This window comes from Cupressus sempervirens, chromosome 7 (genome assembly GCF_028749045.1).
Source record: "Cupressus sempervirens isolate cs-2001-9-10 chromosome 7, ASM2874904v1, whole genome shotgun sequence".
Lineage (NCBI taxonomy): Eukaryota > Viridiplantae > Streptophyta > Pinopsida > Cupressales > Cupressaceae > Cupressus > Cupressus sempervirens.
Genome location: NC_143124.1, coordinates 15703671 through 15775759, shown reverse-complemented (window position 1 = coordinate 15775759; position 72089 = coordinate 15703671). Strand labels below are relative to the sequence as shown.

Genomic DNA, 72089 nt, shown 5'->3' with positions numbered 1-72089 from the left:
TTTCCATACTTTGTAATTCATGTATATATAATTTTGACTCAAGGTTTATGTATCCATAATTTTAGGACTATGTCACCATGAGTGTTGCTGAGAGTATGGGGCTAAGCCAGATGGAGGTACCTACATCATCCTTTGAGGTTATGTACATACATAGTTCATTATGCTCTTTATCAAATTTTGAAAATGCATGTATTGTAAATTATAGGACCTCACCACTACTACATTTGGTAACTTTCACAGTGCACCTCCTCTTATTACATAGGGACACCCATCGCATGTGGTATTATTTTTATTACGTAATGAATATTTAATTTATTTGCAAGCTAGATTTTAAAGCCCATTTCAATTAAGCATGTACATGATGAGACACCTCATGTTACACAAGATGATCCATCTACCTAACAAGGTGTCCCACATGATGAGACACCTCATGTTACACATGATGATCCATCTAAGTCCTCTTCGTGTGGAGTAAAGAGGACTGTAGATTAGATAAATTAGGTCTTTTTGGCACCTTTAAATTGTGTTTTTATGACATATTATTTATTTTGATACGCTTTGTATTAGGACAGTTAACTATATTATATGTATTTTTTAACTTCATAGATCATGTTATGACATGTTAGACCATGTACTATATTTTTATGACTTCTTATCATGATAGTGTATGTAGTATAAATTATTATGTTATCATGTTGTAAGTATGAACCATTATCTTTATTGTGACATATTTTATTCATATTATGACACATTTTGTAATTATATGGTACATGAATAATAATTTTAATAATTTTAATAATTTATATAGAAATATTAATTTAAACATGTTTGAATGTAAAAATTAATGGAAAAAAATAGAAGGTCATTACCTGAATTGACAATTAATTTATAATATCAAGTGCACACCTTTAACTTTCAAATAGAAGTAAACCCCTATTTTTAAATGTTTAAAACATGTTTCATAGTATACGTAAGACAATGTGAATGACATAAATAGAAGTGAACTCAAAATATAAAATTGGTTCAATATATTTCTTCAAATGAGGTGCTGCAAAAATAAAATTGTAAAACAAAAACATGTGTTAATAAAAGCATAAATTGATATGAGCTATCTGAATTATGTAAATATGTATAATTTATATGTACTCACTATGTGTAATTGCACAAGGTGTTGATGTTTGATCCACCTTAAACATTTCAATTTGCATAAATTGCAATTGAGACTTGAATAAGTGAGATATATATATATATATATATATATATATATATATATATATATATATATATATATATATATATATATATATATATATATATATATATAAGTTCTCTTATTTTCTATTGACAATGCATGCATACATTTAATTAAATTATATAAGTGCATTTATAAAAATAGCACAATGAAGAAAAAACTTACATGTGTTTGATTTAAATGTAGTCATCCCACTGTACCATCTGCATCCTCTCTCTTTTGCAATGCATCTATGATTGTCTCATGCTCATCCATTGAAATTATCCATAATACCTTATTGACAGCTCTCCCTTTGTATCTTTGTAATTTGATATTGTAATGCCTTACCAAGGGATCCAAAAGAGCTAAAGTAAAGTTATACTAAGTTTTTCAAACATTTTTTTTCTAAATTTAAAGATACAACAACAATTATAAAATAGTGGAAGAAATAACACACAATCATACATAAGAAACGCATAACAGATTACATTCCTTAAGGATCCCAAGATATTGAATCACATTTAAATTTAAATAATACTAAGTCCAATAAATAACACATCCACATCAAAGAATAACTACAAGTTCAAACCCATTGAAATAATATACATTTGTTCCAAATACCACTTGGCAATAATCAAAATGTATAATCATCCATTATACATGTCACAAGGTATGAAAGGCTAAAAGAATATATATTTATAAAATAGAATACATCATCCCTTTTGAATTCATGAAACAAAATACAATACAATAAGTAAAATCATCGATCGCATAGATATAACTATCCATCATAATACACAAAGATAGAATGAAACATTTGCACAAGCACATCCAACAACAACATCCAATGGTCAGATCTCAATGGTATAAGAAAAAGCACTAGCACTTGACCTCATGGATCCCCAAAAGGCCCACTCCCACTGCACTAAGGAGATAAACTCAAGTCCCAAATAGGATAACAAACTCAAAAGTCAAAACCAACATCTAAGTTCAAGGAATCACCTAAAGGCAAACTATCTCAAAGGGTACCAAGACACAAGTATCAACTAATCCCAGAGGAAAACATAGACACATAGGAAATTTATTATGCATGTGAGTAAGGGTCATCACACAAACCAACTCTAAGGTTACCTGGCTAGTCTTCTAATCCTCTAGCCCCCTAGTGACTCTATACGACACTAGTATCCTTTCGTACTGACAAGGCATACTAATGAAGCATGGTCACAACCAAGTGTCCTATCTACTCCCATCCTAGCCTGTACTAGCACTTGAGGTGTGGGTGAGGAAAATTTGACACATGTTAAAACATTTTAAACCTATTTAATGAAATGCTATCACTTATTAAATAACCTACAATGGGTTACCCATCAGCCTCTTTAGGGCCTCAACCTCCACTGTAAGCCACTTCCCAACATGACATACAAATAACCTACCCTAAGCTCATAAAAATCAAAAAGATCTCAAAAGAAAACATACCATACATTAGTTCTTAAACCAGCAACTAACAAGAACTAAAAAATCACTAATCATAAACAAAGATTCCACCAATACGATCATCCTAATAGGACTAATCAAAAATCAAGTACACATAAACCAATCCACGTCATAAAATGACATCACCAAGAACAAATCATACAAACTCCTCAGTCCTATATAAGCAACTAAAAAGTAATCCAAATACAACTAATTAAAGACTCAAAGGTCATATTTGATAGGTCCCAGAATTTACCTCAGTTTAACACAAGAACACTAGAAATCAATAACAATCAATAGATCAAGACTCCTCATAGATCATACAAGACACATTACCATGGTTGAGTATAAAGGATTGAGATCAAAATATCATCTTGACATCACAAAACAAAACTCCCAAGCCTCTAGTAAACATCCTAATTTGGGCAAAGCTAAGTCAAACCTTGAAAACCTTACAGTAAAATCAATGTCATAAAAGGAGTACATACAAAAGTTACTTTCACAAAATATTAGGTATAGATAACACAACGATTTCATTTTCACTTATAGGTTTTCATGTTTTTAATTTCGTTATCAAGTATATCAGTTTATGTAATGTTTTTCAATCTCAATCCGGGTTTCAATTTTCATTTCTCTAATTGCTAGATTCACTAAGGTTTTTTGAATTCATTAGAATTCTAGACAATTCAACAAATCATATAAAGTTGTTTAAACATAGTTTCATAGTTCAATTTGCTATCAAACAAACACAAGATTCGATGTTCAAAACTAGGGTTTTAGTTTCCATTTTTCAAGTATCATAAATATTAAAGTTTTTAAATAAATTCAAATTCTTTAGAGAAAAGAATATGTTCTAAATATCACAATAAACCAACTAGACCAAAAGAATTTTGAGTTTAATTAAAACGATCAATTTTCCTAGTAAAGTTAGAATCATCAAATTACTTCATTTAAAATATTACAAATAAAGTATTTGATAAAATGTTTATTAAATAAACAAGTACTTATCCCAATATTATCAACTTTTAGTAATAATTATTAATTATAGATTATAATATTTATTAGCTTATTAATAAAATAATAACTTAATATTAAATCATTAATAATAACAAATATTGAATTTCATAATATAACAACTATATATTAAAACTAATAATAATAATTTTATTAAATTAATCATCATTAATTTAAACTAATTATAAAACTTAATTTTAATAACTCTTAATAATAATTAAAAAAATTATATTAAAATTTAATCAAATTAAAATTCAAAAAATGAAACAACAACAACGCATTTAGGGCCCGCACGACTAACAGAGTATTGCTGCGACAACCTTGCTACCATCGTCAGTAGTATTTACTGCGTCGACAATAGACTTGCCATAGGGCCATGTTGCCACCAGTGAGAGATAGAAGAAAGGGGTGGGTGGAGGGTTGGTGACCTCGCCCACCCAAAAAACAATAATTTCTTTTATTATTATTATTTTTATTAACTACAATCACAACCCCTAACAAAATTACAAAATTTCATTTAAAAATAATAATTATAATATGATTGCATAGTAATTACATTATATATATATATAATACATATTGCGAATCTAATCTGATAGGGAAACCCAGATAAGCCAATCAAATTTATATTCTAAATTTCAATTTTAAATAAAATTCTAATTGATGAAAATTTACAAGCTCGAGGGTTTTCAAAAAATTTCATTCGTCAAACATAGATAACTTTGAAATGAAAACAAACTCAGATTCACAATAGGCTTCCATTAAAGAAATCACACAAATCAACAATTATCTGAGAATATATCTAACCAGACATGAAGAAGACAAAAGATTGGAAAATTGAAACTATTGTGAAATTAAACACTAGATTTTGCCTGAATTTGATGCTAACCTACAAACACACAATCACATGAAAAATGCAAGAAAATCCGTTTCCTCTGAAAACTTCCTTCCCCGAAATTGCTTCTCCAAAATCCCAGTTCCCACAACAATTAACTCTCAATTACTGATAAAGAGTTCTCCCCTAAATTTGGGGCTCTGATTGTACAATCACCAAAGGGAACTCAATGATCCATATTCTTTTAATACTTAATTATCTTTTTACATTTTTATGCACATTTTTTTGCAATTAAAATATCTTTATTAAATTAATTTACTCTCTCTTTAATTAATTTGTTATATTTTAATTTCATGCATAAGCTTTGAATAATTTAATGGAAATAATCTTCATTAAACTATATTTTCTCTCTCTTATTAAATCATGAGACACTTTAATAATATATTTATTAATTTATCTAATAATATTAAGTTATAGTTAATTATTAAAAATAAAACTCTTAAATAATAATTATTAAATTAAATAAATATAATTACACCTAAATTAGAACCATAACTTTATCTTTAAGTTTCATTCTTTTATTTACATAAATTCACAAGATGTTTTTAATAATATATTTATTAACTTAATTAATAACAATATTTAGAGTTATTATTGAAATAAAAATCCTAAATAATTATAATTAAATTAAATAAATATAAATACATAAAAAATAGAAATTTAATAAAATCTTTAAATTTAATTCTTTTATTTAATTAATTTCTCAATTAATTAAATATCAAATTTCTTTATAAAATTTCCATTAAATTAAATCATTAATTATTCTTTCAAATTGATTTAATATAATAGAAAATACATCAAAGACCCACAAGACTGAATATGAAAACTCATCATACAAAACATAAAACTAAATCAAACTCAAGGGTTATAATCACGAATTTACATCACTTGACAAATTCAGAAGGTAGACAACTCAGATACTCATCCTACTTTTTAGGACGAATGGCTTAAGGTTTAGGATTTAGACTCAAGAGTTATCTTTCCACTTATACCATTGAAATACTGTGATAGGGTACACTCATGCTGACAATTCAGGGAAGTTGATACCCATTACCTACAATCTGCATAAAATCCATGCATGTACAAACACAACATTCTAAACTAAATAGGTAATGGCAAGAAGTGGTGCATCATGTAGATCTCGACTAGAAGGTGACTACAACTCCCTTCCTCAACCACATCAAAAATGTCAAACATAAATAAAACATACATGCACAACATACACATGCAAGTATGGGTTAAGTATTCATAGAAACCACATAAAAATCAGTCATCTAACTAACATCATTAAATAACTGAAATTCAATTCATGAACATATATATCATCATCAAAAAATCATAAATACCTAAAATAATTGAAATAACTAAGTAACTCATCACCTATATCAACTGAGTATAAAATACATCTAATTTAATTTGGTAACCAAGTATCTTTAATCATAATACATAATCAGAAAACTGACCTAAAAGAATCTGGTCAAAACAAATTAGAAAAGTCAACTAGGGGTAGGCATTACATCATTGCCACAACCAAATGAGAATATTGAAAAATATTCCTTTTGGATTGGTAGTCTTCAAATGTTGGTAAACCATTTCTTCTTGTTAGGTATGTACATAGCCAGGTGCCAGCTACAATGATAGACCCAATTGGATCCTCAAAACCATCATCATCTACTTGATGACATATAATTTTTTTCTTAGGTTTCACACATCTAGCTAGTCAATACTCAATTTATTCATTGTTATCATTAGGTACAATAACAACATAAACATGTCCTACAAGATAAGATAAAGTACATAAACACTTTAACCACATGTTTACATATATAAATAATATATTAAAGACATGTACTTGAATTATATTAATGACATGTACATAAATATATAATATAAATTGAAGCATGATCACAAAAAAATTTAATTTAATTGTGCATACTAGGTTGTATGAGGTTTGAAATATTACCATAGTCTTATGATGCAAAAGTAACATTTTGGCCTTCATTTACTATATGATCTTGAAAATGTGTGTTAGTAGGTGCTAATGACTTTTGTTGCCAATATTCAACCCATTCTATATTCTCTCATTCTTCCCATTCACCTACAAGACAAAACTAACAAAAAAAAGCAAGCTCCCTACTCCATATAGTCCAAGTGTTAGAATTTGAACTTCTAAATGAATGCCATTTAGTTGACCCACTAATTGTATCATAGTCAAATTTTGAAAGGATATTCTTCTCTTTAACTAGGTAAAAGAAATGTTTGATTGTAGAGTTCTGACTTAATGCTATGTATAAATATTTGTTACACCATTCAACAATCTCATCTACATTTTTGAATTTGGTTTTTTTCTCAAATTTTAATTTCTCTCTACTAAGGGATCTCTTCATGCTTGCACTAGTTCCAACATGTTCTCCTTTTCCATGTCTAGCCTCAAAAAAAATTCACACATGTTGGATATTAGTTTGCCTATGTGTTCTCTCAACCAATAGAACATTCTAGCATTCTTGAATTGTCCATTACAATTATCTAACCATATCCAATGTTGTGTCATTTGAATTTGTCTCTCTTTTAAATTATCATAAAAGACCTTGAAACAATATTGGATGAACTTAGATGAATGAACTTTATTATCACTCATATAGAAATGGTGCTCATTCAATATTTTTTATCCTCCTTTGTACTATTAGGTGCATGCCTATAAACTATATGAACATAAATTGTTACTTGCACTAAATTGTAATATTATGGTTGTACCTCATCTTGCGGTGCAAGTGTGTAGTTCTTTGCAAAGTCATCAACTAAAAGTATAGTACCAATTGGAAATGTATTCTTACATATGTGAAATTTTCCATGAAGCCATCTAGCATATTGAGAGTTTTTAACATATTTTGGTATGATCACACTCTTGAACATATCCATAAATGCATGACAACTAAATTTATCTGTAACTAGATCACGCTTTCTTCCAATCTTCCCATCCTTTAATGGATATTGAATAGTTTTGAATCTTTTAACAACAGCTAATTTTTGTCCAAAAGTAGTAAAAGCATTTTCATGCAAACATTCATCTAACAAAGAAATATTGCCACACATATCACATGTACTAGAAAGACATGCATTGAAACTAAACTATTGATCATTAGGTGTCTTACAAAACAAACTTGACATGAAATCCTTCATAGTTTGAGGTGGTATTTTTAGACCACATTCCTACAACATTTCTTTACTATGCATGGTACCATGTATAGACTGAAATACACCATAATGATAATGAAATTGGACATGAGTTTTACAACAACATGTGATTCTTTTATTGTTAATCCTTACATACCATGGTTTACACTTTTCAAAAGATCTTTGAGTAATGGTAATAGTTAACACCTTACCATCTACAAATTTTCTAAACAAATCAGTTTGAGTCATGTCCAAAAGGTGTTTAGGATGTGGACCAAATATTTTTGAGCCAACTTTGAATTTAAGAACATCTCTTAAATTAGGTGATAATCTTGTATTATCATGCCAAAAAATTTCAACCAAACTTTTGACTTCACTAGTAAGTTTCATATCACATCTTGGGAGTCTACCACTAGAAGTCCACAAAATATTTTTTGGATCACATTCAAAGTTAACTCTTCTCTTTACAACTCTTTCTAAAGTCTTACGATTCACATTAAGATATCCACTTATGTTACTAATCAATCTTTTTTCAGTTGTTGATTTGTTAACTAGAGCTATTGTTATTGTTTGTCATGCTACATTCTTATCTTTAGAGAAACTTCTCTTTCCAACAACATCAAAGGCACTAGCAATAGTGGATACAACTTGTTTTAAAGACTCATTTTTATTCTTGGGTTTCGCATACATTCCTAATCTTTTCATTGCTTTTTGTATTTTAGATATTTTATTTAGTTATAACATCAACTAATATTGAAACCTAAATTTCTTATTATAAAAAAATGTCTATATAATCTATTAGCATGTGTCCTAAGTTGTCTCCATGAAACCAATCCCTCAAGATTATCTAGTGCATCATTAGGAAAATGAAAATTATGTTCAGGAACTTTAGTATCATTCTAACATGTTTGTTCAGTAATTGATGTTTCCATGTCTACATTCTTAAAATTGTTATCTTCAATTGGCATTTCATTTTCACTGTTATTTGGAATTTGAATCTCATTTTCATTTTTTCTTTGTATTTCTTTCAGGGCATGCATCTCCATTGGAGTTTGTTGTTCATGATTGTTCGGCAATCTATTCTCATGAAAAAAATCTAAATCATTTAAATTGTAACCTGCTTCTAAAAATCACCAATTTTATCATGATAAAAAACTCAAGGGTTTGGAGACACACCTATATTGAATGTTTGATTAGAATGTGCACCTGAATCTCCTTGTTTTGGGTTCTCTTCTTCAACCTATTCATCCATTGTGGTATCCTCAATGTCTTTCTCCTTTGAAACATTGCTCAACTCTCTAATTTTTTGTCTTGTCTCTCATTGATGTTGTGCTTCATTCTCTTTATTTCTTGCAATCTCTTCATTTTTCATAACTTTTATTTCCTGTTGATCTTAGATTGGTTTTGACAATTGAGTGTCAACACACTTAAGCTATTTGCTAAGTTCATACCAAGCTAGTAACATATACTAAGTATAATGTATACAAGTGTTGAGTTGCAATATGTGCCAAAAATTCAACAAGTGTTGAGTTACTTAGATGCCAAGAAAATAGATAGTGCCGAGCAAGTATATGTGTTGAGTGGAAAATAGATGCTGAGCATGTTCAAGTGCTGAGCTAGATATAATTTTAGTAATTCCCAAGAATCAGTAATTAGCAAGTGCCGAGCAACATAGAATCAACATAAGAGTTTGTGCCTTTGCAAACTAAGATGTGAATTGTTTTGCATGCTAGCTAATGGATAGATCTCAAAGCTTATAGATAAGATCAAATCTATTTGATTCCCTATGTGATCAACATGCAACCAATGCGAAAAATGAAAGGAATTGAGTGAGAAAGTTGGAAGAATCTCAATCATAGATCCATACCTAAGCCTAAGTCACAAAATCCTTTTAAAGGGAGACAAAGCCCCAAAATTTATAGAGTGTGAGAGAGAATGCATTCGAGGAGATGATGCTAGAAAAGAGCTGAAGGAACTGAAAGGGATGAATTGATTTAGAAGAAGGACAAAATTGTAGAATCAATTAGCAGAACAAAGGATCAAGGTTATAGTAATTTCATATCAGATTAGAGAGGATCAAGATGAACTGAATAGGGATCTGAAATCAGCAATATCAAATTACAAGTGTATCAGATCAAATATTCCACTACAGTTTCTAAAAATTGTTATAGTAGAATAAAATCCTATGGACTTAGGTTGGTTTAACAACCATTGCATAAAGCCTTTAACAGGGTGACATTTCAAGTGAGTGTTATAAAGTCCTTTAACTAGACACACTTTAGATAGGGTGTTAAAATCTTTTAATAGTGTAGGATCTAACAATCCTTTGTAAGCCTTTAACAGGGCAGATCATGATAATGGTCAAAACATGTAACCTTAATAGGTGAAATTTATTGTTGCAGTAGTGAAGAATTGTGGGTGTCATCCTCACCCCAGTTTTACCTTCTCATTGGAGGGTTTCTGAGTAATCAAGTGTTTATGTGGATGCATTTTCTTTACATGTTATTTTTATATGTTTATGCATGCAATGTTTGAAAGTTGAAAGTTTTATTGGTTAGAGTTTAGTACTTCTAATTCACACCCACCCACCCCCCCCCCCCCCATTTGTAATCCCAACAATTGGTATCAGAGCTTAGTTCTCATCAGGAGAAGCCTTATAACTTGGAGAAAAGATCTTAAGATGGAAGTTTACAAGTTGGGAAACTTTTTTGAGAATCAAGAGATTGAGATACATCTTTTACTATAGCAACTAGATGAAGCCAGAGATTCCTTAAGAAGCTTGCTAAAGAGAAGGAAATAGATTGCCATAGCAAAAAATGACACAAAATACAAGGAGATTGACACCAAAAAGTTATTTGTAGATGGTAACTCTTGTGAATTTGATGCAAAAATTGTAGATCTCATGGACAAGAACATAACACAAGCTGAGGAGGTCAAAAATCTCAACTTGGAGCAAGAATCACGAGCAATACTACTATGTGAGGTGATTGAAAAAAACAAGAAAGCCATAGAGGACAAGGCCATGATTGAAGAAGAAAAAAGAATCTTGTTAAATATATTGGAAGAAAAATTAGTAGAGTTGTCTAGGATCTCAAACATGTAGTTGGATACCCTAAGCCAAATGATGAATTCCCATCATGAGTTGAATGTCAAGGAGATTGAGATAACTACATTAAAGATGTAAAATGAACAAATAGGAGTTTGCTGAAAGTTTTAACAAGAAAAATGAAGCTATCAAGTACTTTGAACAATTACTGAAATCCCCTAGATCCAACAAAGACACATCAGGATTGGGCTATACAAGTATTGAAGAAGGAGAGTCATCCAAGACTGTTAAACAAAGGAATGATAAAGTTAAGAACTCTAAACCTACTTTTCATCATTATAGAAAGAAAGGACATACAACTAATGTTTGTAGGAGCAAGAATGCTATTTAGAATGCCAAGCCAAGGAACATGATCCATTGTCACAAGTGCAACAAACAAGGTCATTTGGCACATAAATGTGGAACAAGGACCATGCATGCACTAAGATTTGAAGGAAACTACTACAATTGTCAGAAGTTTGGACACAAAGCCTTTGAGTGCACATGGTCATCAAACAAGGGAAGAAGCCATGAAAATTCCTACAATTAGGATTACAATACAAGACATAGCTGTCACTACTGTCAAGAGTATGGACACATCCTGAGAATTGCATAAGAACACATTTCATTGGAAGCTACAGCATATGGTTAAGTCAAACTACATGGTTTAGTTTCATGAAGACTAGTCATGTCAGGAAGTACTACCCAACAAGGGAAAATGCACCCAACTTAGAGTCAAACAAGGGAAAAGGTAAGGTAGATGTTGAACACATCAGAGGAGAAATGAACAAGACATGGAAGAAGAAAGATGGATGCAACATATTAAATGAAGGGATCACTTCACTTGAAAGGTCAAGTGATCACACTTCATCAAACTAAGCAAAAAGGTATGTGGGATTAATATTTAAATGCTTTATCATACATCAATTCCTAGATAAGTTAGTACTAAAAAGGATAGATTAGCATGAATAAAGATGCAAGGTTAAATCTTCAAAGTTTTAACATTACTGTCGAGTTTGAAATGTTCACTGTAGATGCCGAGTGAATGTCAGTGTGTGCCAAGCCATTGGCCAAAGCTAGTTGGAGCCAAGTGTGTAGTTGTTGTCGAGTAAAAAGAAATTCCTATTGAAGTCAAGTAAGGGTAATTCCTATAGTTATTGAGAGAAGTGGAATTTTCTTTGATGGTGAGTAAAGTAGAAATAGCATAAAGAGCTGAGTGTACTACTATATATGCACTAAGCATTAAGTGCTATGTGTTAAAGGGTATAACGTTGATTTTTTTATTATTTTTCATCATTTGAACATAGAGCAGGAGTGAGTAGAGCATAGAAGCGATTGGCAAGCAGAGATTGAAGCTTTTACACAAATTCCAACAAAGATCAAGGATTGTTTCATCGATCTAAGGTATTTCTCAAGTGTTGAGCTATACTATTTCAAAGTTTAAACCCTAGTTTGCAGAAATGGCCTCTAGTTCAAGAAATCCCAAGGACAAGGAATCTTTCAAAGTTTAGTTTGTTATCAATGAAGTTAAGCAATTGGATTTTAGGCCAATTCTAGAAGTTGCATAAAAAATGACCCTATTGTTAGAAAATGTTAGAAAATGTTACAATTGCACGGTTGGAGCAATTAGTGATATGGAGATCTAACAACCATATGAAAAACTATGTGAGAATGGAGTTTTGAAGGAAGAATTTCAAATTATTGAGAGAAAGGGCTTAACTCATGCCCTAGATTTCCCTATAGTCTTCAAAACGGAGTGGATTAGAATCATTTTGAGCAAGATTCATGATGGATGTTTATGGTTAGAAGGAGGACCCATCAAGTTGTCAAAAAGAATCATACATAGGGTTATAGGATATCTAACCCTAGAATGGCCAAAGACCGTGAGAAGTGACTCAAAAGAAGCCATTGAAAAGAACACTGGGGCAAAGTGGAATAAAAGAGGCATGACCATTGATACCAATAAAGATCCACTTCTAGAATTTGCTATGAGGGTCATATCTCACAAATTGTACCAGTCAAGCCAACTGAATAGTGTTCCATGCATTAATATGGATATAGGCTATAAAATTGTTAAGAGAGATCATACATATGATCTAGTATGATTACAACTATGGCAAATTATGGAGAATATGAGAGCAATAAGGAGATCCAAAAGTGCTCAGTGTAAGTTTGGATCAATTTTTATATGTATATTTTTCTATGTTTAGAATGAGTTTCCCTCTTTTGGTAAGATAGGATGGAAAACCAATAGGTCTATAGCTGTATAGATAAATGAGTCTATAGAGTAGATGGGAGCCAATTTTGAAACCATAATGACAAGCTATTTTGAGGACTTTAAGAAGTTTGTGAAGCAAAGACTAAAGATCGCAGTCTCCCTAGTAGAGCAACACATCAATGATATTTGTTTCTTAGTTGATATTGATTATACTTATATCCAAGTAGTAGTAGCAAGAGTTAGATGGCTAAGACCATTAGGATATGAGATAAAAATTGATGAGACATTAGCAGTGATCACAACATTACTTGTAGAAGAAATTGATAAAAGTGCAAAACCTTTTGGCACTTATGATGTTGTGAAGTCTAAGGTTGAAATGGAGTTGAAAACTACCTCAACTCTAAAGAAAAATGATAAATTGGTTAAGAAGTTTAAAGAAAAATTTGGAGAGGGAGTTGAAGGTGAAGAAGATGATAAAGATGAAGAAGAAGAAGAATAGGGCCATGAGCCACTTGCCTTGACACAAGGCATGGGAGAAGATGTTGAAGAAGAAGAAGGTGTCAAGGGAGAACAAGTTGAGGAAGCACCAACTAAACCAAAACCTTAGAAGAGAAAAGCAAGCACATAGCCTGTAGCACAGACAAAGAAAAAGAAGGTTTCTCAACCAAGCCCTACAAAGCCTACTACAAGAGCAAACACAAGAGCCACAACTAAAGAGGCTAACGAACAAGAAAAGAAGAAGGCCACATAACAACAATGTCTAGCCAAGAAGAAATTAAGAAGAAAATATGTTTCATAGCCTAAAGTTAGAAGACACAAGCCACTTTAGAGTGGTAAGTCATGCCACCAAGTATGATTTAGAAAATATTCATGATAATATTAAAGATAATGCAGACTTAATTGGCTTAAAGAAAATTGATTTCAATAAGTTGAGTAGGGAAAAACAAAACATGGCTGAGGAATCAGACTATACCATGATGGCTAAGTTCAAGAACTCCCCACTTGAACTTGACAATTCAATGCCTAAATATTTATATTCTTTTTTTGAAAATAAATAGCATTATTTCCTTAACATGGAAAAGGAAATAAGAGAGTCTATATTGGCTTGAGTTGTTAGGATAAACCACAGACAGAAATAAAAACTACATGCAAATATAACCAATAACAGAAAAATAATAGAACACACAGAAATGAACACAAGGCACCAAGATTTAATGTGGTTCACCCAACCCCTGGGCTACGTCCACCAAACAACAAGTTCGATCTTATTACAATCCAGTGATTACAACCTGATTACAAACCGTAATCCCTTACAGCTCAATACCGCCGCAAGAACCAATTTCGTATCACAACATTATAAAAAATACCCAACCCTAAGCCCTTTTTATACTAGTATTAAACCTTTTTATGAAGTATGTACAGTACTTTCCTGATCAGTCACCACAATCTAACATGAGTAATGCCAGAGCTTACCAAAGGACAAATAACTAAGGCTAACAAGTAGCATGGGAGAAAATTTGCACCCAAATATAGGGCCTTCAACATTCTTCAAAATAAGATTGAAGATTTTGTAAAGAAGTCCACTCAAATGTGGAAGCTAATATATGGGCTAACTACTGTTGAAGAAGGAGAGGAACATCCCTTTGAGGGAAGAAATAATGGAGAAGAGGAAGAGAATGATAAGGAAGGAGAGGTTGAGAAAGAAAAGGAAGGCAACACAATGGAGGAGGAACAACAAAAAGGAGATGAAATGGCAAATGTTGAGGAGTAGCAAATAGATCAGAGTGTGCAAGACACACAATTGCCACCACCAAGCCCTCCACATGACATCTCTACACCTATAGACATAGTAAAAGTAAAGGATGTTCTTGACAAATCTAGTTAGAACATCAATCCATTGACTATAGAGGATCTTAAAAACATCCTTCACCAATCAACTCTACAAGCCAAGTTGTGTGACAACCAAGTATTGGTCAGTGTAGATGACTTATAGAAAGCAGTAGCTAACCTAACTAGGGACAAGGTGGCCACACAAGAAACATCCCCTACCATCCCTACAGCTACAAGTGGACAACCTCAAGATCAAGCTTCAAAAGATTCATTAGCTAAAGTTGATTCCAAAGTTAAAGTTGCTATAATTGCCGAGGAGCCAACAAGGGAACAACCAGGATAGATGGATACTTCTGTTCCTACTAGACAAATACAAGGTGCACCACCACAAATAATTTTTATTGATAAGGAAAAATCAAAGGAGGAAAAGGACCAATATGCAATTCAACCTTTGGTAAATCTACTAACTACTAGGACTCCTACAAGAATGCCTCAAAAGTCAAGCACTAATGTTATGCCACTCCAAATCTTAGCACCAAGCTCGGGGTCTACAAAAGTTGCAAGGGTACTTCATTATGGAGACCCTACATTAAATGAGAAAATAGCCATTCCAAAATATGACTATGAAAACATTACACTTGAACAGATAAACATCATGCAGGAGGCATTAGAAAGGAAGAAGAAAGAGGAGATACTCAAAAATGAGTATAAAAAAAGCAAGCATTACATGAGATTAAGGACATCTTTTTAGATGCCTTCATCTTGTAGCCACCTGATGAAGCAATGAACATATTAGAACAGTTGTCAGATATTGTTGAGTAGGTGACAATGAGGACTAGGATGCTAATAAAAAAGTAATGAAATGGGCAGAAAAGAAATTTCAAGAAAAGGTCAATGAAAGGATATCTAGTGAAATAGCACTATCACAAGTAGAGTTGGCAAAGAAAATTGAGAAGGTGAAGATAGTACTTGAGAATATATTCTCACTATACACAAAATTGTGCAATCCTTCAATCTTCACGGAAGAAACCAACCAAAGAATAATGAGCTTGGAAAGAAATTTGAAAGCATTAGGAATGCAATTGCCAAAAGATCTAGCTCAAAGTGAGAAGCACTTTCATAAAATGCTTCACACACAAAAGGAACTAGCTATATTGATAGTAGAAGAGGCTAATACTAGAGCCAAATTAATTCAAATAAAAGCCACCCTAACCCCTCGCATGGAGATTCTCCAAAAGGAACTAGCCTATGCAAAAAATGTATTGAAGAAAGATCCTAATCTTTCAACATTAGATGGCTTACTTCACCTTGAAATAGAGACAACAATACAAATCAAATCCCTAGACGTTGCAATACAAAATTGGGATGCTACTTTGAGAATTGTGATGGAAGTAAACAAGATCTTCTTGCCAAAATACTCAATCAACATATAGACCCTTTGACATGAGTGTCAAAAAGGGGGAGAAATTGTAAAAGAGGGGAGAAAAGAAAAATCAAAAGGCCAAAAGGAGACTTAATTTGCAAGGAGAGACATGTGAAAGGGGGAGCCAAAATAAATAGAGCAAACAAAGGGGGAGTACAATGCAGAAAAGAAAACATAGGGTATATCAAACCATATTAGACAAAGAGGTTACCAAAAAAGGCACATCAACTTAGGGGAGAGACAAAATTTTGTGGTATATAGTCCTTCACAAAATTTTGATAGTTTTGAAGTTTTGTATATATGCCAAACTGTAATTACATTATAGTTAAGGAGATTAGATTCATCATGTATAGTTAAGTGTTTTTGGCACTCATGTCAAAGGGGGAGATTGCTGATCTCGGATTGGTTTTGACAATTGAGTGACAACACACTTAAGCTATTTTATAAGTTCATGTCGAGCTAGTAACATATTCCAAGTATAATAAATACAAGTGCCAAGTTGCAATGTGTGCCGAGCTAGAAATTCAACAAGTGTCGAGTCACTTAGATGCTGAGAAAATAGACAGTGCTAAGCGAGTATATGTGTTGAGTGAAAAATGGATGCCAAGAATATTCAAGTGTTGAGCCCAAAAAAAATTTAGTAAGTGTTGAGCATCAATAATCAGCAAGTGTCGAGCAACACAAAATCAACATAAGAGTTTGTGCCTTCACAAAGTAACATGTAAACCATTTTGCATGCTAGCTAATGGATAGATCTTGAAGCTTAGAGATAATATCAAATCTATTTGATTCCCTATGTGATCAACATGCAACCAATGAGAAAAATGGAAGGGATTGGGCAAGAAAGTTAGATGAATCTCAATCGTAGATTCATGCCTAAACCCAAGTCAAAAAATCCTTTAAAGGAAGATGAAGCCCTAAAATTTATAGAGTGTGAGAGAGAATGCATACAAGGAGATGACACTAGTGAATATTTGAAGGAAGTGAAAGGGATGAATTGACCTAGAAGAAGGACAATATTGTAGAATCAGTTAGCAAAACAAAGGATCAAGGTTATAACAATTTCATATCAGATCAGAGAGGATCGAGATGAACTGAATAGGGATCTAAAATAACCAATATCAGATTGTAAGTGTATCAGATCAAACATTCCACCATACTTTCTAACAATTGCTACAGTAGAATGAAATCCTATGGACTTAGGTTGGTTTAAAAATCATTGTATAAAGCCTCTAACAGGGTGACATTCCAAGTGAGTAGTCTAAAGTCCTTAACCAAGCACACTTTAGATAGGGTGTTAAAATCCTTTAATAGGATAGGATCTAACAATCCTTTGTAAGCCTTTAATAGGGCAGGCATTTCATAGGGTAGATCACAAGAATGGTCAAAACATGTAACCTTAACAAGTGAACTTTATTGTTGTAGTGATGAAGAATTGTGGGTGAAATATCTACCCCAGTTTTACCTTCTCATTGGATAGTTTCTGGGTAATTATATCTGGTGTGAAGTGTTTATGTGGATGCATTTTTTTTACATGTTATTTCTATATGTTTATGCATGCAATGTTTGAAAGTTGAAAGTTTTATTGGTTAGAGTTTAGTACTTCTGATTCAACCCCCCACCCCCTTAGAAGTATACATTTTTTCATTTGTAATCCCAACATTTTCTTCTTTCTTCATTGTTTTGATCTTATGTATACACCAATTTTGAATTTGAATCAATAGCTTACGAGTTGTAGAAGATAAGAAAATAGAATAACTATGACATAAATTCATTGTTGCAGTTTGAAACTATCATTCAATCATTGCAATCATTGAAAAATGGTCTATGGGGCATCTTTTGGGGCCCAACAGGTACATTAGATTCAGGTACTCGATTATTTAAAAATTGGGTGCCCAATTTTTAAACAATTAGGCACCTAATTTTTTAAAATTGGGTACCCGATTGTTTAAAAATTGGGTGCTCGATTTGGTTAACAACTGAATTCAAATCAAATAGTTGATTTTTCAATTGCAAATTGAGTGCCTGATTCTAGTGCCATGGGTAGGAATTTTCCATGGGCACAAATTTGCATGGGGTTTTTCCTTGGGGAAAGCCATGGCATAGGCTTGGTCTCACCAAGCCTATGCCTTTACAAACCAATTTTTGACTAAGTCATTTAATCAACAATTTCAAGGATTATCATAATTTTTATATGGTTGTCCCCATTGAATTTTTTGACAAAACAAAAAACCATTATAGGTCTGACTATTTTGATTTCAAAAATGTAATTTTTATAGTGTTATGAGTTCATTTGTTATTTTTTCTATTATTCATTAATCAAAAGTATCTCTTAAACATTAAATAGTGACATTAACTAAAACTCTAATAACTTTTTAAATTTTTCATATTTTGTAAATTGATTTACATGTCATCAATCCTCGCACAATTCTTTTAAGGTTAAAAATAAATTTTGATTAAATTATGGCATCTGTACATGAGAGGTGTTAGAAATTAGCTTAATCGTCAATTAGAAATCAATAAAAAAAAAAATTCATTAAAAAAATCAAGAAAATTATTCTCATCAATCTTTGTTGTGTCAGGTAACTTCTTTTAAAAGGATTCATAAGAATCCATTTGGTTGTGTCAAATTATGGTGTCTGTACATGTGCATGGTATGGTCTTGAAACATGCATTTTGTAAAATTGGTTTTTAAAGATCCATACCAAAAAATAATCTATCATATGGGTATACAAATAAATTACATATTCAAAAAGAAGATCTCAGACACTATAATTTTTATTTATGAAGTTTTTTTTATATTTAATCTCTAAATGGCTTAAATGTTGGCATCAATTGACAATATATTTCAAAAATAGGAAAAACACTTCCACTTTTTGGCCAAAAGTGAGACCCAACTTCATGCACTGACTACACAAAAACTACAAGGATCACCTATGTACTTCTTATTTTTGGAAGAAGACTCACAAGACTTAGAAGAATTACCATTTTGGGAGGGTTTTCAAGCATCTGATTTAGGAGTAGGCTTGGAGGAACTCCCATTGCCTATTGAATCTAACTTATGCTTTAGTTTCTACTTTGGCTTTCTTGTAGATATCTAAGCTACCAATGCTTTTTTCGTTGAGCCAATTATAGTATCTAATTGTGATTACTTGACTGTTCTCTAGTCAAGTGATCACAAAAGACCTCAAAAGTAGCCATAAAAAATCTATTACCCAAGGCATCTTTGGTGGAATAGAAGGTACAAGAAAAACTCTGAAAGTTCCCTCAAAACTTAGAGAGAATTAGATAAATACACTCAGTGTCAGTCTTCATCTTTCCACAACCCTGCAATAAGAATCTCTATTGATTAAAATTTATCAAGAAGTCATCAATGGTTGGAAAGGAATCCAGTACAAAAGAGGTAACCTCTGCCTCAATCTGAAGTGCCCTAAACTCATTCGTGGTACCAAACAAGCCTTCGAGCTTGGTCTACATAGCTAGAGGGGTATTGCACCCATCAAGATGAAATTGTAGACTGTCAGATACCTGTAATGCATTCAACCCCATTGCCTCATCCATTGTGCTTATGTGATGCATGACCTCAAAAAGCCTCTATAAAATTGGTTGCACTATGTCTAAACAAGACCACAACCCCTTTCACTGGAGAAGTCATGTCATCAAGGTCTTCCAAGTGTGATAGTTATGAGGGGTCAAAATTTCTAGACAAGAAGAGGTTTCATCCATTGTCTTAGAATGTGTTGAGTTATTTTTTAATGTAATTCTGGTTTACATAAGTAAATAACATAAACAATATGACAAAACACCACCCCCCCCATAATGCAAATAACTAAACCCTAGCTGCTAGAAGGAATGTGTAAATTAGAGAAGAGAAAAAAAGCTTTAGATGTGAATCACAAATACCTAGTACAAAATACTGGTGAAATGATAGAGAATCTGGAAAGTGCTCAAGAAGAGCTTTTCAATGCTTTTTTTGGATCAGAAAAAGACCTATAACAAAGAAATTACGCCACTAGAAGATAGAAGTCATCAATAGACTTCAAGCACAAAAAACGGTACCAAACTAGAAAAAAAGTCCAAAAGATACCTACTCTATCATCTCTATCTCGAAACTAGATTTCTAGCACTTCTTTTAGATTGAAAAAGTACCCCCGTATGCTCAAGATATTGCCAAAAAACTACAGGCCCTTTTAGAAGCAATAAAAATGATTTTTATTTTTATTTTTCTAAAAAATAAATTAAAAAAGGGGCACCACCACTGGCGGAGTAGTGGTGGTGGCCAGGTGGGAGGAGGGCAGTGGAGTCGATGGTGGTAGAGCTGCGACAGTGAAAGTCGGTGGTGCTCAGGAGGAGCAGTGGGCATGGGTTTAACAGTGGTCAAAAAGCTTTCAATAGTGCCAAAAAGTGGCAACGGTGCCAAAAAATGATAGTGGTGCTATTTTTTTAATTTAAAAAAATATATCTCGAGGTGCATGTAGGAGGTTGTACGACCCTTCTAGGAAAAAAAATTGCCTTCTAGATCAACGTTGTCCAAAATTAAAAAACTTTATATTAAAATGGGGGTTTTGACACCTTCTTAATCCAATTGTGAGGTTTTTTTGGCCTCAAAGTGCAAAGAAAATTAGACCCCCCTCCCTATTTTCACAAAAATTACTTCAAAAATACTAGATTGTTCTGTCACACCCTCATTCTTCCTTTTCTCCAAATATCAAACAAGCTACAATAGATCTAGCTTTGATACTATGAAGGATATTAGCAATTCAAATCCAAAAAAATTGAAGAATACTTGCATGTAAAAACCTATCATAAAGAAGAAAAAGGCAAGAAGAGGCAAGGGTTTGCTCTAAAAATATGCAAATTGTATTATTAGAAATGAAAAAGATGAGAGATAATTACAAAAGATCAATCCTTATAGAAGGAGATCAAAACCTTAAAAAGGGTAACCTAAAAGGTAAATGTCATTTAATAATTACTAATTAATTATTAAATGTGAATGCATAAGTGCATAAAGTGAAATCTTAAGAAGGGGGTAAAGGTAATTTAATAAATAAAATATAATTAACGCTTTACTCTAACAATTTTCATGTATTAATGAAATCAAAATGTAATGTAGTTAAATTTTCTTTATATGTTATAGAATATGACTCAAATTTGTACTTCAATCTCATGTAGATTCATTAAAATGATTCATTTGGTATGTTTTGATTAAATTAATTTTTTAAATAATCTATATTTGTGTGTGTGTGTGTGTGTGTGTGTGTGTGTGTGTCTGTGTGTGGATTTCTATTGTCAGTTCTCTTGTTTTGTGTGTACATATATTTCATCATTATTGCATCTGGTGGTAGTGATTTCAGAGAGGCTAGTGTACATGGTCATTTTTGTAGTGGACCATCATGTAGATCCACAAATATTACCCAGGATAGGCAAACACTTTTCGTTGAGACTCTTTAGTGCTTACAGAGCACACATGATGTCATCGATCATAACTTATAGGCTTCATCTACCCTACAATATAGGGTCAAGGTGAGTACAATTAGGGATGAGTTGATCAACATGATCAACACTATTCAAGGTTTTAACCCAAGTATGATAGTCTAATTTAGGACACTTTTTATAGTGCTCTCTCTCATAGTGCCAATGGTGGTATGAGGTGGAGAGAGATAGATGAACTAGTGTCAGTGGAGAATGTGAAGAGCATGTTCCCCCATTATCAGCCATTTAAAAAGGTTAGAGGGTACTATGCTACAAGGTGTAGTGACCCATTGGTGGCTCCTTCCATATATCCTCGTTAGTTGGATGCACATCACATGTGGCCCCTAAAGGATGAGTTCCCCTTGTATTTCTACAAATAATTGTTTGTATAATTTCATCTACATCGTGATATTGATTATTTAGATATCCCTAGCCATGCTGGGTAGGCTAAGGCTAGTTTTTTAGATAAATTCAGACAACCTAATGTTCTAATCCCTGTTAATATATGGGCATTGATTGGCCCAAACCTTTTGGTGATGTCAAAACATTTGGAGTTAGTTGGAATTGGAGATAGAGTGCTAGATGATACATGTAGAGATGTGTCTGAGAGGATTACCACTATTGTAATCCAAGTGCATGAGATGTCTATTGATCGAGGGCATAGATACATGACATGATCATGGTCAACATATATAGGGGGTCAAGATGGTGCATTGTCTTCAACTGGGGATATGTATCATGAGGTTAACATCCCATCTCCATTAGAGGTATCTACAGAGTTTTCAATAAACCATTTGAGGGCTATAAGAAAATGTTTTTCCACTAATCTTCTTATATCCTATTGAGATATTCACTTGTTGAATGAACAACCTCTTAGTATAGTACCATCATATGTAATTGGTACTAACAATAGTATATCAGAAGCACATGGCGGTCAGGGGTAGGAGAACATACATATAGAGGCTACAACTCCACCACAAACCATAGTTGAGGAGGATGCAAATTCTTACCCACCATGGAAATCATTGTTCATAGACATGCTCATGGATCCTATGCTTGACATCCTGGACATTACCTTTTGTGATGTTGATGGCAATGTCATATGAGGACCTCTAGACACCTACCCTATTTGAATTCTTTACAATAACTAAGTGACGGGGGGGGGTGTGAATCAGTTATCCAAGGTACAAAGGTATAAATAAAACTTTTCACAACTTAGTGAACCCATAAAAGATTTAAACTCATGCATGTATCCATAAGATTATGCAATCACTTAAAACTTGTAGGTTATTGTCAAATCAATTTATAGAAATGCAAAGCATGAAACATAATAGATTCATCAACACACTTGACACAATGATTTACGTGGAAACCCAATTTGGAAGAAACCACCAATAACATGCTACTCTTTTCACTCTTCTGAAGTGATGCCTTGTAAAAGGCCAACCCTATTAAAGGTTACAATACACATTGTTAAATGTGACTCTATTAAAAGATTTCAATCACCCTAGTAGGAGTGAGCCTTGTTAGAGGACTTTAGGCTTTAGGCCATTCACTTGGAATGCCACTTGGTTAAGAGATTTACAAATGACTATTAGGTCAACCTTAATCCAAAGGATTTACCCTAGACCAATACAATTTTTATAGAGTAACAGTAGAGCTTTGATCTGATACAACTTACAACTTCTCTTGCAAATTATAGATCTCTATCTAGTCCTTCATTCTGCTTGGCCTTCATACTTTGCAGCTCTGACAACTTGTTCACCCTTCAAGTATTCATTTCCTTAAGCCTTCTTGATTAACATGCCATTATAGACTTTTTTCTTGGGTCACTTGATGAAGCAAAACCCTTAACTCCTTCTCCTCCTTAGGTTCTTTTGGATGACTCTTTTGCTTCATGACTAGTCATTCCTATAAATAAGAAATTAGGATATTTTCCCTCTCATTTTCCATTGTCCAATTTAGGGTTTTGGATGGATTCGGTAAGATAGAATGTATATACCCCATATCATGTATTTTTTAGAAGCATCTCCTAGAATCCATTAGAATTCACCTAAAAATGGTTTACATCAAATTTTGTGCAACCAACTCGTCAACCTTATCTTTCTCCTGGTTCACAAGTTTCAAGAAAAAAACTTGTCAGCTTAGATTCGACGAATCTTTGATCTTTGACATAATGTAGCAACTCAACATTATCAATCTTTTGATGCTCAAAACATTTTGCATTTCTCAGCATCAACTATAAAATCACTTGGCATCAACTAAAGTTTACTAATGCTCGGCATCTACTAAACTTTTTTTTACTTGGCATCAACTATCTTGCTTTTGCTTAGCTCCAAATGACTTTTTTCTTAGCTTGCACTGACTTTTCTCAGCACCTACTATCCACTTGATCAAGCTTGGGAGACAAACTTCATGTAACTTGTTCTTCTAAACTTTCTAAGCATAGCCAACATGTTATAATCTTAAATAGATTATCAATACATCATGTCATCACTTTCTTAATTGATCCTTGTACTTCATTACATAATCATAACTCAACCTTTCCTCTAGGTACTATTTTTATCTCTTATTGATCAAATCCTCTTCATCAATAAACTAAGTGATAGTACTTGAATCTTATAAGCAATTGTCTTACCAGCAAATAATAGGTTTGACATCAGTGACAAAATAATGATTGAAACACATAGTCTTCTTCAACAATCTTCTTCTTTCAACAATCTCTCTTAACAATGATCTTTTCAATCAGATTTCATCTCCCTCTTTGGCATTGATGGCAAACCAAACTGATCAACCAAGTCAATCAAATGATGAACATCTTATTCAACCAATCTGACTAGGGTAAAACAATAAGACAATACCAAAAAGAAAACTTGTATCAAAATTTCTCCCTCTATCAGCAACTTCCATCTTCTGATTAGGTTACAAACTTCTTTCTTATAACTCCCTTTGAGTTCCTTCTTGTATCTCCCTCTTTCTTACATCATTCATGTGTCATCTTCTAATTAGCAACATTAGCAATTATTTGATCTCCCTTTAAGGTCAGTAACATCAGTTTAGGACATTCTCCCTCTTATCTCTTGCACTTGATTAGTAAAACTCTCCCTCTTTGACAACAATGCCAAAGACATATACTAAAAAAATTTCATGTTAAAACATGCAGATATCAACTTTTATAGTTTCTTCAATTTCTCCCTCTGCCACCTTGCTTTTGACTAATTTAAAGTTTTAGCTCTATGATTACTTTAGGCAGTTCCTAAAGTAAGATCCACTGCATCAATTTGTATTATAGGAACATCACCTTGTTTGATGCAAGGAACTCCTTTTGTTACTTAAATAGCCTTTGATAGGGGTATCACCCCTAATTTACCTCTTAGATACTCATGAGCATCCTTAGGTAATAGTTTTATGAAGATAGCAGCAATTTGTTCCTTTGAGTTAACATATTCCATCTTCACCTCTTTATCTTGAACTAACTCTCTCACGTAATGATACTTGATTGCAATGTGCTTTGTCTTTGTGTGCATTACTAGATTCTTTAATATGTTGATAGCACTTGTATTATCACAATAAAGTATCACTGGTTCTATGATCTCTTCATTTATTCCTTTGAGTAGATGTTTGATCCATACAATGTTTGTGTAGTTGATAATAGCCACAACATATTCTACTTCAATAGTAGATTGTGAAGTACAACTCTATTTATTTCTAGTCCATATAACTAGTCTCTTGCCTAAGAAAAATTCTCCTTCACTAGTGCTCTTTCTACCATCAATGTTTCTAGCCCAATCAACATTAGTGTAGGCTCTCAATTCAAACTTTTCATTCTTCTTGTAGTACAGACCAAATTCTTCTATTCCTTTCAGATAACTCATTATTTTTTTTACAACCATCAAATGATTCTCCCTTGGATTAACAAAGAATCTTTCAACTATCCCTATAGATAATGCAATATCAGGTCTACTATGTACTACATATTGCAATTTTCCAACCATAGACTTGTATAATGTTTAATTTACCTCAGCTGAATCATCATTCTTTGGCAATTTGTGTCCTGTCACCATAGGTGTACTAACTAGTTTAGAATCTTCTAATCCAAAACTCTTCAATATTTCTTTGACATACTTTGACTAAGTGATTTATATACCATACTTCATCTAATAGACTTGAAAACCCACAAAAAATTTGATGTCTCCAAACATTGACATTTCAAATTCTTGCTTCATCTAATTTGTAAAATTTTTACATAAAGCATTTTGACCTCCAAATATGATATCATCAAAAAATATTTCAGATATTAAATACCTTTTCCTTTTTCTATCTTTATGTATAGATTGGTGTTATCATTAGTCCTTTCAAATCCAATCTTCATAAGATAAAAATGAAGTCTCTCATACCATACTCTTGGTGTTTGTTTCAAACCACATAGTGCCTTGTGTAGTCTACATACCATGTTCTTATTGTTTTTATCAATAAAACCTTCAAGTTGTTCTATGTAAACTTCCTCTTATAATATTTCATTCATAAATGTAGATTTAACATTCATTTGATAAACTTTGAAACCTTTGTATGCAACATAAGCAAGTAGAGTTCTGTTGAGATAATGGGTGTTGCACACATTGCATAATATTGTTATTTTATTATTTTATTTTATTATGTAATGTTGCACCTAGATGGATTTGCAACATGTAAAGATTCCCATGGAATATTCTTGATGAGTTGTATTGTACCATTGTGAAAATATTTCATGTAATTATTTAATATTGGGGAAAAGAATTAAATGCCCAATATTAAATGTGGGGTCAGTGGGTTAGGTAGCACATGGTTTATGTAATACCAGTTAGTGGTTTTGTGGGACTTGCTACTATATAAGCAGCCACAAGGGTAGTTGTTGTAGAGAGAGAGTGACAAGGAGAAGAAAAAAGGCAAGAGTCGAGCGCGACAAGGCTTGACAGGTTAGCCAAGGGAGCATTTGTGAAGGTTGAAAGCATGGCATGGGATGTGTGGATTCATGCTTGTTCACATAGTTTGCTCAGTTCTGGCTATGGCTATGAAGGCTTCCATTGTTGTATGGCAATGGTATTTTTGCTGAATAATACATAGTGATGGATGCTTTTTTGGAGGCTGGGTTTTTCCCTCAATGAGGGTTTCCCAGGGTATATCTTGTGTCACAATTTTGTGAGTATGTTGTCTATTCTTTTGCATGTGGATTTTAATTCCGTGTTTATTTTAGATCTATTATGGGTTATGTGGAAACGGTTATATTCTTTGTTGCCAAGTTTCCTTACAAGTGGTATCAGAGCTTTGGTTTTATTATTGTAACCCTAGATTGAATCCATGAGAATGCATGAGAGGATAAAAGAAAGGGCAAGATATATGAATGATTTATTGCAGATCTGAGGGTTTGGGGTTTGCTGTTATGATGGGATGCTAAAAGATTTGGGCATGTGAAATTGTTGGACAAAAGAGTTTTTTGGATGTTTCATTTAAATGAGGGTTTTGGGGGGTAGCTTGCAAAAATGACCTCCTGGGTAAAAACAGACCTCACCATTGGATCCGGGTCAACATTTCTATAAATTTTGATATTGATATGCCCTAGTTTGGCTATGTTTAGAGGAAATGAAAGAGTTTTTTAGTTTCAGCCCATGATGGCCATCAAATTTAATCCCGTCAGAATTTTTGTCACTGAAAAAAATTAAAAATGAAAAATCGTACTGAAAATGGTAAAAAGACTATCTTAGTAAAACGGTCATAACTTTCTCTCAGAATATCAAATTTCAGAGTTCTTATAGGCGTTGGAAAGCTAATTTAGAGCACTACAAGATGGCGTAGGTTTGGTTCTATGATTTTTAGATTTTTTTAGGTTTTAAGAGCCCTAAAGTCAGATGTTATTTATTTTAAGCACGAATTAGGGCATAACTTGGGCATACGGAGTTAGATTTTGGACTTCGAGTAGTCAACGGAAAGCTCTTGGAGAGCTCTACACATTGGTTCAGATTTGGTGCAAGTTTGGCATGATTTATTTGTTGATATATTGATCTAAACAGTTTATGGTATATTTTGAATATGGTAACATTGTGAGTTTATGGCATTGGAGATTTAAGTTTTGATGTCATTGTATACTCAAGTTTGGTCTCATGATGATATAGTTATCAATGTTTGGTTTGGATATGCATGATGACTTGTTGGATCTACAAGTTGTGCAGTGTTGTAAGCGGTCTATACTTACAGGTTGCATTTATAGCTTGGTTATGGGTTGTCTTTGCCCATTGATCTTTCATTATTGATGCATATTCAGATTGGTGGCTTGGATTTGGGTTGTCTATGCCTTGAGTCACATGATTTGTTGATTTTATTCTTCATGGAGAAGGGATGAGATGTTGTTACCAGGTACAATCATGGTAGAGGATTGTGGTTGACTATTTTATGCTGACAGGTTGGACATATTGAGAGCCTGATGCTCGGTTCATGGATGTGATCATGGTGTCATAGATTTTGGCATGACATGATTGGTTATACAGGTACATCCTTGATGTTCATTAGCTTGGATTTCTAATTTGGTTATGGTGGTATATCTTCTTGGTAGAGGATCATGGTTATTTGGTTTCTTTTGAGGAGCTCATGATGTGCACTTTGAGTTCTTTGATAGTTTGATGCCTTGGTTGATTCTCATGGTTAGAGGATGGTTATTTTTTTTTATCATGATGTCATGGATAGCTTGGATACATAGTTTAGTGGGAGCTTGTGATAGTGATGGGGTGACAGTGCAAGATTAGTTCCTGGTTTGGTTTATATCTTCTTGGTTTGGAGAGGATGGATTTTATGATGCCATAGGTGACTTGGTACCACAATTGAGTGGGAGTTGTTGGCATTGATATATTTATTGAGTGTTTGCAGATGTTGGAGGTTTGTCTTAGATTCTGTTGCTGCAGAAGCATCTTTGGCATTTGCATGGTGCACTTGTTATCTTCATGGTGTTTGAAGATGGTTAGATCTTCAGGACTCATGGAGTTCTTGGTTATCTTCATGGTATGTGGAGATGGTTCTTCCTTGTATGTGGAGATGTTTTTCTTCATGGTGTGTGGAGATGGTTGCATCTTGAGGACTCACAGGGTTCTTGGCAAAGGTGTGGTTTATATTTTTTATTTGGCATGTTATCCTTGGTGTGAGGATGGTTTCATTATTATGTCATGGTATACTCTTGATATGCGTTTAGAGTTGTGACATGTTATGGTGTGTTCATGTGGAGCATGTTATCTCTCTAGTTGAGATGGTAAGATCATGTTGTCATGTTTATGTTCCTGAGGCCATGGTTGGAACTTTGACATTGATCTTGGTTTAGTTTCTTGGTATTGAGTACACTAATCATAAGCTGGATACTTCATGATGTTGCTATGCTGCATTTGGAGTTGGCATGGATTGATTGGTTACAAGTGCTCATGGATACTTAGAGACGGTGGTGATGCTGATTTCTCTTGGATTAGAGAAGTATTTGTTGGGACGGTTGATGGTTTTAGCAGGAAGTCCGAGGGGCAGTCACCTGATATGGACTTGAGAGGAGATCATTCTTAGATGAGTCTTGGTTGGAGACTTGGGTATCTTGATGAGCATTCTCATTCCCCACTCTTGGTCTACTCGACGATTTGCTACTTGAGAGGTATAGTTCATTGTTTCTCTCAGTTGCATTATATTTATGCTTGTCTTTCATGGATATGGATCTTGAGCTATGGTACATGAGTTAGTTCTGGAGGGTTCATTTGAGAGATGGTTTAGCATTGGTTATCTCCATGTGCATATGTTTTTATGCTGGTTGAGTTTGGGAGATGGTTTTATATTGGGCATATTCCTTGGATTAGGAATGGTTATTCCTTGGTTTAGGAATGGTTTATTGAGTTTGATCTTCTTGTGAGAGGCTTACATCCATGATTAGTTATATGGTATGGTTTGGGTGTTGCTGAGGCTTCTTGTTGGGGTTTTATGGAGGAGATCATACTTGCACAGTTTACATCTAGAGGTGTGTGTGTAGAAGGACATGATACAAGTTATGATTTGCATGGTTTCTCTGATCTTGATTATCTTCTTGGATGTTTAGTTTTGTCTACATTGGATTTGAGATTGGTTAGATATTGTGATCACTGGTTTGTGTTCATGTATGTCATGTGAGAGATGACATGGTTATTTCTTTCTCTTTCCTCTGTTGGTTGTGGAGAATTTGGGAGACTATTGGAGACTTGTTATGAGAGTTTTTTTTTTGCAGGATATTAGTTTATGTATTGTGGATGTCCTTGGTACTACATGGATTCACTTCTTTGAGATGTTGTGAGTGGATTGGTTATAGATTTGACATTATCTTTTGCAGTGGGAGCTTCTTGGTATATATGTGGCAGGTATTGCTCTTGAGGCTTGTGATTGCAGGTTGCAGATTGGATATGTCGGTGATATAAGATTCACTTGTTATATCTTAGAGGTATGGATAGTTGGATGGGTTTGGCACTTTGCTGTGGGTGCTATTTCAGCTATGGATATTTTGACAACTACGGATACATGTGATTACCTTTGGATCAAGTTTTTTGTGCTTGGAATTTTAGTTGGTATAGGATTTTATGATCTTCTAATGTGACAGGTTGGGTGGTTTTCTCTTTGGATGGCTTCTATGTATGTCCAGTGGGAGTGGCATAATAGGAGGTGAGATCATTCATGTTTGAGATGCTGGATACTTTGATTTTTTTGCGGGTACCAAGATGGAGCACTTGTGTATTTTGATCCATTATGGTGGATGTGCTGGGAGGGATTGTTCCCTTGTTCATTTATGTGGCTACGGATTGACCCTATGCAATGTATACAACAAGTGGGAGATTGTTGAGATAATGTCTGTTGCACACATTGCATAATATTGTTATTTTATTATTTTATTTTATTATGTAATGTTGCACCTAGATGGATGTGCAACATGTAAAGATTCCCATGGAACATTCTTGATGAGTTGTATTGTACCATTGTGAAAATATTTCATGTAATTATTTAATATTGGGGAAAAGAATTAAATGCCCAATATTAAATGTGGGGTCAGTGGGTTAGGTAGCACATGGTTTATGTAATACCAGTTAGTGGTTTTGTGGGACTTGCTACTATATAAGCAGCCACAAGGGTAGTTGTTGTAGAGAGAGAGTGACAAGGAGAAGACAAAAGGCAAGAGTCGAGCGCGACAAGGCTTGACAGGTTAGCCAAGGGAGCATTTTTGAAGGTTGAAAGCATGGCATGGGATGTGTGGATTCATGCTTGTTCACATAGTTTGCTCAGTTCTGGCTATGGCTATGAAGGCTTCCATGGTTGTATGGCAATGGTATTTTTGCTGAATAATACATAGTGATGGATGCTTTTTTGGAGGCTGGGTTTTTCCCTCAATGAGGGTTTCCCAGGGTATATCTTGTGTCACAATTTTGTGAGTATGTTGTCTATTCTTTTGCATGTGGATTTTAATTCCGTGTTTATTTTAGATCTATTATGGGTTATGTGGAAATGGTTATATTCTTTGTTGCCAAGTTTCCTTACAAGTTCTTACTCTTTCTAGTCTAGCAACAGGGGCAAATCTCTCCCCATAGTCAATTCCTTCTTCTTGTGCATATCCCTTTCAAACTAATCTTACTTTGTTTCTTGTGATTTCACCATTCTCATTTTTCTTGTTTTTAAATACCCACTTGGTGCCAATCACATTCTTGTCTTCTGGTCTAAGAACTAGACTCCATGTTTTGTTCTTCTCTATCTGTTCAATCTCTTCTTCCATAGCTTTGTACCAGTCCACATCTTCTAATGCATCTTTCACTATTTTGGGTTCCTTCATACTCATCAAACATGATTCACTTCTTAATATATTTCTTTTCATTGGCCTAGCATCTTTGTTTCCAATGATTTGATCATTAGGATGATGTCTTTTGACATATTTGGACAATCTTGGCTCAGCTCTTGTTTCTTCATTTTACCTTCCAGATTCATAATTATTATGTACATCTCTATCAGGTATCACATCATCTCTTTCATGTGTACTAATCTCAAAATTAGAATGTGCATCTTCTTCATTTTGTAACTCGACATCTAAGTGCAGCTCAGTTCTTGAATGTAACTCAAAATTCATAGGATGTGACTCAACAATCATTGATACTTGCTATTGGTTTGTCACTTGATTTGTAGAATCTTCTTTAGTAGGCATTCCTTCATAAAGGTATACAAATGATTTGTATTCTTATGGTTCCTTCATAGATTCAGCCTCATGTACCTCTATAAATTCATCAAAATTCACATTTGCACTTTCCACAATTTTGTTAGTGCTAGTATTCAAGCACTTATAGGCTCTACTTCTTATGGAGTATCCAAGGAATATACCTTCACCTTTTTCATCAAGCTTTCCATTCCTAACATCTTTAAGAATGTAGTACATAGTTCCAAATACCTTAAAATATTTCACATTTGGTGAGTGTCCATACCATAGTTCAAAAGGTGTTAAATGAGTACCTTTCTTGACTTGCACATGGTTCAAAGTATAGACAACTATACTTACAGCTTCTCTCTAGTATTTCAAAGCAACATTCTTCTTCATCATAAGTGTTCTATTGCAGTCCATTATAGACTTATTTCTTCTTTCAGCTATTCCATTTTGTGGAAGGGTTCTAGGTGTAGATGATTGTCTTTTGATTCCTCTATCATTATAGAACATCTCAAATTCATTTGATGTGAATTCTCCTCTTCTATCTAATCTCAAGAATTTTAGGCCTTTACCTATTTCTTTCTCAACTCTTGCCAAGTACACTTTGAACATTTGAAAAACATCAGATTTTTATTTCAAAAACATGACTATCATCATCCTAGAATAATCATCAACAAATAGCATTATGTACTTGTCTCCTCTATAACTCTATATTTCAATTGGTCCACACAAGTTAGTATGAACAATCTCTAATATTTTTGTAGAGATATAAGCTTTACTCTTAAAGCTTGACTTTGTCATTTTACCTAGCTAACATTGTTTTTACACTAAATTATTAGGTTTCTTCAACTTAGGTAAACCACTAACTTTCTTCATGTTAGTGATACTAACCAAGTTATCAAAGTTAACATGAAATAATCTCTTGTGCCAAAGCCATGCATCATCAAATTTTGCAACAAGACAAGTAGCATCCTCTATATTAAGATAGAATAGATTACTTCTAGTTTGATAACCTTTTCCATAGATTACTTCTAGTTTGATAACCTTTTCCAATCAGTTTTCCATCTGTGTCATATATCTTAGCAATCTTGTTTTCAAATTCAACTTTACATCCTGAATTGTTCAATTGTTACACACTCAACAATTTATAATTTAGTCCCTCAACATAGTAAGCATTGTCACATCAAATCTTGTTTGTGAGTTTGATAGAACCTTTTCCTTTTACCAAACATGGTGCATCATTACCAAATCTTACACTATTTCCTCCATAATAATTTAAGGTAATGAACTTACTTTTGTCTCTAGTCATGTGATGTGAGCATCCACTATCAATGATCCATCTATCATTTTTGTTCACACAAATCACAAGTGCATTTGCTTCATCGTCATCAGATTTGTCCTTCATTGTAACATTCACCACTTCATCTTTATGGTCATTAGAATCATCCCTATTTTCCTCTTCAACAATGTAGGATGACTTCTTTCCTTTTTTATTTGTAATATTTTCTATCATCTTCTCTTTTATTTTTGTACTTGTTGCCATCTCTATAGTTCTTCTTTTGTGTACATTTTGTAGCAATATGACCAACCTCATTGCAATTGAAATAAATGATAGGTAACTTACCTTTGAACTTTATTTTACCTCTTGGAATCTTCTTGCTAGTAATGCTTCCAGTTATTCAACATCTTCCTCATTTGTATCACTATCAGTAGACACATACTTTATTTTTCTTTTCTTCTTATGCTTCACCTCATCAAAATCTTTCAATAACAACTTAGCTTTGAAAGTAAATTCAAGAATCTTTGGTTTGTAGTTGTCAAAGTTAGATAGCTCAAAAGTAGTAAGTCTACCTACCATACCTTAAGGGTTAGATCATTTCCTTGAATACATCTCAGTTCTTGAATTATAGAAAATCTAATAGCATAAACAGGCAGTAGTGTTGTCAAGACTTTTCTTAACATAGTATCATCATCTATATGACCAGTAGCTCCTTTTATTGCACTAACAACTTCTTTTATTTTTGCAACATATTGAGAAATATTCTCATCTTCTTCTATTCTCATATCATCAAACTTACCTCTAAGACTCTCAGATTTGGCTCTTTGAACATTTTTGTCACCTCCATAGAGGGTGTGTACGACATCCCACATTTTCTTTGCAGCATCACAGCCTTTGATATCATCAAATTTGGCATAGCTAAAGGTAGAGGCCACTAGTAAATTTAGGCCTAATTTGCGACGCGAAAAGGTCTCAATTTCAACACAAGTTGGTCGCTAAAGCCACCAAAGTCGTCGTCGGACAAATTTGGTCAGTTTTTTGCCACATTCATTGCGCGTTACAATTTTGACTACCTAAACATCAATTTACTGACACAAATTTCGTCCATTTCTCTATCCAGCCTAAACTGTTATTTTCCCAATTTTGATGTAAACTTGCCCAATTTTGAGTTGGAATTCTGACGAAAAACCCTTAGCTTTCGACGTCAGAACCATACTCGCGATGTAAATGGTGCCATTTTGGTGTCTCAATTGCGATGAAGATTGGTCGCAATTGAGACGAACATATGTTGCAATTGAGATGCACTGTCCCATTTTTTTAAAAAGCTTTTCTCTCATAGGAGCATTCAAAATTGCACAAAACTTTATTATAAAGCATAATTTATTGATGCATGAGAGTCAAGGTATCATGCACATTTCTTCCTCCACGCCATTGTTTCGTTCGTCAAATGATTTATTTTATACAAAACAATGGGAAGGAGGAAGAAATATGCATGATATCCTATTTCCACCGAGCAATTATGCTTTACAACTCAAATTTTGTGGAGTTTAGAAGGCTCCTATGAGAGCAAAGGCTTTGCAATAATTGGCACAACGCGTCTAAATTTTGGTTCCTGCAGGGAAGAATAAAATTAGGAAATAATTATTTATCAGGAATGAAAGCCAATAATTTCATCTATTTTTCAAACAGATAAACGTGACAAAAAAACTTACAGTCCCAATCACATCATCGTAAGAGCGCATATATAACTATAACTATAACTGTCTAAAACCAACATAATTTACAAATATCCACAATTCAAATATTATCCCTTGATGTTTTCTTTAATAATGCTCCAATGCCTTAGGGAATTCAGTTAGAAACTTCAAAATTAATGCTATCAATTTAGATGTCATTTCATAGCCACCAAGGATAAGGTCCATAATAAGATTCAATATCTCTTCATCCATAATGTATATTTATGCTATCAAGTTAGTTGTTATATTAATAAGATTCAATATCTCTTCATCAATATACCTCTGGTTCTCGATGGAGACATGCTCCAATCAATAGGAAATGTCATCATGAAGCAGGAGGTGAGGTTGAAGGATTTTATGGAGGCATTCGAAAGTTAATTATAGAGGAAGAGATTTTAGCCTGGAAGAAGTTGTGGCCAAAAGAATTTGCTAGAATGATTAATTGTTACATTAGAATTATCTTCATTTAACATTAAAGCTGCATGCATATTGGAATGGCTGACATCATCGTTAAGTGCATTTGATGATAGCACATTTGTTTAGGATATACATAGAGAATGTCAAGAGTGTTGTTGACAACTTTTATATTTCTTTTGGCTTTAACATTGATGACTGTGTTCCAACTATTTTGGGCTAATATTTGCTTCACAAATGGTCGATGTATATGAATCTTGTGCCAATAGAATGACTTTTGTTGAAGTTAACCATAATGTATACATATATTTGTAATCATTATAGTCAGGATGACAACTATTGCAGTTCACTTGCCCATTGAAGAGTTGATTTTTTATGACGGCACAACAAAATGTTCTGAACCATAGATTGCTTAGCCTAAAAATCTTTCATCATCCTCTGAAACTGATCAATAATAATGCAATATATTGTAGTATTAACTATTTAAATTATTCCTGCAAATGAGGAACTTAATATAATTTGATCGAGCAACCTTACATTTTGTACATCGCCATTTTGTATTATACCTCAAACAAAAAAATGATGGTGCCATGTGATCAAGACAACAAAAATCTCTATGGAATGTACAAACCTTGGCACTAGACTTCTTCTCCATCTACGAGGCATTCAATGCTAGAGACAGAACCTTGTATCTACTCCACAAATAATGTGCTTACTAAAGTTGCTACGGCAGAAAGTTCTCATAGGTTAGTTCTAATCAGGTCTGGTGAATAATATGTGAAAACATCAATACAGCCAAGGCACTAATTTTGCCCCATTTTCCTCATGTATGAGAGCCTTGAAGAGAAGCTTGGATAAAAAGAAATTAGTCGTATGGATTAACTTAATAGTAGCAAAACTGAAGAGAAAAATTGTTGGCGGTGAACTACTTACAAATACAAGAAAAAGACTGGTCACAATGTATGGGCTATCCTAAGTGGTAGAAATGGTCATAGTACAGTGAAGTTCATAGTTTCAATTAATCTAATTTGTAATTAAAAAGAAATTTCACTGTATGGAAATATGAGGGCTTCTTTTACAAACTTTTTTTCATTTATAAGAATTTTAAGAAACTTTTTTTGTCAAAGTTTAAACCAAAAGGATTGCATTGAGCTAATGTTTGAAACTCTACCAAGAGGAAATTGAACTAAGGAATCCAAATCTTATCTAGTGGGTGCCTCTCATATTAAATTTTAAAATTATTTTTTTCTAGTTCAACATGGAATGACCTTTCATGTCAGTTAGTCTACTAACCCTAACTCATCTCATCTAGGTCATATCAGATCTTGATAAAGGCTAGTTTGCAACAATTCAACTTCTAATAGCTAGTTTGTAAAAGTAGTTAAAATAACTTGTTAGTAATATAATTATCTTCATAAGGAGGTCTAATTTGCATTCTCAGTACAAAACTCACCCAAATATGCTTTCAAAAGGTATTTAAACAACAATTAGATCTTGAAAAAATTAGATATGAAAGTGGAAATGATAATCAGGTCATGTACCTCGTCTTCATCTTGTTTGCACTTGTTTTCCTTAACCTTTTCATGAAGATTTGCAATGTACTTATCAAATATCTCCCGACAGAAGCTTTCATCACTAATTGCCCTGAATATTCATATCCAATATATTTATAGCTACTACTAGTGTAAGGTACATGATAACTACCTTTAATTACTCACAATAAGATTAATTCCTGATAGTGGCTCTTTTACCTGTATGCTTCCACATCTTTGAGAAAAGGTATGCAATCCTCCCATTCTGAGGAAGCAACAATTTCCTGAAATGGAAAAACAATATATAACTAATTTATTGTTACATAGATAGAAATTCGTTTATGATAAGAATAGAAATTCATTCATATTCAAGATTTTTAATGTACAAAACTCTGTGAAATTTTACTCCAGGTGTAAAAGTAGTAGAGGAAAAAGAGACTGCATTAGAAGGATTTTTTCCAAAATGAATAATGTAAACCTTTAGAGAATAAAGCAAAGCCGTGATATCATTTGTCAACCTTTCCCTCCTTTTTGCTTCTTTCTCTTCCTTTTCCTTTACTTGTTCAATCACTTCTTCAAACACAAGCTGCAAGCAATACACAGGATGTCAGTAAGACCTAACAAAATCATATATCCCAAAACAACTTGCATTACTTTCAACATTTGCAATTGTTTCAGTTTAACCTAATAAAAATCCATTATCCACTAATGAGAATAGACTAATACATTTGTGATAGCGATTCACTTCTAGCAACTACTTACCAGTGCAAATGAGTCAAAACATAATATAGTTGATGCAATGATCGAATTAGTTAGGAACCAGAGTCATATGGAACATAAGGATAAGATCCTTGTTTGTATAAATAGTAGTTATTAGGAACATAACAATATGTGACAACATTGTTCAAAGGAAAATACCAAATACTTTTATTGTGAAGTCTTCTGTAGCTGAGACAAAAAATCTAAAAATGTAACCATAACAAACCTTAAGATTTGTTTTAGATGCAGCAGCCAAATCATATAGTTCCCCAATGGAGGCTTTAAACTTGTCAAGAGTCCATGTTGATGTTACTGCGAGCTGCAATCATTACATCAAAAAGATTACAATATATTTTACATCCAATGGAAAATCTTAAAGCACAAAAGGCACACCTTTCCTGACTCCATAGCATCTTTTATGTTTGATTTGTCCTCCTGGTACTACCAAAGATACATATTCAAAAAATGGTTAAATAAAAGGAATCAAACATACATTGCCTTGATTAATAATAATTGCAAGCCTAATTGTGAAAGTGCAATTAAATCCTGCAATCAAATCATTAAAATATATGCAACTTTCTTACCTGCTTTTTCATCCCTTCTGCAACATCTTCAAACAAATCCTTGGGTGGTGAACCAGATGTATTTGAAGCAGGCTCTTTGCTTTATGATCCTCTAGTTCTTTTCTTTATCAAAGAACTGGAGGATCATAAAGCAAAGAGCCTGCTTCAAATGAAGTGTGTCTTTGCTGTAAGCAGGCCAGTTGCTTTATGATCCTCTAGCAATCTTTGAAATTCATCCCAGTTTTTACGTTCTTTTTGGCACAGTTCTTCCTACATATAAAAATATTCAAGTCATTCCAATATACAAAAATAAGACAGATGAAAACTATGGAAGCACACTACTCTCTCATTCTAGACAACCTTTTGAATCGTTTGTACTTCTTCCTCCTCCAAATCAGATATAACACGTCAAAATTTTAGGATGTTCTCAGGTCATTAGGTATGATAGCTTTTGGAAAGATAAGATGCCCATAACCGAAGCCATTATCCACATAATGACAGCAAACTATTCATCAATCAAGATAAAAACCAAACAGCTTTCCAAACACAAGCATTTCACAACTATGCCATCTCTAGTGCGCCTTCAAAATTTGAGTACAACAATATGGGTTCTAAGATTACACCAAAAGAAAGTCCAAAGAGAAAGTCAGATAAATTCGTAGGTTAACATGTGTATTCAACACAAGATCACAATTTCCTACAAGCAAGACTTTAAGATAGAAAAAAAAGAATGTGAATTTGAGATTTGTTGGGATACCTTGCAAAGTCATTACAATTTCAGAGATTCCTGACTTCAGAATTCATAAAAGAAATGGAATAATGTTTTAAGGAAGATCAATTAGGGTTATAAAACCCAAGCATGAAATTGAGGAATAGGACAAAGAATGAAATGCCATTAGTTTATCAATCTAATTTTGTTTTCATGTTTTCTGCTCACCATAACCTTCCTACCCATCTCAAATATTATAATGTGAGCAAATGCCGAAAACTCACCTTGGTTGAGCGACTTGTCCACCCTTTTGATTCCCTCCACTGTTGAAAGAACTAAAATATATCAACAAATTAAGTGTTAGTGAAACTACTTGAACAAATGAAAGGGAAAAGTTAACAAATTTTGTACAATCTAAGGGATTTATTGTGAATTAAGTAGACTTCGGGATCATTTGATTTCTAACATATGATAATAGATCACAATATTGAAACATTGATATAACAAGCATACAATATATTGAAAAATAACAACAAAAAGCATTACGTATTATAAAAACAATAATATGTACCAGAGATGCAAGGGGTGAGGATGCCATCTCCTATAACCATACAAGTCCCCACAAGGGCTAGTATTAACAAACATCTCTTGGAAAAGTTACTTTTTTCAAGAGCTTCCTTTATCCTAATGGCTCTATTGGGCTGTCTACCTGCAACTTCAAGTGTATATGAGGAGAGTTTCATGTCTTCTTCCTGGTGATTGGGTATCATGCTGACATTTGCATGGCGGAAAATCAAAGAATAAAGAGAAAACATTCCACCTACAAAATAAACCGTCCCTTTAAACTTAGAACACATGTTTTCACATCAAAAAGATCAAACTTTGACCTAAAACCAAAGTGAAACTAGAGCTGTTATAATCTTACCATCTCCATTATCATTGGCCCACAATACAATGAAGACATATTTGATGAGGGGAAAAAGAGTGAGAGAATATATGATCAAAGACAAAGCCCCAAGAATGTCATCAAGATGTTTGATGCCATCAGGAAAATTACTCGCATACACATAAAGTGGTGATGTTCCTATGTCCCCATAAACCACACCAATACTGTGAAACACCAATTGCACAACTGTAGCCATGCTCAACATCTGAGAAACAGGATTTGTCATAAAGTGATGTTAGAATAGTTACTAAAATGGTCATAAATTATGTTCTTATAGTAAAAGAATACTTTAACTTAAGAGAAAAAAACTATACAATATTAAAACATTATATCGTGCTTTAAAAACTAAAAGGGTACCTGTAACAAAGAACTTCATTTCAACTTGCTAATTGGTTGTCACTATTAACTATAAGCTTATCTTTAAAGTTTGAGCTTCACTTGGTTTCGAGAATAGTTAAATATTCTCTACTTAACAGGGCCAACCACGTGAAGGTGGAAGCTCATTTGGCCCCTCCCCCCCCCCTAACATCACTCTAAATTCCCCATTAACATTTAATAACATTCAATTCATCCATTTTTGAAATAGAATATTCAATCATTATAATCACATGATAACATTCATTAACACATAAAATTCATAAACACACAACATTCACGAATAATTCATTAACACGCAACATTCAAGAGTAAGTCATTCATGAATAATTCATTAACACAATATTCATTAACAATATACAAGAGTAAGTCATTCATGAATAATCATCTCTTTTTTGCTTTCTTGTTGTTTATTTTTTTCATAAAATTTCTAAGAGGAATATCAATTTCCTCGTTAGGATCCCCCTCCTCTACTGGTTCTAACACATGTCTCCTCCTCATCCGTTCAAGAACACCATGAGGCCGCTGCACCAAAGGGGGGTCTGCTGCAATAACAAGTACTTCATGAGGTTAAATTCCCACCATTTTATATTAGTGAATTATTAGTTTTTATATAAGTAAAAGAACTATAAATCAAAAAAATAATTTAAAAGAACAAAACATAGATTTTCTTTACCTGAATGTGCCACATGATCTACCTGCTGATCAGTCTGAACATCCTCTGGCACTCGTTCAGCACGACATGATTCTATATCCTCAACACAAAAAGGTTACACCAAGTTCAATTAAAGATGTTAAATTGTATTAATAATTACATAATTAGTTTTAAATAACAAATGAGCACCTCCATCGATGGTACGATGCACATCAGGGGCTTCATGATGCTGCGTATGATCTATGTCAGGATTAACAGGCTACATTGCAATGTCATGCACATTATTATCAAATAAATTGTTGCTCAAGTATTCAATTTCTAATATATTTTTTGGCATATTTACCTATGCACATGATGCAGGAGACTGTTTGGTTGGGGCAATGGAAGCTTGCCATAGGCGTTCAACCACCGCTGCATAGCCTTGCTTGAAGGCAAATTTTTTGTGTTCTTCTGTGGCCTCCAGATTAAAATCAATGCCCTTCATTTTTTTTATTAATTAACAAAATTATTTGCATTTTATAAATAATTTTTCTTTTCAATTCATTTATTGCTACTTACAACGCGTGCTTTGATTTTCGAATATCCCCCAGAGCCAAGTTTGTGCTGCCCAACCTTTTCCAGCCTCGCCTTTGTTGCCTTTGATGTGTCCTGCAACCTATGAAAAGTTTGAAATATGTTAGATGATATAAAGAGAATACTAGAATTATTGTGAAAACATTTACTTCACTTGGGTTTGATGTCTTTGGAGGAAAAATGTGCCATATGTATGGGTTCGATTTCCTAGTCAAAATTCATGGGATATTTTTACTAAGATCCTTGAGAAAGCACATATAGTTACAACTCCAGGAAGTGGGTTTGGACCTGCAGGTGAAGGTTTTATAAGGGTGAGTGCCTTTGGTCATAGAGAGAACATATTAGAAGCTTCATTTTTCAATATATCTTATGTAGGATTTATGCCCAGATTGAGATTGAGATTGAGATTTATAAGCAATTGTGTCAGCATATGAATTACATACCTTTCATATTTACAATAACAAAATTTAAATACCAAAATTCAGGATTATGCGTGGTAGTATGTTGGAGAAATAACTCCTATTTTAGGGATTTTGACAAAACAGCATAGCGAGAAATATTGAATTCAAAAGGATGAGAATGTGAAGGAACAAGAGGTGTAGGTGAAGGTTCAAATTACATGAAAAGTCATTTGTTCACACTATGAATTTTTTTGTACATTATGTTGTATTTTAAGAGTGCTCCCCCGTACTTTGTCTCTTTACTTCACTGATATATGTGTTTGAATTAGTCTACACACAAATAATTAACATGTTACCAAAGCTGATACGCCTTTTGTGAGCTTGCAAAGAGCTAAGGAACAGAAGATAAAGATTGGAAGCAGGGTGATATCAGGAAAAATCTCTTAATGAGTTTCCATCTTTACAGTTTCCACAGGAGAAAAAGAAAGGATTCCCTAAAAAGGATAATCTATTGGTTGGGTATAGACACATAATCCATGTGATCAAAGCTTCAGCAGCAATGAAAAATACTAAAAAAGAAGAATGGATTTTAGATGTGGTGGAAATGCTCAGCTTTAAATTCTTTAGGATTCTCAGACTACATTGTTATCTGAAGATAGAGATTAGATTTTGTGATGCTTCACACTTAAATCTGATGTATATTGTATATGCACTTCTTTTTTCATATGCAACAAAGCACAAAATGGAATTAATGATAGTATAACATAACAATCACTAATGACAACATTATATACTATTATCATAGTTAACAGAATACTAAAAAATATGGGATTTGATATCTTCAATGATGGATTTCATCAGGATTTACATGCAGATTAAGTGCAGATTTGATTCACACATGACCCAAAAGAAAATAGGGGATAGGAAACTCAAGATAGCGAGCAATTATTGTAAAAGAAAGAGAAAGTCAACAAGTATAGTGGTCAAGGCGTTGCCTAATTTTATGACTCAAAATCTAACATGGTACATCATATCACAAGATTCGGTTGTCACAACTTTGAGTAGGAATTTCCTAGTTGAATTAGAGTTTGAGTTCAACGAAGATAAAATTTGAGAAAAGAACCCATAGGAGACATAGGCTCTAAAATTTGTCACTAAATATGAATAAAGGGCTTCATTTTGTCAATATATCTTATGTAGGATTTATGCCCAGATTGAGATTGAGATTTATAAGCAATTGTGTCAGCATATGACTTACATACCTTTCATCAATAGATAGATTAAATTGAGCTAGTTGAAATTGTTGATACTGAAGTTGAACCCTAAATTTTCTCATTAATGTACTAGTAGTTAATACTATTGCATACCTTTTTGGATTTGTTGGTGCACTTTCTTTTGGCGGACGTTGCCCTTTCTCCTTTGCATCCAAAATGAACTCATTCTAGTCCCTCACTGAAACAAAGGGAGGACGCTCGTACTTTAGGTTGTGGACAAGGCTCTTTCTATATGTGTCCCTCACAACCTTAAGATGTCTGGAAGCTTTTTGTAACAATTTCTTACGATCAAAAATATTACTACCAAACTCATGCTCTATATCTTTGGTGAGCTCATCTTTTAATTTTTGAGATTGGTAGTTCCACCTTTTAAGAAAAAACACAAAATTGTTAGATATAGCTAGTATAAGAAAAGACTCGAATGAAAGGAAAAATGTTGCACCAATTAATGAAATGAAAAAAAACAATGGGATAAAATTAGTTCAATTATGATGTACAGCAACCTAGTATGTTATGATGTGATGCAATTGAAACTACATGCAGTATATAAATATATAGTGAATACAAAATAACATGAATTACCTTAATAAATGTATGCCAATCGTGTGTTTTCAACCCTGGCCAAAATTCACTTTTATTTGATATGAAATTGTTTATGTTTGCAGAAAATCCTATGGGAAATCGTATTTTTTTTATGACTTCTTTTATAGCATTGCTCTGCTGCTCTGACAATAACCAACTAAGGGCACTTGTATCAATCCGGTCTCCATTGTTATTTGGTCAAATGCCATTTTTCATTGCATGGTTGGATTCTTCAATGTCACTACAAGTTTTGACAATTTGATCTTTGTCACGCCTTCCATCCAAGATTTTCCATAATGTCTCTGCTACATTCTTCCCAATATGCATAGGATCAAACAAATGCACAATTGGGAGTTGCTCGTAGTACGACAACCTAGTAAATTGTGTAGGATAAATTTTTTGTCCTTTTGGTAGTTGGACATTGATGTCTTGATGACCTTCACAACCATCAATCACATCATCAGTAAACAAAACATAATATCAAAATATAAATTTGAAACAAAAAGCATCAAATGGAATGACATTACCTCGACGATTTATTTTATTGTATGCCAACTTCCATAGGCGCGGTGTCATTCTCTATGGATTTGATGTAGTCTCTTCTAGACCATTGAAAAGATGTTTTTCAGTAATTCAGTACTTATTATTTCTGTGCAGAAAGTGTCTATTCTCATCAAACACCTGCTTTCTTAAACTTTTTGAATGACGAGATTTTGTCTTTGGACCACAAACTAGACATGCAAATTTACCCTTTTTCTAAAGACCTACAAGATTGTGTATAATTGGATTAAATGTGTTAACTTTGACATACCAAAAAAGAGGTGTCAAGAAGAGAACATACCACAAAAATGTGTTAGCCCAGGGGCATCGTGTATTTTCCATACAAGCATTGCATGAAATTGAAATTGTCTTTGTCCTATTGGTCTACAAATGTCATACATAGTAACCCCATTCCATAACACCACCAACTCGTCGATAAGGGGTTCAATATATACGTTGATATCTTTCACTTGGTACTTACCTAGTTTAATGAGAAAAAACATTACATAATTATTTTGACCATTTGATGGATTAGTAATAATAAATTAATTTAGATGGTCACTAAATCAAAAAATACCTGGAACAATTAGTGTCAACATTATGTGCTCTCTCTTTATGGACAACCAAGGAGGTATGTTATTGTTGATAACAAAAACAGGCCACGCTGAGTAAGTAGATCTCATCTCTCCATAAGGATTGACACAGTCTGCTGCCAATGAAAGCTTGAGATTACGAGGTTCTTCTTTAAAGTGTGGCCATTTTTCCTCTATTTCCTTAGATGCTGAACCATCTATAGGCATTCGCATAATGTCATCTTGACTTCTATTGCGTGCATGGTAATCCATAAATTGTGCCAAGCTATTGCACTTGAATAATCGTTGCAGACGTGGAATAATAGGAATATGCCGAAGAACCTTGCGAGGCACCTTTTTTGTTAATCGATCTGATTGATATCTACTAATATGACAAGTAGGGCATTGTGTTGCAAATTCATGCTATTTATAATATATAATATGATCGTTCAGACATGCATCTATTGTTTGATACTCCATTCCAATATCTTTCATGATGGCAAATAATTCTCAGTACGAGCGAGGTAGAATGTTTGATGGTGGTAACAAACACTCACCTATCAACCTACGACCAAAAATATAATTTCTTAATTTAAAGAATATTAATTGCTACACGAACCCAACGTTAATTGTAAGGGAACTACGAGTAAAATAATGAAAGAAGATGGCATACCTTAACATACGTGGCATTGCTACATTGGATAAACCATTCATTACCTTCAAGTTCACCAATAGCAATATAGCGGCAAGAAGAGTTGTTTTGGAGCCTTCATATAGGGGTTGCTCCGCCTTCTCAAGTAAAGGTACATCAAACTCTGCATCATAATCATCATCATTATCATCTTGATCATCATGATCATTTTGATCATCCTGATCTTCTTCCATGGTATCATTACCTTCTACTTCAATATTCACACCTCCATGTTCCCTCATTTGGAAATCCACATTCTCCGAATTGTCATGGTCCATAACATGAAACTCAGGGATGTTGACCTATATGAAAATGATGACCTTATATTAACCATGACCATGATGTCATCATCAAATCATGTCTCATGTAATTTATAAACTATTAAAATACATAACAATGGGTGATACTCATTTCCCCCTTCAATGTGACCATGTTGCCTACAATGTTGCTCAGCTGTTGTGATTAGATATCTTCGAGTCTTTAAGCCCTTACACATTTTGCAAGGACAATAACATTTTCCATCACCTTTTCCTTTTAAGTTAGACTGCAGTCTAGCAATTGCCTCTCTATTTTTTTGTGCGTTGATATCGTTAGACATGGTCTTTCTTGAATGGAATGACTCGTTGGTGGAAGAAGGATGATTTGTTTGCAACCTGCAGATGGAGTAGTAAGAGGAAGACACATATAAAAAGGAGTTAGGTCTCTGAACCAAGTAGGAGTTAGGACATGCTGGAGTGGGGTCAGCCCAAGATATTTTGGAATCTTGAAGAACCTGGTAAAGGGTATCTGGAAAGGGGAAAATAAACAAGTATTTTTACAGCTACAAAGGAGGAATCGAGAGCATTATAAATAATGAAGAAGAAACTTAAATCCATACAACTTCACCTCTATTTACAATTTGACCTTTCTGCAAGTGAAATATGACAATATACAAAATTTCCAATAACATTTTCACTTAAAAAAGAACACCAAATATACCTTTGCTACAATATCTTCTTCAAATTCTTCACTATCAGATTCTTCAGAACTGCAAGCTCCTGTGTAGAAAAAAGATGAGATGTACTAAGTAATTTTTGATGGGCAATATTTAAACAAATCAACTATCAAAAACACAATTTATGAAATTCAGTTGCTTTATTATGTACTGAAGACTTGGCAAGATGTTCCCAAGTCTATCTATAGAATGCCTATATGCATGGTTGTTTGCAAATAGTCTAGTATGGTGCCGCTTTTGAACAACAACAAATTTCACTGGGGCCTTAAATTCATTGACTTTGATTTTAAGGAAAATTTATGACGATACTTATTTTTCAGATGCATGATCAAAAACGATTTCCACATTGAAAAGTTTTATGAGAATTCCTAGGTTCAACAGCTATGTCTTTTCTAGGGCTTATATCATCTCTTTTTTTGAGCTTATGCAAGTGAAAAAGTATGAGAAGGGTAGACTTTAGTAATGGCTATTGCTTTTGTTATGATTCCATTGTTTATTATTTTTCTTATCTCATATCTATGTTTATTTTACATTTTTCATTTCCACGTAAATTGTGGCCTGAGGGGCCACACCTTTTTATATTGTTTTAAGAAAAAAGATCACACATAAGGGTGTATCTATAGCTAACTACTTAACATCTAGAATCATATTAACAAAAAGGTTCATATTCATTCTCAAACATATTAAATTGTACATCAGCATAGCCACCAGGGCTAGCCTCCAAGAGCAATCTAGAAAATTTCCACTATTCAGAAGGGTGACAAGAATCATAGTCCATCTTGCAAAAATCATTTTCCAGACCGATACACAGGCTTTCTCAAGAGTATAGAGAATAGCCCAAGCTTCCATCTAATTTTTAGAATGAGTACTTAAGGAAGTAGAAAAGAAAAACTAAACAGGGCTTAAAGTTCCACTACTAGTACCACCCATTTTTGTTGGACGTGGATTACTCCTTCAAAACCCATCTATATTGATTTTGAGGAAATAATTTGGGAGGGGAGACACTAACCTAAATGGTTCACTTTCTTGACTTGCTGAACTCTAGGACCAAACCTATTTTGTGAAGAAAGAGAAAAGCATTGATCCAAGTGATTAGCAATGTGGAGATCCAAATGAACAGTTGACTGAGATAGCTCTTGTTTCGACAGACCACCCTCTCATGAAATCTCATTCATATTATAATCTTGCACGATCTTATCATAGCAAAGGTGATTATAAAATTGCTGGCCACTACTACTATTTGGCACCCTCAAATTACATGTTACACTTTGATGTTGGTGTTGCCATTCAGAAGTTTTCAACTTCAACACTTCAAAAGCAAAAACGTACTACTAATGAGGTTATGAAAATGTCACCTATGCAAATAAATGTTACTATACAAATGTCGATTATGACATCTTGTACATATGTTACTTATTCTAGTGTCACTTAATCAGTATCGCTTTTAAAATTTGTAAAACTAATATTGTTCTTCAAACTTACTCTTTTGTTGGTTTAGAGTCAACAATTTATTTTTTAAAATTAAATATTTAAATTTATATTGGAAAAGGTAGAAACGAATACTTATTGATTTAACTCAATTTATAATTGTTATTTAAATATTTCTTAAAATAACATAATCCTTAATCTTTTTTTTAATTCTCTTCCAAATATCTCTATTTAGTGCCTACCATGTTTATGTGCATGTTTTTTACGTGTTTTGGATAATAAGACTAATTTAATTTGTCTATGGACTAAGACCTTAAAATATTGAGCTTCTCTTTGTTTTGTGAAAACTATAGCATTCTCTACTTAATAGGGCCAACCACGTGAAGGTGGAAGCTCATCATGGCCCCTCCTAGGAGTCTCTTATGACCCTTTACGACATTTTAAGAGCTCTAAGATTTATTCTTAGGGATCATAAATGGTCGTGAAGGGTCATAAGAGATCTTAGGACACAAAAACTAAGAAATATAATTGTAAGCATCATGGTCACTTTTTTTTGGAATCAATGTAATTGAGTTGTATACCCAAGTGACAAAGTGCATCTAGAAAATGAAACTACAACCTATTAGGATTGAGAGAAACCTTATAAAACAAAAGTAGCTAGGAATGATCGCTTGCCAATATCTGTTAAATAGATTTGTGGGAGGACCTTGTATTCATGACCTACACTTTGTATTCATGAGCTAGGAATGATCGCTTGCCAACAGTTGTTTAATACATTTGTTGGAGGACCTTGTATTCATGAGCTACAGATGTATTCAACAACTGTTGGCAAGCGATCATTCTTACAGATGAATTAGACTTGGAATCGAAGGTGTGGAAGTTGCTTTGCATTGCTTGGGTACACAACCCAATTACATTTCCAAAAAAATGTGACCATGATGCCTAAAATTATGTTTCTCAGCTATTGTGAAATCTACATATTTGATAGGAGAAGCATTTGAATTTTATGTTGTGAATCCATTAAATAGGGTCAAGATTTGATTTGGGAATGTTGGTCAGATGATCTGAGAGAAAGAATGGACAGACAGATGGAGAGAGAGATAATACAAGTGGTAGAAAGAGCCATGCCATTTGCGGGATGCCACCATCCTTTTGGTAGATCAAAGGAAAACATGGTAAGGACTATAATACACATTGTCCTCAAGAATATTATCTAGGAGTCTTTCTATCACTTGTATTATCTCTCTCTCCATCTGTCTCTCAACTCTTTCTCTCAAATCATTAGACCATACTATTTAATCTTGCCAGGTTGTTTGAACAGCTACATGACACTGAAAAAGCAAATCTTTTGTACAGGCTAATATTGTTCAAGTTTCCTAATTATGTGGATGCATATCTACGACTTGAAGCCATGGCCCAGGCTCGAAATGAGATCCAACTAAGCCTAGAATTGATTGGGGAGGCACTTAAGGTGGATAAAACCTCAGTAAATGCGATTACCATGATTGGCAACCTGGAACTGAAAACAAATGACTGGCTTAAAGCAAAAGAAACAATTAAAGCTGCACAAAATGTATCAGATGGTAAGGATGCTTATGCTGAGATTAATTCTCTTGGAAATTGGAATTATTTTGTAGCTTCACGCAATGAGAAGAAGGATCCAGATGCGGAGGGAATACATCTTGATAAGGCTAGGGAACTGTATTGTAAAGTGTTGGCTCAGAGACCTAGAAATGTCTATGTTGCAAATGGGGCAGGCATTGTGCTAGCTGAAAGGGGTCATTTTGATATTGCAAAGGAAATTTTCACACAGGTTCAAGAAGCTGCAGCAGGAAACATCTTTGTTCAGATGCCTGATGTGTGGGTAAATCTAGCACATGTTTACTTTGCACAAGGATAGTTTGGGCTTGCAGTGAAAATGTATCAAAATTGTTTGAGGAAATTCTATTTTGGCACTGACACCCAAATTTTATTATATTTAGCTCAATCACATTATGAAGCAGAATAATGGCAAGATTGTAAAAGAATATTATTAAGAGCAGTACATTTGGCACCCTCAAATTACATGTTACGCTTTGATGTTTGTGTTGCCATGCAGAAGTTTTCAACTTCAACACTTCAAAAGCAAAAATGTATTGCTGATGAGGTTCGTCAAGCAGTGTCTGAATTAAAGAATGCGCTCCGTGTGTTTAGACAATTGTCAATAGTGCCAAGCCCTCATACACATGGCTTTGATGAGAAGAAGATAGATTTGCATGTGGACTACTGTAAACACTTGCTTGATGCTACCAAAGTTCATAGAGAAGCAGCAGAACGTGAAGAACAGCAAAGCCATCAAAAGCTAGAAGTAGCACGCCAACTTGTCCTAGTTGATGAGGCAAAATGAAAAGCTGAGGAAGAACGAAGGATTATGATGGAAAGGAGAAAGCAAGAAGAAGAATTGCGGTGGGTGATGCAACAAGAGGAGCAATTTGAACGTGTGAAAGAATTATGGAAGAGTAAGCGTAAGGACAGGGATGATGATGATGATGAGGCTGGTCAGTCTAAAAAGAAAAGAAAGAAGGAAAAGAAGAAAAAGAAGAAGGATAAGGATCACAAGGCTTATGATTCTAATATGGAGGAACTTGATATTGCCATGGAAAATGAGGCAAATTATATGAGTGATAACGTAGAAGCTTATACGAAAAATGCCCAAGATCTTCTTGCAGCTGCAGGTCTAGAAGACTCTGATGATGGCGAGACAAATTCTCCAATTTCAACAAAATCACGAAGGAGACGTGCATACACTCATTCTGAAGATGAAGAACCCTTACAGAAACAGAGTCCGAGAGAAGACAATACTTTTGATGATGATGTCTAGGCTTCCTGAGGATTAACCAAATAGATTCCAAGAGAAGATGATGCATAGAGTGATGATGGATAAGCTACCTAAACATTTAGTCAATCAAATATGCCTTCTCCCTTCCAAATCTGTTTGACCTTGTTCCAAGTCAAAAACATCAATTGAATCATCTGTATGAATCTTTTCTTTTTTTTTCCATTTATTGTTTTATATGGGCAACCTATTCTTGTCCTTATTCTAGAACATTTTCTATGTTCTTCAATGTATATGCTTTATCTTCCTATCAGATTCTAGATTAGAAGAACACACAATTGAAAATAGATTATCTATTTTCTTGAGGTTTAACCTAACAGATTCCAAGATAAGATGATGCATACGATGACGATGGATAAGATACCTCAAAGTTTAGTCAATCAAATATGCTTTGTCCCCTCCAAATCTGTTTGACGTAATTAAATGAGATCTATTCAAAAAGCCTCAAACGAATCATCTATAGGGCATCTTTACATTTTTTCTATTTATTGTTTTTATGGCAGCCTATACTTGGCCTTGTTTTATATCATTTTTTGCGTACTTCAATGTATATGCTTTATCTTCCTATCAGAGTAACAAGTAGTTGGTGTTGATGTTTCTATTAGTGTGAATTATGCAAAGTAGCCAATTGTGTTTGATAAGAAACTCAATGTCAATTCAAACAACATCCATTTCAAAGGAAGAAGACCATAATCTATTTTTTCAAGCACTTCTTCTTGATGTGATAAATTGGTAGATATAAATAGAAACTAAAATTTGATCAAATTAGTACATATAGTTTGAACCTAGAAGACTTTTATCTAATTCATCAATTGTAGTAATATTAATCATACCATAATAGAATAATACTGAAAAAATAAATTACAAATTACAATTTTCATACCAGCACTTTTCATGGTGATCCACGAGAATCACCAAATGCATTGCAGAATAAAAATGTAAACATGTTCATATTCTTCAAAAGTTTTCAATTGCTTCCATCTAATTAGTTTCACAATAAAAATTCTATGAATCCAAAGTTCTGAATCAGCAAGACAAAAGATTTTTAATAAAATGTATGAGTTAGGGCTTCAACCGAAGATTTAATTCTAACAATTAAGCAACATATATACATTCAAGTTTTATACAATAGAAAGAAGGCAAGATTAGAAGGGGTTTAAGCTTCTATGTGCATGATCGTAGCAAGAATGAAAAAAATTTTGTTCATGTAGATTTCATTTTTTTTTGTCACTCATAGAGATAAGTCGGAGTCTTGTTTCAAAGCGTAATCCTGCAAGAAGGGGGTCTAAAACATAGGAGAAGAAGTAAAAGAGAACCACATATTGGAGATATTACATGCATAACTAAAAAGAAAAAAGTGTATGAGTTTTCAAACACTTGCAGACATACATGATAGTAACCAGACCCAAATAGCTATACTCATGAAATGCCAACAAAAATATCTAGTGAGAAGTCTCTAAGAAAATGAAACTTGATTTCTAACATTTGAGATACTTGCATGTGAGTTACAAATTGAAATCTTCTATAGGAAAAAAAGTTGGGTTCAACAATAATAACAGATTTTCAGAACCCCGTGATTTTCTTCCAACTCCTACAATGAAGATGGAAGAATTATATGCAGAGAATAGAAAGGAAAAACATAACTTTTTCTATGGAGGAAATAACCCACTATATACCTTTAAAATGATGAAGAATGCCCAAATGTTTAGTAGGAAAAGCCATGGATTCTACTCCAAACATAAAAATGAAATGCTACAGGAAGACGATAAGGGGTTTGTTATTATAAAGGTTTGAAAGCAATAGGATACCATATTCTCATTATTCAAACATAGTTACCTTCATATAAAAATTATGGAGAATATGGTGAAAAGCTCTAAACAATAGTGGCAAAATCATCCAAAAGAAATTCCAGGAAACCGCATGAAGGCTCAGTAAAAGAATCAGTGATTATGTTCAAACCCTAAGGAGAGGCTCTTTGTATTTGAAGTTTTCATATTCCAAAATATTGAATGGTGAAAATGATTCGTTTAGGGTTGAAAAAACACAACATATATGCTCCTCAATTCCTTTTTCATAAATTTAGGAGTCTGAGTGCGTTGATGGGATTTTATTTTTTCCAAGTCCATGTTAATAACACAAACCATGGGTGTTTAGTGGGGTCTTAATTTTATGTCCTTAGAAAATGCATCAATTGCTAAGTACACCCAGCTACACTCAAAGCTAATTAAAGGAGCAGACGAGCAGCTGAATACAAGAAAAATGCAGTGAAAGCCGCCCATACAAAAAACAAAGAGGAAGCTTATTGAAGAGGTTCCCATCTCACGCATAGATTAAAGACAGAGAGTAGGCCAATGAAGAAATTCACGCAAGTGATAGAAAGCTGTGGCCATTGCGAGAGATTTCAAGGCGCCAACAAAGAGAAGCCGCATTAAGAATGTAGCAGGCGTTAAAAGGGAGAAACAAGCCAGCTAGGGGAGGCATTTCCGCAGCAAAGAGTAGCCGGTAGAAAGTTTAAACACCTTTGCTAAATGGGAAGTCAAAAAGAAGAGCAAAAATGCCCATAACATGAATGATCAATACATAGCAATAAGTCGCAACAAAGTTTAACGCACCCGTGCCCTTGTGCCCTTGTGCCCTTTTCACGCAAATGTTGATGCAGACGTGCCCTTATGCCCTTTTTGCACAAATGTTGATGCAGACTCGCAGCACAAATGAAATGTGAATTACATTTTTGCCTTTTTTTTTTGTTTTATGCTGCAGTGTTGGTCACAATTCCGACCAAAGTAATTCGTCGCAATTGCGACCAACACAGGCTAGTTATTAAAAAAAACAAAATTTTGCTTTATAACATGACCAACCAAACCATTTTAAAAACTTGGTCACAAATTTTGGTCGCCATTTAGGGTTAAATCCACTAGTGGGCATTATCCAACATTGCTTGATTGTGTTATTTCTTCTTCTTCATATCTTTAGTAGTTAGGGCTCCAGCTAGATCAACATGTTCAATTGTAATGGTAGATTGTGCATGATCTCCAAGTCCTCCAAGGTGTAGCTTCATCAAAATTTTCCATGTAAGAAATTTATTTCAATTGAGCTTGGGTACATCACTTTTAGACATTTTTGATCTTTGTGCTTCTAGTACCTTCAAATTAGTCCTCTCAAGCAGATGGCTCTGATACCAATAGTTAGAATTCTTTAGAATAACTGGGGGGGTGAATTAGTTATGCAAGGTCTAGATGTATAAATAAAACTTTCCACAGCTTAGTGAACCCATAAAATATTTAAACTCATGCATGTATCCATAAGATTATGCAATCACTTAAAACTTGTAGGTTACTATCAAATCAACTTGCAGAAATGTAAAACATGAAACATAATAGATTCATCAACACACTTAACACAATGATTTATGTAGAAAACCAATTTGGGAAAAACCACCAATAACATGCTACTCTTTTCACTCTTCTAAAGTGATGCCCTGTAAAAGACCAACCTTGTTAAAGGTTACAATACACACTGTTAAATATGACCCTATTAAAGGATTTCCATCACCCTATTAGGAGTGAGCCTTGTTAGCTAAGGGTAAAAGCATAGACCTATATCACCCTTTTCTAAAAGAAAAGGCTAACAAAAGTATAATTATTCACCTTCAATGATATTAAACTAGTATTATTAATTAGAATTTGATGATTAAGTAAAATAATGAAATGTGTAGAAATGGATGAAGTCTATGATTATAATTTTTAATAATTATTTGGAATAAGAATTGATATTTTTTCTTAATTTTTATAGATAATTTTTTAGTTGCTAAAAAATGCTGAAAATTAGGGGTCTATTTTCCACCACACAACTATAAGGAAATCAACTTATTTCCCTTTGATCTCAAACTATGACATAAATACCATATATAGCTAGAATAATCAATAATAAAAATGAGCTTTAGACCTATATTTTCTCTTTTATAATGATTCAAATTTTAACTCACCTGATATCAATAGTTTTCATCTCCCACCACATTTTTCAAAGCAAGTCTATTCTAACTAGGATAAACATTATACATTCTTGAAGAGGACACTCTCCTCTAGAACATCATATATTTTTATAACTTTTTTGATATCATTTTATTTTATTTTTCTCAAAATCGACATCTTTTTTAGTGTTAAAATATGTGTTTGTAGAATATTTTAATTATAATATACTATATCTAATTAAAATACTATAAAATCTATATGAGAATATTCTTGACTTTGAGCTCTATAAAATGGTGTTTATATGTTATTAAAAAAAATCATTAAAAATAATAAGAGTTATTGAAACATCAATTTTCTAAAATAATTTTATTTCTTTAGTAATTGGATACAAACTAGTAGAAAACATGCTTTTAATAAAAAAATTCTAATTGGAAAAGTGTGAGACCACATATAACTTAGTTATAATGAATTTATCTAGATCATATGTTTGAAAAAAAAAGACTTTTAGATAAAAGTACTCAAATTCAATCATTCTGATAAGTTAGCCTAAAAGGTGACACAACTTTGTACTTTTACCCTAGAGGACTTTAGGCCATTCACTTGGAATGCCACCCGATTAAAGGATTTACAAATGACTGTTAGGTCAACCTTAATCCAAAGGATTTACCCTAGACTAATACAATTGTTAGAGAGTAACAATAGAGCTTTGATCTGATACAACTTACAACTTCTCTTGCAGATTACAAATCTTTGTTCAGTCCTCCATTCTACTTGGCCTTCATACTTTGCAACTCTAATGGCTTGTTCACCCTTCAAGCATTCATTTCCTTAAGCCTTCTTGCATAACATGCCATTGCAGACTCTTCTTTTGGGTCACTTGATGAAGCAAAACCCTTAACTCCTTCTCCTCCTTAGGTTCTCGCACATGACTCTTTTGCTTCATGACCAGTCATTCCTATAAATAGGAAATTAGGATATTTTCCCACTCATTTTCCATCATCCAATTTATGGTTTTGCATGAATTAGGTAGGATAGAATGTATATACTCCATATCTTGTATTTTCTAGAAACATCTCATAGAATCCATTAGAATTTGCCTAAAAATGGTTTACATCAAATTTTGTGCCACCAGCTCATCAACCTTATCTTCCTCCTAGTTCAAAAGTTTCAAGAAAATAAACTGGTTGACTTAGATTCAGTTAACCTTTGATCTTTAACATAATATAGTAGCTTGACATTATCAATCTTCTGATGCTTGGCACATATTGCATTGCTCAGAATCAACTATAAAATCACTCGGTATCAACTAAAGTTTACTAATGCTTGGCATCAACTAAACTTTTTTTACTTGGCATCAACTATCTTTCTTTTACTCAGCTCCAACTAACTTTCTGCTTGGCTTGCACTAACTTTTCTTAGTACCTAGTATCCACTTGCTCAAGCTTGGCAGACAAACTTCATGTAACTTGTTCTTCTAAACTTTCTGAGTGTAGCCAATATTTAATAACCTTAAGTAGATTATCAATACATCATGTCATCACTATCTTACCTAATCCTTGTACTTCATTACATAATCATAACTCAACCTTTCCTCTAGGTGTTATTGTTACCTCTTATTGATCAAATCATCTTCATTAATCAATTAAGTGATAGTACTTGAATCTTATAAGTAGTTCTCTTACCAGCAAATATTAGGTTTGATATTAGTGACAAAACAATGATTGAAACACATAGTCTTCTTCAACAATCTCCTTCTTTCAACAATCTCTCTTAACAATGATCCTTTCAATCAGATTTCAACATACCCATCCTGTGTAGCATGAGATCTAAGTAAAACTTTACAAACATGTCTATTTAATTGTATAATGATCTTATATATAATATTTAATTTAGTAAATTATAAATTTCAACGAATGCGACATATTTTTTTCTTCTATTGCATGCAAGCTACAACTACAGCTCAGGAGGGTGGAGATGTAGAGAGGCTTATCCACCCTAGTCATCATAAGTCACAAGTGTGTGTATAAGTTAGTATTTAGAAATGATAAATTACATTTCATTTATTGTCTATATACGCATGTACATGATACATTTTTTCTTACATTGCACATAGGGTTTAAGATCTCATGGTGATAGATCACGTCGTAGATCATGACAAGATTGTGTTTGATAGTTATACATGTCACACACATGACTTTAGAACATATGTTTTTGATGCAACCAAAATTCATCAAATAATTAACATAAACATAAGAGAGAAAGAACACAAAAATAAATATTTGAACTCCAAATTCTTCTTTATTATTCTTCCAAATCCTCCTCCTCCTATAATGAGAGAAATTACAATTTTAAATACAAATTCAAAATTACTATTTTTGGCAGTTTTTTCATAAAAATATTTTTTTGCCTTTTTTGGTAATTTTTAAAACAACTCAGAAAAAGCTGATTTTTTTTGTGAAGCTTCCTAAAACTGAGGTAAGATGAACTGCCACCTAACATTTGAAATTGGAATTAATATTTTGAGGTTACTAATAAAAAACAACTTTCTAAAAACTAAGAAAAATATTAAAAGCTTTCAAAAAACTACTAAAAGCTCCTTCTTAGAAAACCACTAAAAGCTCTTGCATCATTCTTCTCTTTTTGAAAGAATGCAGCTCCTGCAAGTTGTTTTTGAATGTGTACAGTTTTCTTTTCTGAAACTTTTACTTTCATTGTATCAAATATTGCTTTTATTAACTCAGAGGAATGCAAGTTTGTTCCTTTTTTTTGGTCTTCCAATTTTTTGACAGTTTATCATTCACCTTTGCAATTATCACAAGATCACTCTTCCCCTTATTTTTCATAACCCATATTCTACTCAACATCTCCTTAGCCTTTAAAATCCAAAATTCCATTTCTTCTATATAAGCCTTTGCACCATAATCATTTATGTCTTCAACACATAATATATCAACATATTCTCCATTACCACAATTTTCATAATATCTTTGAAAATATATATATTCCATATTAAAAAACAAATCTAAACCATCATCATTAGAAACCTTCTTATAAACATGCACGTCCACTTTCTCATTTTGAACATAAGATTCAAATACTTGAGAATGATAGGAAAACTCTTCTATGACTATGTTTACCATGTCTTCTTCAGTGCTTGATGTCGAAACAATCATAGCTATACTTTCCATTTCAGTTTCTACCTTTTCCTCCTGCAATATTTTATTTTTCCTTTCCTGCATTTTCCTCTTGTGAAAATTCTTTTTAATAGGCCATGTGATCTTCTTCTTGACTGGTAGATACCATTTTTGCATTTCTAATTTCATTGGCTTTCTTAATTGTTTCCAACTTTCTTGTAATTTTCTTAACATTTCTTTCAGCTCTAATCGCCTCATCTCTTCCTCCTTCATCTTCCTCTCTTTCTCTTTTATTTTATTTTCTTCTCTCCTCTTATGCAAATACTTCATCAATAAATCTAGTTCTTCAAACGAGTCCATTAATGTTGCTTCTGCTTTGCCTTTGCCTCAACCTAGGTATTTTATCTTCTCTACCTAGTCTTCAAGAAACTAGTTCCTCCTTGCAACCTACATAAACATAAACTCAAAATCACAAAACCACAAAAAACTCCTTTTCCCGGACTTTCTGTGCTCTGATACCAAATGATGCAACCAAAATTCATCAAATAATTAACATAAACATAAGAGAGAAAGAACACAAAAATAAATATTTGAACTCCAAATTCTTCTTTATTATTCTTCCAAATCCTCATCCTAATATAATGAGAGAAATTACAATTTTAAATAGAAATCAAAAATTACCATTTTTGGTATTTTTTCATAAAACTATTTTTTTTGCCATTTTTGGTCATTTTTAAAACAACTCAAAAAAAGCTGATTTTTCTCATGAAGTTTCCTAAAATTGAGATAAGATGAACTGCCAACTAACACTTGAAATTGGAAGTAATATTTTGAGGTTACTAATAAAAAACAACTTTCTAAAAACTAAGAAAAACAGTAAAAGATTTCAAAAAAACTACTAAAAGCTCCTTCTTACAAAGCCACTAAAAGCTCCTACATCAGTTTTAGATGTTTGATATTCATTTACCATGAGATCATTTAGATTTATAGTACTTAATTTTGATATCTCATATAGATACACTTGTTATGGGACATTTTACATTTATAATGCTCATATTTGAAATGTTTGATATTTGTATGTGTTATCTGACCATAATTTACATTTATAGTTGACATATTTGATTTTCATTTGTTATGTATGTGATAGATTAGATATTTACATTTGAATTACACGTCTTATAAATTTATGTAGAATATGTTATACATATTAATTTGCATGTCTTAGAAATTTATATAGAATATGTTCTCCATATAAATAAAATATTTTAGAAATTCATAGATAATTTTTATTAAGTGACAAATTTACATGTTGTAGAAATTTATGAAAATATGTTGTAGGTAAATTTACACGTGTTGGAAATTTGTATAGAAAATGTTTAAGATAAATTTGCACGTGTGTTGGAAATTTGTATAGAAATTGTTAAAGATAAATGTATATGCATGTTGGAAATTTGTATAGGAATTGTTATCGAAAAATTTACATGAGTGTTGGAAATTTATATATAAAATGTTTTAGATAAATTTATATGTGCTAAATTTATAATTAAGTAAAGTATTAAATTTACATATATAAACATGCACACACATATATAATTTTAAAATACATATATAAAAAAGAAATACAAGTATATATAAAAATTTGATTTGATTTTCATAAGGTCATCTTTACTATGGTACTAGTACAATGGGGTTTATGTTCATAGGGTCTTAGAACCTTTTGCTAGGTGTAATTAGGGGCTAGCAAGTTGTAAAGCCCTCTAATTGGCCCAAGCATGATGATGATGTCATCATGAGGTCAATAGGGTCTAGGATGGGTTAGGATGATGATTTTACCTTACTTGAGGTTTGTGGTTGAGATTGGGAAGCATTGGTGTTCATTTAGCCAAGTTGGGAAAAAGTTGATAAAAAGATGAAAAAGTTGCATTGTGCAACTTTGCAACTTTGAAAAGTTGCTTGAGTACAAATTGGAGCAATATCATGAAAGCTAAATATCTATCAAACTCCCTATTCACTCGGAATCTCTTTAACTATGATCTCCCTGGAGGCTCCAAAATTTGGATGAATATTGTTAAGAGCAGAAGCATATTGAGGGAAGGGGCAAGGTGGATAATGGGGAATGGGAAAAGTATCAAATTATAGAAGGATAATTGGATGGGGGGGGAACCGCTGGTTTACGAAAAATTTAAAAGACTAATGGAGAAATTGAAGGAGGAAGTTGGAATGAAGGTGGAGGATTATATCGACTAGGAGAGGAAGTAGAAGAAACTACAAAAGGATATATATTCCCAAGAGGATATTCAACTTCTTATTAAGTTGGAAGAGTTGTTGGGAGCACAAAGACTACCGATTCTAATCCAGGAGGATAAAGTGGCATGGGATTTAACTTCTAGTGGCAATTTTCCAGTCAAATCAGCTTACAAACATCTCTTAAGTAAGGACCTCTACCCCCCAATATGGAGTAAAGTTTGGATTAATAATCTCCTCCCTAAAATCATTTTTATTTTGGTGGACTATTCAACATGATAAAATACTAGCACTAGATAATATGAAAAGAAAGGGGTTTTTTTATCACAAACTGATGCTATCTATGCAAAGAAAAAGAGGAGAATATCTCTCACCTATTCCTTGAATGCCTATATACCTTAAAGATCTAGGTGCTGGTGTGGGAGAAATTTGGACTGTATTGGGTGTTGAAGGATAACTTAAGTCAATTTGTGGAAAATTGGAACTGTCCCTTCTATCACCCAAAGCTGGTATTTTTGTGGAGAATTGTTCCACCATATATTTGCTGGCATATATGGAAAGAACAAAACAATAGAATCTTTTGAGAGGATGAAAAACCTAAGGAGGTAGTCATGGGTATCATGGAGAAATTGCTGAAGCAAAATATAAGGATTGCTAAATGTAAGACATCGAAGGAAGAACCAGGCACGAAAGAATGTCAAATAGCAAAAAAATGGGGTATTCAAGGTGATTTTTATCATTTTGATAATTCTAAAGTGTTAAAGAGATAGCAAAAAAGATGGAAACCACCAACTCTAACACAGCTTAAGCTCAATTTTGATGGTGTTGCGAAAGGAGGCATAGGAGCAGTCAGTGGAGTACTAAGAAATGGAGCTGGTGATGCACTATTAGTCTATTCTGGGAAGGTTGGGGGAGGAAGTAATAATTTGGTGGAAGAAATAGCTTTGCTTTGAGGTCTTCAACTGATCAGTGAAATGCAAATAAAGGAAATAACTATAGAAGGTGACTCCAAATTAATTATTGATTTGGTGAAGAGAGTTTTCCAGCTAGGCTGGAATATCTAGACTATCATCACAAATATTAGACACATATTAGAAGGGATGGAGAAAGTCCAGTTGCAACACATATGTAGAGAAGGAAATATGGTGGCAAATGTTGCTACCACCATGGGGTTTGAATTAAAGGCAATGGCCTGTTGGAGAAGCATGGAAAGCCTAAAGGAGGAAATAAAGGCCTTGATATGCAAGGAAAGAGGGGGGAGGAAAAGTTAACTATGGTGACACAAATAAAGGTCAGTACCAATTTTTTGCAATGTCATACCTAGGAAGGCAAAATTTGCTAAATTTAATTAAAAATTTAAGGGAAAGATGAGGAGGCACTATCATACAAATTGGATAATGAATGGATGTAAATTAAGGTGTGAGTTATTTCACCATTATGGTAACATAATGTGAAATTTTAAAAATTTCCTTTTTTGTAAGTACAAAAAATATCATTATTGAGGCTATCGGAGATTTTAGGGATGTTAAAATAATGGTGCTAAGTATGCACAAATCCCATAATGAAATTGAATGCGATTTTGAAGTGTCTCAAAAATGAGCTTTTTGAAGTTATTTGGTTCATTGTTGTGTTGCTGTGGGTTAACATTGTTTACATAAAGCTCGATGACGAGGAGGTTCAGATGTGAATTACTGAGGCAGGAGATTTAGAAATTAGTGGGGAAGAAATGGGTGGAGATTTGAATGGACTGGAGCCCACAAAGATTGAAAATTTTAAAGACGAGATGGCTACCTAGTTCCTATTAAAGGAGGGGGGATTTCTTCCTTATATGCAGGTGATGAGGGGTATGACAAAAATTGTGCTATCCAGTTTGTGAATGGGTAGAATGATCATAAGGTAATCATAAACGACATTATATTTCAAGTTAATGAGGATGTAATTGCAATGGACACAGGGTTCTCCATGAAAGGGAAACAAATGGAACCTATGCGCTATAGGGGAGGATTTAGGAGGGATAAGATATTGGCTCCTTGGGATGATGTTGTTTGGTGCTTATGGAATACCTTACGCTTGAAGGTAGGTTTGGAGCTTATTATTACTATCACTTTCCCCTCTTGAATCATTTTAGAAATAGAGATTTCATTTCTATTCCATTTTTTCTGCTACATTATCTAGAGAATATTAGTGATGTTAGGGAGAAGAGGAGTAAGGGGCATAATTTCACCATTATCCACAAGGGCTTAATCTTTAGACTTTACTAGTTTCATCTTGCCCTCTGCCCCCCTAGGGTTGTTGTGGTTGACAACTAGCACCACCATCAGAATTCCCCTCCAAGTACCAGCACTGGAACCAAAATCCACACCCCACACCCTTCCCCTAGTAGAGATAATAAGAAAAAGAAAAACCTAAAATTGGTTATTGAACAAAAGGATTGTAAAAAGATCAAGGTTAAAAAACCAATGGAGATGGAAGTGGAGGATTCAGAAGAGGAGGGAGGAGGAAATGGTAGGAGAAGGTCAAGAAGGCTTGCAAAAACCCAAGCAAGGTATAAGCTAAAGTCTAATAGATTTAGGGTTGAAGAGGTGAAAGAGGAGAGCTCTAAGAACAATGAAAGGGTGTTGGAGGAGGAGAGACATTTTGAATCCAAGTGAGAAAAAGGGAAAGAGGAGAAAGAAAAAAGTGAGAATTATGTTGATAATATGTAGATGTCTATCGGCAATACCCAGGTGTATGTTGGTAATGCCATCACAACTAACACTACTCATGTGTTGGCCAACTTTACCCTATAACCTATTACCTTATATGAGGACGTAGAAAAGAGGATACCTCCCCTATCACCATTTCCTCTTAGGTTAAGGAAAAACCAAAGGTTTTTACTAACCCACAGGCTTTGTTGGATGACAACTAGGTGGCAAAAACTAATGAGGGGGATAAGAAGGTGGAAATAGAAAACAAGGAGGAGGAGGAATGAAAGGATGTGACTGCTTAGCTAGATCAAAGGGTCAAATTCTTAGAGGAGGGGTTCTACTCCTTCTCTAAATTTGCACTAAAGGTCATTCATGTTGCTGCTACCACCCTCCAATTGTTGGCATAGGAGAAGGATGAAACAAGAATGGACATGGAGGATAACAAGTTCCTCTATAAGTTTCTAGCTAATGATTGGGCTTGGGTTCTACTAGCTAGGAAAGGAAAGGAAAAGGATGAGAAATAAGATGATAGTTCTGGGGGATCTTTTGATCCTGGTTGTATTTTGTTTTTTTGTTGCTACTTGGTATGCTAGTCTACAGCTATTACTCAGACTTAGGTTGGCCTATTCGTGCCAACAATTTTATATCCTGAACTTAAGTAGTATGATTAGTACTATAGATCTCAACTATAGAATAGATGTTACCGTATATGTAGTGTGTTGTTTCTGGGTTGGGTTGGTTTTCTTATGTCAAAAGTTAGTTAATACTTTGAACATTCATAGTATGGTTAGAACTATAGTTGTTAAGTTACTTAATGGTGTATTTGGCTATCAGTTTTGTTCTATGATGTTTTGATGTCTTCTGCTGGTTTTTGCTGGTAGTGTGCTAGTTACCAGCTCTTTGTCTATAAGGGTTGAACCCCTTGTTTTGGCCACTTTATATTTCAAAAACATTGTTAAGAAAGTTGCAATTTGATGGAGAAGAGCCCTAAGGGGAAGATAACCACCAAACAATCCTATATAAGGCATGCCAAGAACTGTGAATAAGGTTAGATTCCCTTAATACGAACTAAGCATTTGAGCAATCAACATTTGGAGCAATTTAATGAAATTTTTTTTTGTTTTCTATGACATTAGGTAGTTAGGAGTTAGAAGTTAGTTCTGCAACTTGTGCATCATGTAAATACTTTGTTTTCTTGATTCTATCTGGCATTAAGTAGGTGTCTTTATCAATTTGTAATCCTTTTAAGAAATTGTTTTAGTTTTGCACTATCACTGGTTTTGTCCAAGCAGTTGGTAAAGATGGAGTTCTAACTCACTTTCCCACCATCCAATTTGTGAGTAGACTCAATGTACATTATGTGTATAGAAGAAAGGGCCCTCAAATGCAGGGAAGCCATTTTTAAATCCTTTCCCTAGGTGAGCCTATGGTGAGTTCGATTAGGTAAGGCTAAGAGGATAACAACATAACTTGTAGAGGTGGGTAGCTAGAGCCATGATTCCACTTGGGGCTTGAAGATGAGATTCTTGCCAAGATTTGTACAAAGAGGGTGTGGTCATACTAATCTAGTTGATGACCTTAGAACTCTCAATTTGCAGCAACCAGTTAGAGCTCTTTAAAACCCCTAAAATCACTCAAATTGAGTTACGATACTGTACAAAAGGTGGTGACTCCAAGACCACAAAAATCCTTGAGGGGGTGGCACATGATCTAAGAATTCTAAGAAAACTTGTAGGGTTATATTGGAAGGATAAGGAGAAAATCCATATTTTCTCGCTATAGGAGACCTAATTGGGGCTAATAGCCTTTTAGGCCAATTTGTGAAGAAATGATGAAATCGTGTGAGAAGAGGAATCAAATGAGACTTCTAGCATCTCTAGTTGGCTAAGTTGAAGTGTTTTCCAATACCTCCACAACTCTATAAGACTTAGTTCAAGATTTGGAGGGTGAGAGCCTTTATGATGCTTTAAGGGCTATGTTGAATGAAGTGAGAACGCATCAAGTTTTGACTTGATTAAGGAATCTTTCTTGGTAGTTGGGTTGGCTAGAGAGACAAGGGGATCCTTAGGCAATTAAGGTCCTATAGGTGACAAGTGGTGTGGGAGAGACACCCTAAGAGTCTTGTAAGAAGACCAAGGGCATGAATCAATGATTGATTCATCCGACCTCCCTATCAGATATGTATTCCTATTTTCTATTTGGTTAGACAAAATTGAAATTGGAGTTTAAATAGTTGACAAACTATGTTGATAGAATGATTCAAAATCATATGATCACATTCTGAAATTTCTTCACGATTTCATTATGTACGAGTCCAAGAGAATCCATAAAGGAAAAAAGACAAAGGATTTTTGAAATCCTCATGATTTCTCTTATTAGTGAGGTCATAAAATGCTTCATATCCCTATGGAGACTTGAGGTTTTAGCATGTGATCTTAGTATTCAAAATCGATGCCTCTAATCCAACAAAGATTTATGCAAGAGCAATGCCACTTTTCACAATTGGACATTTTCCATCACTGTGGGGCTCTTAGTGGCTATGTTCATGGGCATGGACTTCAAATTTACATCAAATATGAAAAAGTAAAATTGGAATAGGAATATATTTTCCAATTCCACCTATTTAGGTGGAATTGTAAACACTCATTTTTGGGCCAAAATGGGAATATGTATTCCTATTCTTAATGTGTATTTAGTGCACCCAAATGAAAGATTAGAAATTTCAAGAATTAACATATACCTATTGCAGTCTAATTGCCACTTCCAAATGGACCCTGAATGCCTACCACAAATGCATCAATATCAAACAAGTATTGATTTAAAGAACTAAAGATTGTGCACTCCAAATTATTGCTTCATTATTAAAGAAAGCTACTTAAAGACTATTGCCAAAGCTACTTAAAGACTATTGCCAACAAACACTAATATATAAATTGTCCTCTTGCATGATTAAGATGTCTTGAACATTGTGTCAAATCTTTGTCATGTCTATTGTATTTAATGTTTCTCCTAAGTTAGAGTGTTTACCATCCTATTTCCTTCTCTTTTATCTTGGAAAATCTTTAAATCTTTAAACTTGAAAATTGAAGTTCTTATAATTTTAGTTACTTTATGGAAATTTGCACAAAAGAAAACACATTGAAATAAATGTATCATTCTTCTTTTAAACATCTGCTAACATCTCCTTTCATTGTCCCTTTTTAAACCCCTTTTAAAAAATCAAAATGACTTTACAAATCCTCATTAAGCTCCAATAAAGTTGTTTTAATACTTTATTAAATTGTTATTAATTTTCAATGTCCACAAAAAACAACCATTGCAACTTAAATATTAAGTATTTGTCATTTATATTCTTTCAAGCTAGGTCTTGTCTTTTATGATGTCATTAATTACTATAAAGAGTCACCTTTAAGATGAAGTGTGGCAATTAATAATTCTTTAGCCACATGAACTTCCATGAGGATCATGTTAGCCTTGTCCTCATTATTTGTTTTTGTTTCCAACATTTTATCTATGATTATAATAATACAACCACTTGAGGTTATGGGCATCTTACTTAACCCTTAAAAAATTTGAGTTCCCTTGGAAACATTCTCAAAGTTGATTTTCATTAGTGCGTCATCTAATAGACTCCACTCCACATAAAATATTGTTTTAGAATTATATCAATATTCTATCATTTTCATCTTATTTAGATTGCAAACAAACCTTAAAAAATGAGAAAAGAACATAACTAACAAATAAAATGACATGTTTCAAATACTATAAATACATATTTATGTAACAAATAATTTGGAAACTTTTTTCAATAGAAAAATTATAGAACTAGACCCCAAATCGATTTCGATACATATGGACACTAGTATTTTAATTTGAGAGAGAAGACCATAAATGAGGAAATGCCTGCCAAACTCGTTCCTCTTCTCCCGTCACAAAGACTCCCTCCACTTCTCCCCCCACTTCTCCCCTGTTCCAGCTATCCCATATGCATATCCCTCTTTGTGTCTTCGATGAAAGGAAGTCGTGGAGGGTAGAATGTTGTGTGAAGAGCGCTGTCCACACCCATTTACCCTTCTCCACCTCCATCGGACCATAGTTGACAAATGTCGTTTTAGTCGGCGTATTTTCTTCACTGATTGCCAATTGCAATACAGTTTTTTCAGATTCACAATTCACGACAAAACACAGAAGAATGCAGCAAGGAGCGGTGGAGGGCCATTTCAGTGATGAGTTGGATGTGATCTTCCTTTGAGCGAAGGAGTCAACCACAGAGAGATTGGGAAAGGTAAAGGAATTTAAAAGTGTGGCCGCATCAGGGGCCGCTCGTGTGCAGACTATTACTTCTTTCTTTGGCCATTTCTGCAAAATTCATTGCACATCACACACATTAATAAACGCACAATCAGTTGAAATCATTAGATTTCTGTATGCCAATAAATTATTATTACCTTCATGCTGTGAATGCAACTTGCAACACCTTATTTGCTGAATGCTTGGAGTTGCACACTTGTCAATCTCTCCACGTGCTCCACACTTTCTATACCTGCCTCTTCCCACCTCGTATGTGCTCTCAGCTCCTCCAATGCTGTGCAATGTTCCAGACCATCTATTTTCTTTACTTTGTAGCATCCTTTCAGCTTAAATTCTCGGAGAAAACATGATTGAGAAAAACTGGGAAGCGCATCCAACTCGGGGCTTTCTACCAACCAGAGTCTCTCGAGTGTATTTGGAAGAACTTCTATCCCAATGAGACGGAGATTGTGACTTAGATGAAGTGATTGAAGATTAATGAGTTGCCTAACTGATTTTGGCAAGGACTTCACTCCTGAAATTCCTATGCGTAAATACTGCAAAAGATTAAGGCGCCCTAAAGAGTCAGGTAAACTTTCCAACTTTGGACAACCCCAAATTTCAAGAGAAGTCAAGGAAGACAAATCTCCAAGTGATGCTGGCAGGCTTGTCACCAGCGTACCCGCTATGTCAAATTTTCGCAACTTGTTCAGTTGACCGATGTTCACTGGCACCTCCCTCAAACGACAAGAGAGCTCTGTCAAGGACGCCTGATTTGTAATGTGACGAGACAACTCCTCCGAAAGCGTGCAATTCGGGATGTTCAAATACTCTACCCTTGTCATATTTTCTAGAATGTCCGACTCTAACTTGAGATTATCAGAGAAACCTAAGTAGATGTGTTGCAGAAGTGTGAGCTCCTTAAAAGAAACCGGCAAGCTTTTCAATTTCCAGCAACCGTGCAACTCAAGATGCCTGAGGCTTCTCAAATCACCAAAACCCCTGGGTAGCGATGATAACTCTGGGCCATCTAACTCCAAGTGCTCAAGCGATTGAAGAAGACAAAATTTTTCTGGTAGATTTTTCATCTTGTTGCCATTTCGCACAACTATCTTTTTCAAATGCCTGAGACATCTTATTGACTTTGGAAATCCTCGGAATTCTGTGCAGTTAGACATTACCAACTGCCTTAACTGCATAGGAGCCTGCACAACTTTCTCAATAAGACCAAATGAAAACTAACCGATCATAAAAAGATGGAAGTAAATCTTTAAATTTTAGTTTATTAAAGAAAGATACTTACATTTTCGTCAGTCTTCCAAAGTTCTGTTAAGTAAGGTTTCTCATAATATCCTGAGAGTTCTAAAACCCTCAAATTTTTCAATGAACTCAATGACCAAAGATTTTTCTGTCTAATAAAATCCCAGCGAAGCCATATCAGCTCTCTCGATAGATCACGACTTACTGGATTATAACAGTTTCCTCTAATATGAAGAAATTTTAAGCCAAGGGAAGAGGGTTCCAAGCTATAGGGCCCTCTGTTTGTGTTAATTATGAGCTTTCCATGCTGGGAACATTGAGGAAACTCCTCAATCTCGCTTGCAGATCCAGTTGTTATGCCCCTTATTCCTCGAACAGCAATTCTCTTTTAAATATTAAAAAATTGAATTAGTTTTATAATGGAAACACTAACCTTCATGAAAACAAGAATCAAGAACAAACATAAAGAGAAAGAAAAGTAGTAATCTTACCTGTACTTCATTATCAACATTTATAATTTGTTTGGGAGACCAAAGATGGTAGGGTAACTGATGATTTGCAATTTCTCTTCCCAAATCACGTAAATGGTCATGCATTCTTATGAAGTTATCATTTGGTTCAACAAGACACTTATTTGAAAGTCGTTCCCAGCTGTGCAGACCATTCCACCCTGATCCATCCCAAGCTGCAATGGCTGAATTCAAATTCTCTCCGATAAAGAAACATGCAATATCTAAAAAAATCTGCTTTTCCTCATCATCTAGAGCATCATAACTGACTTTCAATCTCTCTTTGATGTCTTTTGGTAAGATTCTAGAGATCTTGTGAAATTGAGTTTCCCAATAATCTTTGTTGGGAATACCATATAGCTGTGCTCCAAAAACTTTTAGAGACAGTGGTAATCCATCACAAACATTTAGGAAGCTTTGAACCAGATCTTCAAATCCTTCATATGGAGAAGGTTGCAAGAATGCATGCCAGCAAAAAAGTTGCTTAGCATGAGCTGGATCCAATGCTTTCATTTTATAAATAGCTGGGATGCCCCAAGATCGAAGGACTTCAAATTCTCTTGAAGTGGCTACAATCAGACTACCACATCCAAGACTGTCCCTCTTGGGCACCAGAGCATCCAGTTGATCTATATTATCTACATCATCCAGGACAATCAGCACTCTAATAGATTGCAAACGGCTACCAAGAATCCTCTTCCCTTCTTCTATATTCTCAATTGAAACTCCTGGAAGACCGAGGTCCTCTAGGAGCTTTTTCTGTTTCTTATGCAACCTACTTCTGGACGCAGCATCTCGGACATCTAATAGGAAACTAGACTTATCCATACTTGTATATTTATTGTTATATATCTGTTTCGCAAGGGTGGTTTTGCCAGAGCCACCCATGCCCCATATTCCCACAATTTGCACTGTGGATTGACTGACTGCAGGCTGAAGCGTTGTCGTTTCGAAATCTTTGACAGCATCATCTAGTCCAATTGGATGCTTGGCAACCTCAAATGGCACATTTTTCATTTCTTTCAAAACACGATTAACTACACTCTTCAGCAACCTCCCCTCATCACTGTACATTTATATCAAGGGCAAAATGAAGCAGGGGAAAAATAAATCAAATAACATATTTTGAAACTCGAAACATCTTTAATGCAAAAGATGAATAAAGAAATAAAGAAATGATACAGTGAGAGAAAAATGAAATGGAAGTCAAAGAAAAGAAACATCCAGCAAGTGCAGAAGATGATTTCAAAGGAAAAAGCAGTAGGCGATGAAGACAGGGTATTTGTTTACTCACTCTTCATTTCGAATGATGTCGCCGAAATTATATGAAACATTCCTGAGAACATTCTTCCAGTCCCGAAGCTTTTCTATGGTGTATCTACCCTTTTCTTCGTGCTGGGAAAACGCTTCCGCATAAAATTCTTTAGCATATCTGACAACATCAGGCTCGATGTGATAGAAAACGGGAACAATTTGAGTGCCCGTTTTGAGCATAAAAGCAAGCTCTGCTAAACACCATGGGGATTGCGCATAATTCTGGGAAAAGATAGCTATATGAAGCGAGGCAGTGCGCATCGCCTCTTGTATCTCTGCAGGCAAGAAATCCCCCAGTTCAAGCTCTTCTCTATCAAGGAAAAACCTCAATCCCATGACAGTTAGGGTTTTATACAGAGAGGCCGCGAGTGTGTGCTTCACATCTGGGCCACGATGATTGATAAAAACATCGTATGGCAGCTTTCTCTCTGGCATTGTCGATGCAGATGGTGCGATCCCTTCAAAAGCATTTGTATGTTGAGTGTTACTAGCGAAAGTAGAAGTAGATGGGGCAGCTGGTTCAGAAACATTTGAATCTTCAACATCTGGCTCAGGGTCGTAATTAAGAGTAGAAGCAGATGGTGCGATCTCTTGAAAGGCATGTGTAGCCTGAGTACTGGTGGTCGATGCGGTGGATTGGGCTGAACAGCAATTGAAGCAATTACAACGGGATGAAAATAGAGATCTCAATCTCACCAAGCGTGTAGCAGAAGTAGATCGAGATTGAGATGGAACAATTTCCTGGGAAGAAGAGTGAGATGCCATGTAATTGGACTTTAACTGCCACAGACAGACACAATGAAAAGACGAACTGCAATGAAACAAGACTCGTAGTTGTGGGGAGATGAAGGGGTCAGCATTTATTTGTAAGAGGAGGAAAAGTGGTCTTAAAAGAGAGGAAAACGAGTGGTAGAAACGCAGCAGCATCTCAGAGAAGTGTCGTGCACGTTACTACTTTAAAGTCAATCAAAGTCAGCATGGTGTAATTTAATAAACTTTTAATTGTTTAGTCAATAAGTATTTTTTTTAAGCTTTGAATTATTATGGCGTAATATATTCTGTTCTTGAAAATAAATCATTATCATACTTGTTAACTAGAGTCTTATGTAAAATAAAATTATAGATTATACTCTTAATATTGAATATCATGTAGATTCATTTCTAATATAAAATGATAATTTAGTATGATGAGGACTTTTAATATTAGATTTATTGGATTCTTTAATTTTTATTATTAATTGTTAGTGACTATTATACAAATATATTAGAGAGACTACGAGATCTGAAGTTTTTCTATGATAAACGTTTTATTTAAATTGTGACTTAACGATAATGGAAACAAATATTAAATAATAAGAAAACATGTAAGTAATCTAGATGTTAGTTTTGATAGGAAATAATGTTTCATTTTATAGTACAAAATTGAAATTTACTCTCTTTTTTGTTTTGAACAAAATAAAATTTGTAAAGAAAAATAAAAATTTACTTATTGAATGCTTCTTGTATATTCTAAGATTTTAGTGTATAATTAGACAGATCCCAATTCAAACAATACCTTGTTGTTTGATGTTTCTATTAATTGAATTTTGTCAATTGTTAAGGTTATTTCAATGAAAACAATAAAATTGATCATTTTTTATTTTTTATTTCAATTTTATTTTATTTTGTTGAGAGCTTATTTTGTAAAGGAAAATTTCTAACCAAATAATCTTTTTTTTCGTATCATATTTAGGTCTATATTTCTCTATCAATATTTATTTTCATAA

General features: G+C 33.7%; 1 protein-coding gene and 1 pseudogene across 1 annotated transcript; one reads left to right on the top strand and one right to left on the bottom strand.

Annotated features, from left to right (window-relative positions):
* The first annotated feature begins 15263 nt into the window (after positions 1 to 15263).
* On the top strand, positions 15264 to 50899 carry LOC149545187 (protein CTR9 homolog pseudogene; annotated as a pseudogene).
* A 16271-nt stretch (positions 50900 to 67170) lies between these two features.
* LOC149545186 (disease resistance protein Roq1-like) lies at positions 67171 to 71214 on the bottom strand. The gene is made up of 5 exons (XM_089790568.1): positions 70304 to 71214; positions 68992 to 70075; positions 68544 to 68885; positions 67399 to 68445; positions 67171 to 67309 (listed from the first exon to the last, which is right to left on the bottom strand). Exons 1-4 carry the CDS (start codon positions 71086 to 71088, stop codon positions 67429 to 67431), a joined length of 3228 nt encoding a protein of 1075 aa, XP_089646694.1. The 5' UTR covers positions 71089 to 71214; the 3' UTR covers positions 67171 to 67309; positions 67399 to 67428.
* Between the last annotated feature and the right edge of the window lie 875 nt (positions 71215 to 72089).

What these genes read in the sequence shown, in the direction of transcription:
- LOC149545186 (XM_089790568.1), bottom strand. Translation starts at nt 71,088, where the DNA reads ATGGCATCTCACTCTTCTTCCCAGGAAATTGTTCCATCTCAATCTCGA. An exon ending in GACATCATTCGAAATGAAGA is followed by an intron (nt 70,076 to 70,303) that starts GTGAGTAAACAA and finishes ATAAATGTACAG; the next exon opens with TGATGAGGGGAGGTTGCTGA. An exon ending in TTTGGAAGACTGACGAAAAT is followed by an intron (nt 68,446 to 68,543) that starts GTAAGTATCTTT and finishes AAAGTTGTGCAG; the next exon opens with GCTCCTATGCAGTTAAGGCA.